The sequence below is a fragment of the Corvus hawaiiensis genome, chromosome 10 (genome assembly GCF_020740725.1).
Source record: "Corvus hawaiiensis isolate bCorHaw1 chromosome 10, bCorHaw1.pri.cur, whole genome shotgun sequence".
Taxonomy (NCBI): Eukaryota; Metazoa; Chordata; class Aves; order Passeriformes; family Corvidae; genus Corvus; species Corvus hawaiiensis.
The window spans coordinates 27742235-27800412 of NC_063222.1; the positions used below are offsets into that span (position 1 = coordinate 27742235).

Consider the following 58178-nt stretch of genomic DNA (forward strand, 5'->3'; position numbering starts at 1 on the left):
CCAGCTCTCAGTTGTATCTGTTTATGTGCTGTGGCTTCTTGCTGTGAGTCTCCCTGTGGCTGTGGCACACCTGGCAGGTACCACGCATCTGTGTGCCACCATGCCATGGCCAGCGGCCACTGCCTGGGGCACCAGGGCTGTTGAAAAAGCTGTTCTTGCATCAGCTTTATCCCCCTGGCTCTGCATGTTCTGTGTTTGGTGTCAGTGCCATGGTGCAGCTGGACTGGGATTTCAAGAGCTGAAGGACAGGGTGACCTGCAGCACAACTGCGATCCCAGCAGTTTTGCAGGGAAGAGAAGCTCAGAATCCAGACTCCCTGATGTGCTCAGTCTCCATTGCCACAACTAAGACAATATTTTGGTGTGTAAGACCTTGAGAAGGCACTGCTGAGTTTTTGTATGAAGATCTTCTGGCATCATAAGTAAGCTGATAATTACACCTGTCTGCTCTGCAGGCACAGGGCACAGCTCTGCACTCTGGAAAGTCTCCTGTAGTTTCTCAGCCAATAAGATAACTTCAACCAAACAAACAGAGCAAGTCAGATGAAGTCATCCTTCTTAAAATACACATATCGATTATGTTAACTGTAATAATAATAATAAAATAAAATAAATAAAATACACCACTTCAAATAGAACCAAGGGGGAAATCTCACTAGTCAGAAAAAAGGAAGCAAGTCAGAACTGACATTAAAAATACAAAAGAAGAAGCAGAACTGAATAAAGGGTCTGATTACCCCCCAAACATTCTGCAGGACATTTTCTAATGCAGAATTGCCCGACACTGAGCTCAAGGGGCTGCTGTTGTTACTCACTCTCTCACTCACTCACTCACTCACTCACTCTTGCTGTACAGTATGTGAAGACACCAAAATGCAGCATCGGAGCAGAGTGTCCAGGCAGTTTTCACTGGATGCCTTGTTGGGGTTGGTGTCTGACAATAGAAACACAACTCACAAACTGTGATTCTTTTGCACTTGTGTCTGACTAAATGCAGGTGTTTGGCAGCAGGAGCACCACAACCCCAAACACAGTGTCCCAACAGAGCAGCTTTTGTTGAGCAATAAGGAAACCTTATTCCCTCCCTGTGCAGCAGAGAGCAGCTGCAGCTGGTGCCGGAGCGCTGCTGACCAGGGACGTCAGGGACACAGGGACCAAATGCTCTGCCCAGGCTGTGGTGCCCCAGGCTGTGTGGCCAGGCCTGGGCACCTCTGCTCTGTGTTCATGCAGAGCCCGGAGCTCTAAGAGCTCTCAGTGCTCCATGGATGAGGGGGGAAGGGTTGGGTTCATCCAGCACTGGTACTCTCCTTTGGCTGCTCTCCTCAGGAGCCAGGGCGGTGCTCCAGCACCCAGAGTATCCGTGCTGGAAGGTCTCCTGGAGCACTTCCCACTGCCAGCATTTTAATCGAGTTGGCATTGAAATATCGGCTCACTGTGGTATTTTTGTGCTCTTAATATTCAAAACCTAAGTCTTTGCCAGTCAACTTCCCTCTGAGGGGGGTGAGGTCCGTGGGAGCTCTCACGGGGCTGGATTGGTTTTATCACTTGACCATGAACACACAGGGGTGTCACTGGTGGCCATCTGTGGACCACACAGCTGTTCTGTCCTGGACTGAGCTGGGAGAGACTGGGAAATGTTTCCAACTGGAATGAAATCTGTGGCTGGATGTCTTGTTCTGAGCTGTAGTGGCCAATGAACTCCCAATGGGGCAGAACCTCTGAACGCCTGTCCTGATGGGCCTGGGCTAGCTGTTGGTAGCAAAGTTTCATCTTGGATGGAGGTGTTCACAACTCTAATAGGCAAGTGTTCATTTCCTTGAACTATCACCAAACACACATTTTATCCCTTTCAAACGAAACATTGACAACTTTTTACTGTGTCCAGCTGACAGAAATACATTTCAATGAAATATTATATCACAACTTATGACTTCCACTTAGTGTATTAAATAACCCCAAGAATCTTGCTGCTAATTTAACATTACTATTTCACTCTGCTCTAATTTATGTTTGTCTTTAACAGTGTTTGATTTGAATCTCATCATCGTTTGTCAGGAGTTAATTTTGATGATCTTGGAATTCATCTGTTCTTTGTGGTTTGGTCTCAGTAAACACCATCATGCAGGTAAAAGGTTTGATCCCTGCTGTCTCCTTACACAAGGACACACATCAGTGCTGCAAGCATCTCAGGAAATATGTGGTGTGGGTCACATTCTATCATGCCACTGCCAGAACTGGTGAAACAGGTGTTTTCTTACACCTGATCATATATGAAAATTGAAAAGAAACCGGTCAGGTGGATGAGGTATAAAATAGAATCAGCACCAGTTCTGCAACATTTCTACAGAAGTGTGTGTTTTGATAAATCCTTCATAACTAAAACGAGCAGTGAAATGAGAGGTTCTGTGAGTGAACCTCCCAGGGTTTATAGTCCTGAGTGTTCAGTGTTGGCATAACCTGCCAAGGTCAGTGATAAAACTCCTTTGGAGTCAGAAGGGGTGGGAGAATGAACCATGATCCAAATGCTTAAAAAATCCTGTGGGTTGCAGGATTTTGTCTGTCTTAGTCCTCCACTCCTTCCGTTTTGAAAGTTTTATTACTCTTTTTTGAAACAGCAATTGTTGGTCTGGTAGAACCAATATGCCTACAAAATACAGCCCTGAGGCACAACTGTGTGAAGTTACAGTGACTGACCCCTGAGGAAAAAGGCTTTCCCAGATTCTCATTTTGAAATATCTTGTTCCATCAGAAAGTGTACTTTGTTCATTTTAAGAACCAACCTACCAATAGGCATTTTTGGATTTAATTCAGCCCAGGAATACAATTTCCTCACTCAATATGGGTCACTATTTCATGCTCGGTTTGGTCTGGAAAGCAGAAGCCTGTCTGGATTATGAACTTTGCTTGGTGACTTGCTGATTAACGTGTATGTCAACATAAGAGACTCTGCCATTGTCTTTTTCCTTTTTTCTGCTGAAAAGACAGTTATATTAATGAAAAGGATATGAACTGTTAGTTTGGGGGGTTTTTTTAATAGTCAATCCAGCTAGCATGGGACAATCACATTTATTCAGTATGGGCATTTTAGTTAATAATGGGGGTTTGTTTTTCAAAGGACAAATAGGGTATAATATATTGGAGTGAATTTCCATAAAGTCAGAAGCCCAAGGCAGCACAGAAATATGCTGCATTTTCATGTGCTCACCACATTTCCATGCACAAATCAATTTAATTGTGTGCATGTTTTTTGCTTGGGGCCTTGTGCTTCTGCTTTAAAAGGAAGGAGTCTTTTATTTTGTTTTCTCTTGAAGCAGCCTTTCTTAGGAATTCCTGCAGATCAGTTTGGCTCTGCAGCTCATGGTTGCTGTGGGGCAGTAGTGGAAACAGTGGGAAAAGTCAGGAATGAGTCTGTATTTATGCTCTGGGACTGTAGCAAAGCCCAAAGGTGAAATAGACACTTGGTTCCACAAATCCACAGTGCCTTAATAGCCAGGCTGAGCTCAGGCTGCCAAAAATCTCACCAGGTCAGCTTGCACCCCTTCTAAGAACAATCAGGAGAGAAGCATGCAGCAAGGGCAGATGAGAGGTGTCGAAGCAGGGATGGTGTTCCTGAGGCCAAGTTCCCCAGGAATGAAACCAGACGGTCCCAAAGCACTGAGGGGTCCCAGGGATTCCCACTCGGCTGTTGGAGGGCAGTCGGTCTCAGAATCAGCAGAGGTGCTTGTGGTTTCTTGGCTTGCCTTAAAATACCAGCAGAGTCCGTCCCAGCTCGTGTCTGAAGTACAGCCTGGGAAGCTGATCTGATCCCCTGTTCAAGGGTGAGCTGGTTCATTGTGCACATGTAGAAATGGGAGTGTAAGACTGGATATCCTGGTTGGCACTGAGTTCAGCACTGAATAGAGCAGTGAATGGAAGGACAGACCTTGGGGGGTTCTGGAACTGCAGTTTGAGTGGTGATACCTCAGCCAGGGGAAAGGGCTCCAAAAGAGCTCTGTGAGAAAGAGGCAACCTGACCTGTGCAGACACGTGAGTGCCTTACCTGGGAGAAAAGGCAGAGACACAGATCATCCAGGCTGGGGGTCACGTTAACCCTGGGTGTCCTGCACAGTAATTCTGGGATCAAAGTTAGGCCATTTCTCTGTGCTCTCAGCCCTGTTATTGGTGTTGCTATCGCAGTTCCTGACCTCCAGTGCACGGTGCCACACCACACTGCAGCATTCAGCAGGCTCAGACTTCTTTCTGCTCACCCTGCAGCTCAATGAAAGCTCAGACTCAAGGTCTCCACACTTTGGCCTTTGCTGCTGCCCTTGACCAGCTTGGAAATGACTCTAGCGGGACTTGGCTGCAGAATAGCAGGAGTTTGGAGAAGGAAGTGTTAAGTGCAAACCTGCATATCCCATTATTCTTGATGGCACATGCACAGAGAGGTGGTGCTGTGGCCAAACTCACCATGGGCTCTGTCAGTCTTTAATCCCTCCAGCTGTTCCCAGTGTTTGTCGGTGCTGGCAGACAAAGGTAGCTCCTGTGTGGGCTGTGGATTCCCAATTTACTGCCAGCTCGGCTGCTGTGCCCTGCAGTCGGTGAGTGTGGCTGAGCTCTGCCTCAGGGAAAGCAGGGCCATCCCTCGTGGCTGTTCCAGCCCCATCCTGAAAGCGGAACTTGGCAGGCACTTTCATGAACTGACAGAGGAAGGTAGAGGCCCATAAAGTGGTGCTGATGTGCAGAGTGTGTTTCAGCAGGAGAGAGACATTCTGTTCCCAAGCCTTTGAGACATTGTGGAGAAGGAAAACACACAATTGACTTCTCATCTTCCAGCCACATGCACCAGTTATGGCAGTGCTGGGATATAAATGCCAGATCTAAAACGGAGAGCAGGAACAATCCTGGAATTGTACCTGCACAGGCTGATACAATCAATGTATTTGATCTGACAGGGAAGAACTTCATGCAGATGCTAAAACACAACGGACTCTTTCAAGGCTCCAAGAAACTGTCCCTTGGAAGAGTCACTGCAGCTGGAAAGCCCTGCGTCCCAAGGCCTCCCAGGTTGGGTGTCTGTGGAACAGCTCCAGTCTCACTGTTTGGTCACAAAGAACTGTTGCTGTTAGGAATAGGGTCCAGCTGGGAGTAGAGCAGCCCCCTCCCTGCCCTGGGGCTGTGCTCTGTGGGGCAGTGGTAGGATTAAGCACCTTGTCAGTGCAAGAAAACTCTTCCCAGTTTTCTTTGACAGTTCATCGTTTAGCTGCCATCTGGTTGCTGGTATCTGGAATAACATTTTTTTTTTCCCTGTAATGAACCACAGTATCTTTGTTATAGGGTTCTGATTAATTGAGTGAGAAGTAAGACCTGTAGAATTCTTGATTCTTTTTCTTTCTTCTGGTATTCAGTATTTGTATAAGAATGGCCACTTGCCAGTTTAGCTGGTTGTACAAGAGTGAGGAACAGTTTGCATGCTGGGTGTGTACATGTTACATTTCGGGTTGGTTTTAATCCTGAATTTGCTGTTCATGGAAAGCTCATTGGTGTGGCCGCTAAAATCTGCAATACACTGAGCAGTCACCTACACCCAGTACCCACCTTGGGCTGGCAGGATTCCTGCATGGATCGACTCGGAAATGGAGGGATCCCATCGGGATTCAGGAAAGGGCCTTTGAGGGAGAGAATTGTTTAAATCATATGGGAATTGATTTGGAAAGACTGCAAGGTAATTTCTAAATTTGTTCTCAGATTGCAAAATCTAAATTCCTCTCGGAGTCCTGCAGGCGATGCCAGGTTATGCTGCTCTGTCTTCCCACTATCAGTGGGATCTCCAGTGGCTCCAGGGGGACTTTTCATAACTGGGAACTGGTGATCTTACCACATATGGCTGAGGGGAATGTTTCCCTTCCCTCCCCCGTCCTTCCCTCCCATGCTCTCTGACTCCAAAGACTTTGTTAATTCTCCTTAGCTCTCCTGTGTTCTCCTTTAGCCTCCTCCAGTGCTGCTTTTCCTTGTGCTTTGGTCTCCCTTTCTCTCCATTTCCATGTCCTGAGCAAGCTCCCATCCCTTCTGCTGATCCTGTTTATACAAGCTGCTTCACGTGAAGGAAATTAAGATGTTGTTTAGCCAAACCGTCTCACTGCACATTTTGATTCTCTAGATTTATGATAGAGCAGCTGCAGCTGAATCCTATTTGAAAAGCTTTTGGGACTTTTTCCTATAAGTGTGAAATGATATAAAACCTTGGAAGGGGAGAAAGATTTTATCTAAAGCAATAACAGTAAAATCTGTTTATGTTCAGGCTGTTTGTAATACAAGACTGATGCATTCTTTCACCAGGGAACTTGCACCTATAAATAATTTTAAGCCCAGGTGCAATATGGATTGGGGTCTCCTTAAAAAGTCCCCACAGTGCTGTCGTTCACCAGAAATGACATCTGAATATTTTAGAATGGAGGGAAAAGCGGGGCACCACATGCCACTTAGCCAACATGCCAAGCAGGTCCAAGTGGGTGTGAACACAGATTGCTCACATGTACAAAAGCAATCGCAGTCTGATCAAACCAGTCAGTGCTGAATTCTGCCCTCAAAGGAAAAGGAAAAGAAGGAAATTCCCTGTAGAATGATTCCAGGAATGACAGTGCAGGAGGATTTGCTGTAGAGGAGAGTTTGGGTTTGTGTAGTCTTCCCTTGCCTGTGGAAGCATCCTGGTGGCATCCAAAGTAACTCAGGATACTAACTCGGAGACCTGGTAAGGCATTACTTTATTATCCTCCTGTACCAGCTGCAAAATCCATATGATGTTGTCCTCTTAGGTGACAACAGACAATTCATCACTGAGTAGGATCTCAATTTGAATTTTTCTTCTAGGCTGTACTCCTCTGCTTGTCACTGTGGGGACTGAAACCACAGGGATTGAAATGGTGTCACTGATCTTTATCATCACCATACAGGGATAATCTGTCCAAGCTGAGTGTAAAAATGTACTTTTCCTTTCCTCTTTCTTTGTACCCTACAGTGGAGTTAGGGAAAGAAAAGGAAAAAGACTGTGTACAAATTAAGTGTAAAGATAGTATGAAAGTAAAACAATTTTCCATGGCTTCTTCAATGTGATTTTACAGAAAATGCAGGAATATTTTCCCAGTGGATTTGCATCTGAGGTATTTCTTCTTTCTACATAATGAAATGTTAAAAAACCCCAGAAGCTTTAAATAATAAAAGAGGAAGACATTCCTACTGGGGCTGAGCAGAGCAGCCCCAATTTAACTAATGTAACTGTACATTCACTCTGGACCTTTGTCAACACACATTAAAAATACCTCATCAGTTTAACCCATTTCCTTCTCTAGGAGAACCCTGGGAGATCATTGCTGCTGAGTGAATGAGGAGCCACAGCCAGGCTGGGAAAGGAACCTCTGAATGTTTAATTTCCCTGTTGCATAATGCCCTGTGTGACTCGGGCTGTCTCAGCACACCTCTGACCAAGCAGTGGCACCCTGGCAGTGAAATGGGGGTGGTTTGGGTGCTCCTGTGGGGGTGTGGGGTCAGACTGAGCCTTGCAGGTGCTGCTGTCTGTACCTGGAATGCACCTGGGCTTGCCTTCTTCTGCTTCTGTTTAGGCATCTGAACTACTTCCAACACTGGGAGCAGAGCTTCAGCCCTTTGGTAAGGGCACTGTGGGTAAATGTCAGATTGTTCCTAATCCTCTGCTAGTCACAGACTGAGCTTCTGGGGAGCTGGACTTCAGCTCCTCTGTGTTGCAGAGGGAAAACTCTTAGGAACTGCTGAAAACAAAGTGAGGCAAAGACCATCATTTGGTTCCTGCCAGAGTCTATTTCAAAATGCTGAAATGAATATTTCATATAGCAGTAAAGCCAAATTCTTTTTATTCCCAAGAACTTAAAGGGAGTATATGCACTTCCATCAACTGGACCTTTAAGGGTTTGGATGTGCTTGGATGTGATTGACTCCTGTAGAAATGGAAGGCTAATGGGAAGAGCTAATTGTGATAGAGAGCTCTGTAAAAACTCTCAGAAAATTCCATTAATGCATTGAAGTCCTGGAGATCTGAGTAGAATCTGGCTTCCTAAATCCTGTAGAATAATGACTTGGATTTTCCAGAGTAGGACTTGAGGTCGTATTCCATTGACTGATTTTTGGACTTTATCAAAAACTCAGTGTTAAATCACACTTGATAATCGAGTTTTGTAAAGCTTTGTGAATATTTTCTGTTCTTGAGTTCTGCCCCCAGTGGGCTCCAATGAAACCCCCACTGGTTTCTCTGCCAGTGTTACTGGGAGATTTTCCACAGGAGTGAGGTGATTTTAGATTGAGTGATTGGCTGAATACAGTCATCAGCTTTGGCTCGAAAGCTCAGAGTGAATGGGATGAGATTCATCTTTGCATCCACAAGACCCCCTCTGAAGTGTTTCCCAGCCTAATGCCAGAACACTCCTCTTGCTCCTGTGTCTGCCAGAGCCTTGCCCAGCTCAGAGCTGCTGTGGAGAGGAGCTCAGGGCACTCCAAGGACAACAAATGCCATACAAGTTACTGTCCTATCCTTACAGAATTTCAGACAGGACTTTTGGTCCTCTGCTATCACCAAGAGAATTAATCTTCATTTGCGTCATGCTTCCAACTTCCACCATATAGAATTGTGGCTGATGAAGCTGATGCATTTGAGGTACCCCTGAACAAAGAAAAAATAAAAATTAAGTATATTTTTTTACCCTGCAGTAAGAGACTGTATTTACACTAGTTTCTATCACTGCAATGGGATATTTTAAGAGAATAACTTGGTTTAATGGGCCTTAGTTATCTCATATTGTCATTAATAAGAAGAATGGATTTTGATGAAATAGTATTTTCATGTTTACAAATCAGGCATTGTAGCAGTGGGCATGTAATGCCTCACTGTCCCATCTGCTTTTCAATAATCAAAATTCTTAATTTAGAATTGTTTGTATTGGGCTAAAATTAAGTTTGATTCCTCTAGTGCCTTTATTTTACACTTAGCAGGGTCCAGTAACATGAATGGATTTTCTTGATTCGTGATTAATTTCGGAATGTCAGATGTAAACAAATGAAGGCAGAAATCCTGGGAGGGGTGAGGCTGGAACACCAGGAAAAGGGGTGGTGTTTGTGGAAGCCCCCAAAGCAGCAGCTGATGGAAAGGCTGTGATTAAGGCGAGGCACTGCTATTGTGCCATGACTGACAGCCCCAGCCTGCACAAGGTACGTAGGAAGGGTTTATTCACAAACTCTGCACGAGATGAAGAAGAAGCCTGTTCCTTGTGCCAGGAGCTCACCCAGGTGTTGCCAGGGTGTTCTTCAGGGGCTCAGCGTGTCGCAGTGTGGGGGGACTGCCGGGGGTGCCAGGGTGAGCGCTCTGGCAGGACACCCTCTGGAAACCCCAGCAGCCTTCGCCTGGCACAAGGAAAACACCTTGGCATGGTAAAGAGAGGAAATTACTCGGGATGCCTGGAATAGTTCTGTGTGGGGAGGTGCAGGTGCTTCCCACGAGAAGCCAGCTGAGCCTGTAGCTCTTCCCAGGAGACAGCTCAAGTCTTCTCACGGGATGTGCAAGCTGCCCCACACTAAGCCCATGGATCCTTGGGATGGAGGCTCTTGATGAGGAGTGCTAAGGGAGAAGTTTTATTGGTTTTCCTTGTCCTGTGCATCTGTATTTGATCCAGGTACCCATGCTGGGCTTTGGGAACCATGGGTGTCCCTGCGCTGGTAAAGGTGCTGGTGACAGCGGTGACAGCAGTCTGCTGGTGACAGATGGAAGTTGTGTGGCCTCTCTGCACTCCTGTACCCACTTTCTGAAGGGAGATTGGGATGGAACCACTAATCACATCAGTGTACACAGCAGTGCACTTCCAAATCAGAGATGTGTTCCCACAACTGGGAAGGCGAAGCCTGTTCCTTCTGAGTGCTCACCAGCAAGAGTTTTACAGTCAGAAGTGACACTCGAGGCTGCTCCTTACTGGTACTCCCAGCCCTGCCAGGTTTGGTGAGCTCAGCAACCATCACAGAGGGCTTGAGGTGCCAGAACTGCCCTGCCAAGCAGTGCAAGACAGGGATGAACCACTGCCTGCACCCGCCTGCAGCTCAGACTTTGCTTCAGTCTTACATTGGAAGGGTTCCCTGAGCCAGTGGTGGGTTCTGTGCAGGCCTTGCTCTTGCATTGTCATGGTTTTCAGCTGCTTTATGGAGAGGAGAGGCTGCTTTTCACATACTTCATCCTGACGTTCCTTTCTCCTGATGGGTGTCTTTGCTGGTCTCTGTTCTTGTAGGGCACTCCCAGACAGACAGTTTGGCAGAGAGGAGCAAATCATCCATCATTGAAGTACAATAACCACTGTTTCCACAGTGATTTGTGAACTGTTTTACAGGTGTCCCTTGAGGAGAGGCCTTCTGTCAGAGGAACATCCAAACACACAGGCAGGTCCAAGGGAAGCAGTCAATGAGGAGAGCAAAAGGGAAATTCCAGGGCAAGGTAAAAGATGTGAGTAAAGCTACAGTGCTGTAACTCCACCTGTGTGGATGTAATTCCCCCAGGGTGCACATTTGCTTAGGGAGGTGCTGCACTCTCACTGAAAATAATTATCAAAGGTTGGGGAGAGTTTTAATTTCATTAAATTTCATTTAATTTAATTAAAAGAATTAGAAGCAGTGTGATTTCTGTGAATTTTAGGGAAAGTTATGATCCAGTTGTGGGATTGACTCCTGAATTTGATGGATTGTCACACAAGCATCAAATCAAGCTGAAAGAAATTGAAGCTGTAGCTGTCATATGGAGTATGACAGCTGTAACTGCAGAGACAGATGATCCAAATGGCTTGCCTTCAAACCCCTTCATTTTCCTGCTCACTTGAATCTGTTTGGACAATCTCAGGTCATCTGCTCTGTTACCTGCCACAATTATCTGTCATGGAGAATCTAGAGTCGATTTTACAGAGGGAGCAGCATTCCCAAAATATCTTAGTGTTGTTCCAGTGTACGTGGAAGAATCCCCGGAAAAAAAAGATCTTTTGTTCTCTAGGCATTTCTTTTTGAAAAGTTTGAGCTTCCTCACTTACAGGGTTTAAATGATGTCTGTTTATGCAGCATTTGTATCAGAACGTCCCCAGATAGGATTGATACAAATGCCTTTTTGTGCTGTTGTTTAGTCCCTTTCCTTTGAGTGCTGTATCCCTGGATCCCTAACATTCCATGTCTATGGGCCAGTGTGCAGCCAGGCTCACTGTGGAGGGGAACATGCAGAATGTATCTGACATCCCCGGGAGATTAGGATGGAAGGGATGCAGCCTCTGTCACTGAGCACACACTTGAAACATTTCAGTGGAGTATTGAGATGTCTTGGAACAATCTTGGGACACTTTGCTTTCTTCCAGTATCATTCCATTCTTGTGAAGGGGGTGGCTGAAGGGGGCAGGAGGATGAAAGAGCAAGGAGAACTTTTGCAGGAACAATGTTCATACATTTAGTGGCAGAAGAGATTGTAACAGAATGTTCAAAGGCACATTTCTGCCTGATTTTCATGTTATTAGAGAAGCTAAAATAATTATTCTAGTTTCATTTCTAATAATGGTTATAAGGAATGGACCAGATTCCTGTTATTGGGGTATTTTTATACCTCCCCAAATGGAGCTCTAAGTGGGTGCAAATTACCTCTGTAATTCACAGGTGTAAGTGTCTGCATCCCATTATTAGAAATGTTTAAAAGAAGGGTTGGTGGAGAAGCACTTGCCTAAGCAGGGCTCACTGCAGATGAATTATTCCCAAACTTCTACTTTTTTTCTTCTCCCTCCTTCTAGAAAACAGCAGAGAGAAACTGATGCTAAAGAAATGTTGATTTCCTGGCCATGGAGACTTGTGCTGACACCTGAATATCTTTGGTGAGTGTTTCCCTCCCAATTCAGTCCACATACCTCAGCTGGAACTGTGAGTCTGGGTGGAATCTCTGCTTACAGCCCTTAAGTCCTTATTAGCTTTTACTCAACACTTCCTCAAAAAGGTTAAAATCAAAATGAGCTGAAATTGCCTTGTTTAATGTGTGAGTGAAACCTTGGGTAGCCTGTGCTGTGACACCCGGGGTTTGTGAGCACCCAGGAGTGCTGTGCCCATGCTGGGGACCACACTGGCAGCCTTGGAGTGGCAGCTCTGCCTGGTCTGCTCAGGGGCAGCCATTCCTGGCACGCTGTCACGAGCCGGAACTCAAAGCAGAGTCAGGTCATCCTGTTTTCAAATCCACACACATTCTCCTGCTCCAGCTCCCACATGTGTACACATTCTTAAAGGCATCTCTGTCTGAAGGAGAATGACTTTGCAGCAGCATGGCTTATTTAATCCAAGGCAGTGCCACACATAAATGGGTCAGATTGCAGCTTGAGTGGCCTTCTCCTAAGCCTGACCCTTGTGCAGAGCTGTTCCCACAGAGCTGCTGGGTGCAGAGGGACAATGTGGGGTATCTCCAACCTTGTCCATGGGAGCCAGAGGGTTTCCTTTGCAAGGACTGTCTGCACAGGAGGGGAGCCAGAAGGGCACAGTGCAGTGCAGCTTTGTGTGTATTTCTAGGTGGGGTGGACTTGGTGTACTGAGCTGGAATCCCACCAAAAAGCAGCTCTGAGACATGATCAGTCTGAGGTGTCAGGTAGGGCTGGCTGAGGTCATAGAGCCTCGTGTCTGCCCCATTTGAAGCTGGTCAGAATCTGAGAACAGAAAATAACACACGATTGTCATCAGCAGTTTTCCACTCTTTGTCAACTGACAGCTCAAAATGAGGAAAGCTGACTAGCACTGCTCTCATTCTCAGTGGAAAATAACCTCACATAGCCAAGATGGTCATGGGGAGGGAAAGAAAAGAGATCCCTCACAGTTCTTGTCTTCTCTATCAGCTGTATAGAAATGCACATCCAGCTGTTCCAAATGGCAATATTCCCACTTAGAAGTGTTAGTTGGCAACGGCAGTGGGGCAGTGCTAAAGAAATGATAGATTATTAAATTATAGTAAAAGGATTATAGAGCTTTCTCTTCCTTACAGGCAGGAATGAATCTGGTAAAGATACAGAACCACAGACCTTCATTAATGGTGCTGTACACAGAAGTTGCCTATTTGAATTTGTAATATCCCAGCTGGTGTGTCCATAGAGTAACAGGGAAGGGACAAACAGGGTAAATTCTGTTCTATGAAAGATGACCAGAACCTGAGGACAGTTTTCCAGATGAGCTGTGTTGCAGACAGGCTTGAAAGACAGAGTTCTAGAAACATCAGGAAGGTGAGAAAACCTACTCAAGAGAGTCAGTCCTGTGAGCTTCCACTGAAAACTGATTTCTTTTCACTCTGGAAATTAACTCTGGGATGCTACTTCTGCATCTTAAGTGTCCAGTGAACCAGGTCCCGAGGTTTTGATTCAGCCCTTGTTCATGTCTGATTCAGTCAGACTCCCACAGAATTCTGTGAGGAAAAAATGAGTGATAATTTGTCATAAAAATTCCTGAGGTGTGCAAGCACCACAGTTAGAGATCTGTTCTGTCTGAGCCAAACTGCACAAGTCCCTATAACTTTTGAGACACTCTGGAACTGTGTGAAGGGATTTCAGGGAATATTGACCATGTGGCATACATTCCTTTTATTCTTCACACACAATGGCTTGAAACTCAGAGGAAAGACAGGTAGAATCTGGCTTTGGAGGGGTCAAAAAGAGAACTGAGTCCTACTTTCTGGCTGGTGCAGCAAATGTCTGTGGAAGAGGGATTACAATTATGTCACCTGGCCATTAGGGCCTCCTGCAGGTACCCAGAAGGGCTGTGGGAATGAATGCAAGGAGCTGGATGACACTGTCCAGCCAGAGCATTTATGACTGGGTTGATTGCCACATGGAAATTCGCCTGAGTTCCTTTTTCCAAGACTGCCCTTCTGGGAAAACTCACTCAAGTGTCTGATCATGCTGACCTAATCTTCTGCAGCCTTCCTAGTGCAGCCCCTCCCGTTGTGACAGCAGCGGGAAAGGGGGTTGATACATCGTTTTCTCCTTAAGTGTCACTTCCCTGCTTTTTATCATTTCCCCTTTCTGTGGGCAATATAATATTGAGTTGCACTGGACCATGACCTTAGCGAGAAGGAGTTAAATAAGCCGGCTCCTGTTTGGAATGAGGGGTGTGCAGCTTCTCTCCCCCACGTTCTGCCTGTGCTCTTTATTTCTTATGGCAGGATTTATGCTCAGCAGCATTACTGAGTCTCCTGTGCTGGTTTCAGCTCCAGCTGCTCCCATCTGCACAAGGGGATACAATTCTGTGCTGTGCTACTTCTCCTGAAACAGCAAATTTTAGTGTAAATAAATTCCCACGTGAGAAACACACGAGAGAGAAGGACTTGGAGCAGACAAGTAGGGAGGTCTTAAGTGTTCCCAAAAATTCCTGAAAGTTCTCAGGGATTGCCTTTTTACAGCAAACACTGCTGAAAACTGGGAAATACTTGACAAGAACAACTCCACAGACCCCCTGGGACTGCCCATGAACCACTACAAAGAATTCAGAGAACTTCACTGGGTGGTGATTACTGCAAATGAGGAGGAATTATCTATTACCTCAGAGTTTGGGTGAACTTTAATTACTTAGCACAGAATGCACGGTTTAAAAGAGAAGTTCTATGAGATGCTTCCCATATATACATTAACCTTGATCCAATTAGAGCAGCAATATATATTTCATATATTTGAAATTTAAGTTAGACTTAATTTAATAACACATCTTAGAATATAATTTGAGATCAAAGATGCAATCTTTGAATCTTTTATCATACTTTTAAATATCTTTAAGCCCTTGTCAGTGCTTTAGCATTCTTTTAGGACTAGGTTGAAGTACATGCAGAAATTTCCAAGGTTTTATTAGAAATGATTGCGTGTTTCCGTAATTAAGCGTAAAAAAGGTAACACAGCAGCCTAGAAGTAGGTGAGAGACTGTAAGATTCCCTGTTAAAAATAATAAACACACTGAGTCATTAAGGCCTGTGTGAGCTCATCAAGTGGAGATCATACAAGAAAAATGCTGACTGAATTCCAGTGGCAGGTACTCCAGCTCTCCAGAGGGCAGGGGTTTTTTAAAAAGAGGGGTTTTTCTTCCTTATGAAGGCCTTTGTCTGTGTTGCTGCTTCTGCTGAGTCCTTTCCATGCAGTATAGAATTATGAGGTGCTTTGGAACAAAAGGTACACAGAAAATGTGGAATTTATAGAAGTCTCTTCTACTATCCAGGCTTATTTCAGTTCTTGTTCATACCTGATTTTGCCACAGAACACCCTCTGCTCTGGGTTTCCAAGGCAAGGGAAGAGCTTCTGGCAGTTGTGCTTTGCTTTAGGAAGACACGAGAGGGCTCAGAGGCATCTCTGGGACACCTGGATTTGGATGTACATCCATCCCCTGGGCACTTGGATCTGCCATGAGAAGCTGCTTCCCTTTGTCAGAGGCCTTGGGGATGGGGAGGGAAGAGAGATCCTTCAGGACATTGTTCTCCTGAAACAAAGGGGAGTGCATTTAAAACAAACACTTTTTTATATGGCTAAACTCCCCCAACTGCCTCCAGAACTTACACAATACAGGCATCTCTGACTTGGCTGAGAGGATTTTTTAAGAATCGACTTCACAAATCAGTTTTGTTTTGCTCTTGCTGTGGGGTGAGCAGTAGGAATACCACAATGGAACAAAAGGAAACACTCCTCCAAACAGCCAAACTCTGCTCTCCAACCCCTGCAAACCCACTCAGGCCAATCCACAAGCAGCAGCAGAACTGAGATAAAATGTTTTAACTCCAGAGATCCCTGAAGTATTGATCTGTGGGCAGGGTTGGGGAGACAGAAAGTGGTTCACTGATGAAAGCACAGGTCAGTGCTCCACTTCAGGTACTGCAGTTCAAAGCACACCTGAGTGAGCAGGTTCCCAGCAATGTGTCACCCCATCCCACAGCCACAGGCACAGCGAGCCTGGCTCTGCTTCAGAAACAAGGCAAGAGAAAACATCATGAGACCCATTACTCAATAGAACCTGCAATCCAAGTAAGTGTGTCACAACTGGTGTGTCAGAGCGTAACCTCTAATGCACAGGGGATAGGAAGGAATAGCCTTTCCTCTTGATTCCCATGGGCGAGCTGGAGCCTCAGTAAATGATCTCCTTATCTGTGGATGCAGAAAACAGGTTGAGTGTCACATTTTTACTGATAAAGTAACTGAAAGGGAAGGTATAGGCACTGTATCTTCCAGTTACTCATCCTTGCTATAAGACCATGAAAAAAAAAAGGACTTTGATTAGGCTCTTCAGCATCTGTGTGTAGTCCTTAATCTTCCCATTCCATTCTTAGAGATTTTCCCTTTACCTAACTTTGTATAATGAGGCTCTGAGGAATTAGATCATTTGTTCACCCTATACCAATCTTGTATAAGTTTGATTTTTGTTAGTTTGAATATTCAAGTACAGAAGACTTGGGGGTAAAGTTCAGTGGCCGCCTGAATGTCATCGAGGTATCAGTGAAGATACTGAGTGTACAGGGTTGTGCAAACCCCATGTGGTGGTGGCAAAACACCTCAGGGTGACCCACAGGAGAACAGCTGGAACCAGGTGCAGAAATAGGTGTGCAAGTTCTTTCCTTTGCCACTCAATCACATTTGGAGATCACGGAAGAATCTTACAGGGCAAAGAAACTATACCCTTTAAAGCAGCTTTAGTAAAGCAGCAGCAGCAGCAGCCCTGCTGAATTCAAGTTGTGTGTGTGTTGTGCTGCATGTCCCGTGTCTGTGAGGGGACCCAGCGCTGCCTGGTGTCACCGTGGAAAGGCCACTGCAGGTGCACAGGGGCCTGAGTTTAGGGAGGGTTCCGGGCTACGAGAGGGAAGGCAGAAATCTGACACAAAAGTGTGAGCTACAGAAGGTGAGCAGAATTAGGAAGGTGTCACTTTAGATGTTTGGCAATAAATAAGTGGCTGATTTCCTTATGTTTTGCCAGTTTGGTGTCCCCCGGCACCGGGCACAGCACTGCCCTGGGACACTGAGGATACCCACGGCTCACTGCCGGGCTAACCTGGCCAGGAAAGACATGAGGGAGCCAAACCCCCCAGCTTTTACCTGCCTAGAGCCTCCTTCGGGTCAGAGACACAGCGCTGTCCTTGGCCTGAGTCAGCCGGCCGCTGGCACCTGCAGGCTGGGCCGGGATGTCCCGGTGTCCCGCTGTCCCGCTGTCCCGCTGTCCCGCTGTCCCGCTGTCCCGGTGTCCCGCTGTCCCGCTGTCCCGCCGTCCCGCCGCGGGTGCCTGCGGCTCGCGGGGTGTAAAGGCGGGCCAGCAGCTCCCTCTGCTGCCAGGAAACATTCCCCGTTCCCAGCCCTGCGCTGCCAGCGCGCCCGGGCAGCAGAAACTCCGGCACCTTGAGTCCCCAGCTCCCTGCGGTCACTGCCCTGGCCGGTGGCCGGAGCTCCCCCTCCTCACTGTTCCCCGGCACAGCCTCCAGAGCTGCTGGAGCTGGAGAAATCACCTCAGATGGAATTTTAATTGTATTAACATTAGGACAAAAATCTGTAATGCTTTTTGTACTGTTTTCCCCCAGTTCCCTGGTGGTTTTAGCACCTCATACTACAGAAGTGACCAGTACGGTTCAGCTCCTTTCTCACTCAGTGTGTTGCTTGGCTTGAAATTGCCTGTAATTATAATTCCTCGTTTTCCACGGAGCACAAACCTAGTCTGGACCCTTAGGAAAACCACAAAACCTTTGAGGACTTGGTGCTGAAGGCACTGGGCATTCCATGTGCTTCCAGCAAAGCAGCCAGAGGCTGCTGGCTTTGTCCTGTGCTTGCCTTTTCCCCCTCTTTCAGACTCAAAAAGGGGAAATTTCGGATAGATATTGGGAAGTAATTGTTCCCTGGGAGGGTGGGCAGGCCCTGGCACAGGGTGCCCAGAGCAGCTGGGGCTGCCCCTGGATCCCTGGCAGTGCCCAAGGCCAGGCTGGACATTGGGGCTTGGAGCAATCTGGGACAGTGGGAGGTGTCCCTGCCCATGGCAGGGGTGGCACTGGGTGATCTCTAAGGTCCTTCCAACCCAAACCATGCTGTGATTCTATGACTTTAAAGTCTATAAAGAATCAAGATGTAATTAATAATAAAATAATAATAATAATAATGGACAGAGCAGAAATCTTACCTCCAGAATCATTTTCCCCTTATGCAAAGGAAAAGAACCTGGTTCTTCTTAAAATGCCCTTTAATGTTGACATTTAGGGGCATTTATTTAACCTCTCCGAGGCTTCAAAAACAATTTGCACAATAAATTTCACTCTTTGTATTTCCAGCTCACATCAATGCACTTGTAAGGAATATGTAGGTTTCTGCTTGAAACTTTTTGGTGTTATCGTACCTTTTTTTTTTTCCTATTTGCTTGTGTTTTTCTGTTCTCAGTCATAGTAGGAACTTAATTGTTATAGAAAGCAGATTCACTACATGAAATTTTAAATGAAAATGATTTTGTGAGAAACACTTATATGCTTCCAGGCCCTTTCTCCGGGTCCTGCCGTGGACACTGGTGGCATATCTGGAAAAAATGGGTGCCTAAAACCCACAGGAGCTGGTCCATCCTCAGTCCAGTCTCTTCAGTTCAAAGCAGGTTTTTCACACTGTGTGTATTTATTAGCAGTCCTTTAAAGCACCATTAGTCTTTGCTGTGATTGCTGCTCCCCTTCTGTGGCATTCCAGCTGCTGATTCACTGCTAAAAAGCAGGAAAATGTGCAAGAAAATCATGATCAAACACCCGCTCCAGAAAATACACAGAGGAAATACTTGAACTGAGCAGACACTGAGAAAGAAGGTATTTCACTTCATACTGTGTCAAAATGTCATTTTTATTTCATTATATAAAGTTAAACATAAGAAGTGTGTGGTAAAATGACTGAAACCACTTGCCATTAGCCATGCTGATAACTGCACTGATTCCAGAGGAAGCACTTAAGTAATTCCATTGAGTTTAATAGGCTGGTAATCAACAGTGATTGCAGCTCAGTCTGGAAAGGAGTGTACCTGATTTGTTACTGTAATGAGGTCTGTACAACAACAAGAGGAAACATCCCCGTGCTCTGTCAGTCTGGGGAATGTGTGGTAGTGAATTAGTTACTGACTGAGCTGGAGAGTGCAGCCTGGGGCTCTGCTGCCACCTCTGCCACCCTTTCTCCATCTCCATCCGTCCCTTGTGCTGCTTCTCACTGCTGAGAGATGAGGTTTCTGCACTTTCCCATCAACAGCTTCCGCAATTCCATGTGAAAGTCGCTGTTATCCATGTCCCTGGATTTGTGTGTGTGGGAATAGCATCATGCTTGGGCCAACCAGCTGATCAGAGAAGCTTTTTTAGCTCAATTGCTACTTGTCATTTTTCAGTCATTCCTGCCCTCCAGAACTTTGGAGTGAAGCTTCTTCATGGCACATCTGTATTTTACCATTTCATCATGAAAATGGATGTGAACTTCATTGTATCCAGTGGTGGTGTGCCCCAACCTTAGGTGTCATTTCTTCACCCCTTTGAAGGGGTGACTGAGGGCAGAACTTGGCTCTTAGCACAGGCATGTGAGCAAGAGCTGTGTTTTTTGTGACTCATATCTATTTATTTTTCTTTGTACATGCAGTTATCTTGCTTATTTCTGGTGCCAGGCTTTCTACTCAAAGCAGCTGAGCAAGAACAGAGACATTTAGAGTGGATAAGTTGTATCACCAATATAAATGTACAAGTAATTAAGGGAAATGAAAAAAAAACAAACCAGAAATGCAAGTTGGAAAATGGGTCCCTATTCTGTGCCAGGAGTCCTGACAGTGCATAAAGACAAGGACAAATGTTGCAATAACCTGATGCTCATCAGCCACCGAGCTGGGACAGGAATCCAAACAAATGGGAAAGTGGTTTGTGGTGGTTCTTCTCACACCTGAGCCCACTGTCCTGAATGTTCATTCACCTAGGTCCCTTCTCCTTCTGCTGGAAGAGAGAGCTCCACAGTGCCAGAGCCTGGGGACAGGTCATGCATTAATAGCAACTCCACAGGAGATCAAGGTTGCAGTTTCATAAAGGAAAATCCTTCAGCATTCCCAATTACAACTTGCTTTGTCCTTAAGTTCTGGGGGTTTATTTATTATTTCCTAAATAAATTCAGTTAAGTAGTAAGGATTTCCCTATTTTGGAAAATCTCATGGCCTTCCAAATTCTGTTATAATTAGTTCAAGACTATCTCCAACTGTTTTCCTGAGAGGAAACCTTTCCTTGGCTTCAGGAATGTTGGCTCCACTTCCCTAGAATCTTTTAGCAGTGAGATATCTCCTGACAGGATGCAGGTTTTGGAGTGATTGCTCCAGGCTTTAGCAGAGCAAGATACAGGCCTGGGAGCCATTTCTGGCATTGCCGCATGTTCTGGGAGCTTTGTCAAAGATTGGGTTCCTTGATTCCAGGGGCTGAACTTTGGCTCCAGAAGTTGTTTTGATGTTCTCACTCTGCTTTTAGGGACATTACCTTATGTTTGAGGAGGTAAAAATAGAACAAAAGCCACTCAGGATTGTCAAGAAGGACTAAACTCGATACATCAGGACTGAACGAGGCAGAAGTGCAACACAGTCCTGTCTCTCCAACCCTCACTGATCCCAGCTTTTGACAGAGGTCACTGTATGTGATGGAGATTAATGTTTATATAGTTATTCTGTTTTAACCTTTATTGAGAAGTACCAAGCTGTCCTGAACATGTGATGTCAGTCTTGCTTTCTGAACTCAGTGGTGAAAATGAAAAGAGAGCCATGAACTGGGCACTGCTGAACAGTCCTAAAAGCAACAAATGAGGTGGATATGAGCAGAATGAAAGTTCAAATTCTTAAATGATGTCATGTGAGACCCTGTAAAGCTTTGATTTTCTTCCTTTGATCATACCAGAACCTCTTCTCACACACTGCAAATTTTTCTGTAATTTTGTCTGAACAATCCCACTTGAAATCCTGACAAACACAGATGTGCAGGCAGATTTCAGAGCAAGAATGAATAATGGAAGTTCATTATGTTCTACAATGTTGCATTTAGAGCAGTCAGCTTGTTCTTAGCACTAGTTTGAGCTGTGGTGGGTTCTGGTGCTTTCTGAATGCGTTAGGGAACAGAAGATGACCATGGGTACTTCTTTCTTCTGCTAGTTGTCATTAACAGGGAAAGGTTTCCTGCTTGGGAAGGTGCTCTGAGGTCCCTCTGCATTCAGCAGGAGGGTATGACTGTCACGGGTGACAGAAGGTCTTTAAAACTTCTTATCCTGTGGCCTGAAGTGGAAATGCTGATTTCTGATGGCAGTTTCCTATTCCAGGGGATTCCATATAGAAGCTGTAGCTTCAGGCACCCCTTGTCGCTGTTGTCAGTGTCTGTCCCCTCATGGCAGTGGCCTCGTGCACATGGCAGCTCTGCCACTGGCTGTCCTCACCCTGAGTGGATCTTATCTGAAAACAGATAAGAAAAAAATGAAGCATTATGGGAAAATGAGTGCAGAGGAAGTTAAGAAGAAGTAAAAATGTCCCCCTGTATTGCTCTTACCCTAATCCACGCCCTCCTTGGGGTGTTGTGGTGATGTAGGGAGAGACTCCCCTGTCTGCTCCCATCCAGCATGTGAGCATACAGAAAGAAGGAAATATCCATGGAAATGACTTCATTGTTTCCTGTCCATGATGTAAGGACAGTCATTTTATTCTTGAGCTTGGGGAATGCAGTTTATAAAGGCAGGGTGGGTTTTCTCCTGGGAAGACAGTAAATAAGTGAAGGATCTTTCTCTCAGTTTTTCTTAGCATGTTGTGGAAAATTCAACTTTCCTGATGTAGGTTTTACTGGCCAGGGAGGTGGAGGGGAGCAGACTGTGAGGGTGGTGGGAAGCAGGGCTGTGCAGCAGCTCCCTCACCATGTGTACATCCTTGAAGTGCAGCTCTCGGGGGAACAGTGAATTTCCCACTGACGTCAGCCCACGGACGTCACGCTGACGCATCTCCGGCCATTAACCACACGAGATGGATCATTACTCTTCCAGCAGGCAGACTTTTCTGTTAGCCCTGAGCATGAAGACAAGGGTTTGTTCATTGCACTGCAGATGTTCCTTCTGTTGTTTCACCTGCAACTTGTTTTGCAATTTGCAGTTGTGTTGGAACAACATGTGCCATTTTCTGTGCCTTTGGGAAGCCACTGACTTCAGTTTTTTCAGATTGTGATATAATTTCCACTGGAATTTAGCTTAGTCATTTTGTTTCCTTTTTCTTCTTCAATGTCTTCCCTCTTAAATGTCTTCCTAACATTTTTACAGACCAATATTTATTGTCTGCTCGTGGCTGCAGTGCTGCACTTGCATTAAGTGCCCAATGTACGCCACAGGGAGTTGCTGCTCTGATCATGATATGCTGTTTGATTGAAATTTTTTCAATGGAAGATAAGCAGACATTTAGGATTCCTGCTACCTCTGTAAGTGGCCTGGGCAATGCTCAGTGCTAAATCCATCCTGTGCTTAAGCAGTTCACAGTTACCATTGTCATGGTGACCTTGCTGTTGTCCTCATTCAAATCTGGCAGGAGATAAAGGGTGTAACCATTTTGAGAAGCTGAGGAGAATGAAAAAAGCTCATTAATATTTCACTGAAGAGTGGTGAATGAAATCAGACAGTTACTCCCATGGATTCTCTTATCAGCAGGCAAAATGGAGTGGATGGATCCTGGCACTGGCAGACGTTTTCTTGTGGGAAGAATTCAGTTACACCTTCTGTGTGAACAGATTTGTGGGAGTTTTAAGAGACTTGTTTTCATTGAACAAGGAGCTGTGCCAAATTTGACCAGCTCCCAGTTTTCCCAATGCCTGTTGCTGGAGATTAGCGATACCCAGTGAGTGATACCAGAAAATTGCCTTAAGATCTTTCTTCTGTTTTAATTGAAATTGAGGACTGAAGGGAGGCTGGGCATTGAAATAGGAACTTTACTGTCTCAAGATAGGGCAGCAGATAGGACACTGTTAGGGGTTCAAAGACCAGTGATATCTTCACTGTGAAAAGGCTTCTTGCAGGTCTTTCAGAGGCAGTGGTATATGAGACATTAAAATAATAACAGAATCTGATTCAGGAGCCAGCTCAACTTCAGAACACTGTGCTACTGGATGTTTCAGGCCCTGGTGGAGTGCAGGCACAGGAGTGAATAATACAAAATCTGTAATAAAAGCACTGGTAAAATGGCCAGGAAAATAAAATTACTGCACCTTTTCCTAGAAAAGAAATCTCTTTTCTGTCCCCTAAGGCTTGTTTTCTGCCATTTGTGAGAAAGGCAGGCCCATTTTTGCCATCTAATTTGGCTTACTCCAAATGAGTTTCAATTTTCTCTAGACTATGAAATTTTTTGCAGATCCTAACAACTTCAGGAATTCCAGTAGAAAAGGCTTTTGATGGGATACTGAAAACGGGCTCAGGGTCAAACAGTAACCTACTTTTCCAGGCCCAATGCATCTGGCAGCATTGGGGCATGTAATCCTGGGCAAAAACGGTTCCAGGTAATTAAAAATAATGCCAGCACCCCAGCCCCGCACCCAAAAAATAAAGCCATCATTTTGGGCCTGGAGTTAATAGTTTATCTCTCAGGTTAATAAGCTAAAGAAAGTTGCATTTTTGCCTTCATTTTTGCACACATAGCAGTGAAGTTAAATTTAGTTTATAAAAAAACCCCCAAAAAATACTATGTAAGCATACAAATCAGGCTGTTTTGTGAAGCTCAGTAAACATAAAGGAAGCAGCATTTTAATCAAAATGAGGAATTGCATCCTAATCACCTCTCAGCACATGCATATTTCATAAGTACATGTTCTGCAAAGCAAACGCTGTGTAAGGAGCTGCTGGTCCTCAGTTCCTCATCTCCTCAGCTTTCCCAGCACAAACTAGGCTTTCTCTGCATAAACCCAGGATAATGGTAGCCATACATTTTAATGTATGTGGGAAATATTTGATAACATAACATAGAGTAGCAGCCATGCAGTGATGAGGAGCACAAACCACTCTGCTCCCAGAACAGCCGCTGCTCCCTGCTTCTGGAATTTGCAGGGCAGAAGCACTTGGGTCCCTCTTTGTCCCCAGGTAGTGTTCACATGAGGGGCGTGGAGCTCCCTTGGAGGAACAGGCTGTGCTCTCCCAGCTGGAGATGACATGCAAGGACCAGGGAAGGTCCCAAGGAAGCAGCAGAACCTTCAAGTGCAAATGCAGTGTGTACATTCCAGAAACAGCCTGAGCTCTGGCATCTGCCAGAAACTGGGATGTTAATCTGACAGTCGTGACATGAATCAGAGGACATGAGTGCACAAGGTATGAAAGACACTTTAAAAAGAAGTGGACAATTCTCCAGAGATTAGATCTGACATCTAAAGAATCTTGATGCTCATTCAATGCAAAGAAGGAAATGAGAGGCTGTAACAGCCTGGCTCCCTTAAGGTATTAAGCCCTGTTCCTGTAATGTCAGGTAATGTCAGTGTTTATGGCATTATTCAGTGAAAATCAGTCCTGTGAGTTGGGATGGTTCAAGGGTCTTGGAGGTTGAAAGGGATAGTGATTAGTCTTGATGATCCAGATGATCACACTGTTTCCTTCTGGTGCACACTCATTTATTGCCTACATAAAATTTAATAGGGAGTTAAAGGCCTGGTTGATATCTGGTAGATAGTGTGAGATCACTGTTGTGAACAGCGCTGTCAGTAGTACTGCTGGGGGGGTCCTATTTCCTATTATTTTCCTATTTCCTATTAATTTCCAATTTTCTTTGGTATTAGTAGGAAGGGTTGCAGTGCTTTTACTCCTCAGAAAAAAAGCTGGGCATTCTCACAGAAACTGAATTTGATGGAGTTTCTACAACCTGAGAACCTGATCCATTCTTTCTGTGATATGTTTTAACTGGACAGTGATAAATAAAATCAGTTCTTTCATGGACTTTACCGAGCAAATCCCCCATGTGTTTCACTGGGACAGACACCATCTGTGTTCATGTGTAAATCTGAAACACACACACAGAAATGGAGAGCAGAGCAGAGAGAAGGACTTGGAGTTTGTGATTGCAATCATGAATGTGTTTAAATTTTTGATTAAAATTCTCTCCTGATAGTTTAAAAACTGCTGTGGATGCAAGAGAGCGCGGAGGCTATTGAGAGGATTTCTTCTTATATTATTGTTAAACAAGTAAGCCTGAAATCTGCTCCCTGTACACCCGACCAGGACACCCTGTGACTGTGCTCATTGATCCACACCTGTATCCCCAGGAGGGGACCCACTGATACTGGGGTTTGACTCTTCAAGTACATTCCTGTTGCCGAGGAAGCACATGGATCCTGGGCATCTTTAGTAGGTGCTTCCTGGCTTTTTTGAGTGTCATGTGGTAAAAAGAATACTGATGATCCCTTTAGGCTCCCAGTGTGATGTGGGTGCTGCTGCTGTGCCCAGAGTCAGCCCAGGGACAGACCTGCATTCCCATCCCTGCGCTGGCCAGGTGTGTGAGGGGCGTTTGGGGAATTTGGCCACTCCTGGTGTCTAAATGCAGACTGTGGATTTCCCAGCCCTTTGTGCCTGGAGCTTCTGCAGTGAGCCAGGGGCCAGTGCCCAGGTTTGCAGTGCTTTTGCACTGTGATTTAATGGGAGATATTCCACCCTTGTGCTGCAGTGCAGAAGGGCCCAGTGTCTGTCTTTCTGTCGGTCTGTCTGTCTGTCTTCCCTCCCCAGCAGCTCTGAGCTGTGCTGGGGGTTGAGCCGTACACGCTGAGCTGTCCTCAGGCCAGGGTGAGGGGACTTGGTGTCCCCAGGGTGAGGGAACTCTGTGTCCCCAGTGATGTCTCTTTTACCAACAGTGACACTGATGGAGACTCCACTTCCCTGTGAACACAGAGTCCAGTTTGTCATCAGCCCCAGGGAGTAAGATAAACACATGAACTGAAAAGATTCAGTGTTTGAAAATACTCTGGCTTCTTCTCAAGCATTATTTCTTCTTTCTCTGAAACCTTCATCTCTGAGTGAGCCATGGTTTCCATCTAGGCTGATGAAGAAAGATGTTTATGGCAAGGCTTTCCATAGTCCCCGGTATCCTGCTGACACACCATGTCCAGCTTGTGCTGGCACTAAGCCTGGCTTCTGCAGTCTCTGTCACAATCTGAGTCACAGAAACCACAGACCAGAGAGGCTGGAACTGTCACTGCAGTTGCAAGGCTGTTAGCTAAGTGTGATTTTATCTTGTTTGGGAGGTTTCCCCTCACAGTCTCATTAAAATATTCATGAGTTCTTTCTCTTGACTGGAATCATTAATAAATGCTTGATGTCAGTGGCCTAGCTCTGCACTTCCTTTCTGGATGGATCTTTTAATATTCCCACATGTTCTCCATTTGATACCTCCTAATCAGGGTACAGCCCCAGGGCAGAGCTTTGTCTTGTCCAGTGTTCATCCCCTGAACATCCCTTCCTCAGACACACGTGGGACTCTGTACTCTGGAGAGTGGTGACACTGACCCTGCCAGGGCGCTTCCCAAGGCACAGATTCCCTGGAATTACAGCCCCACTCCTGCAGCACTGCCCCAGGCTGAAGGTTCCCCATCAAATGCAGGGTGTAGGTAAGAGCACTGCTAACCAGCACTGTTCTTACACAAGTTCCTGGTTCTCTAGAGGCAGAATTTGGTTCCAGAGCTTTCAATCTGTGATTAAAACTAAATTTGATCGCAGCTCATGGGGCTGAATTTCCCAATCTGCTCACTCTGCCTTCCATGGAACTGGATGGGAGAGAAGGTGATGGGGAAGTAAAGATGGAGCAATGAAGGGCTGAGACAACCCACAGCGGAGCTTTTGGGAATACACAGCAGGCAGTGAAATGTGCAGAGTTTTACACATGGCTCTTGCAGCCATTAATTTTATCATTATTGGAGAAAGTTCCATATATACAGCTGATTTTCTGCTGCTTCCAGATGGGGTCACAGCTGGGTCACTCCAAGCATATGCCATCTTCCTTTTTTATTCCCTCCCTCCCTTCAGAAAGGGATAACTGTTTCTTCAGCAGTTTGGATTCTATGTTTAACCCTCCCTGTGCAGTTTCCCACAGTGGTGTGGTGTTACAGACTGCACGACATTGGCTTTTTCTCCAACATGCCACAGACATTTTGGAGCTTCCACAGCAGGAGTGGTTCCCGAGCAGTGTGGCATGGCTGGGTTTACTCAGTGATGGGTGTGGCCTCACTGACACACAGTTACAGGTTACAGGTGTTCTACTGTTGCTACAGTGACATGGCAAAACCAAAATCACTCACCTCATGCTGTTCCATGAGTTCCACTCCCAGCCTGCTGGGCTCTGTGTGAAGCAAGGCCAGAGGGGAGATCCCATCTCAATGGATCTTCTCTTTGGGACCATTCCTTAGTGAGGAGAATTCCCACCAGGATAAGGAATAAATACATGTACAGTGAAGGGCAGTTCTTGTGCTGGGACCTCCCATCATGCAGGGGGCCCATGGCAGAGGGAAAGGATCAGGCCCTAAGGAATCTACAGCCTCCTGCCTGCTTGGCACAGTCCAGCCAAAGACACACACAAAGGTCTCCTCCCATCTCGGGGCTTCTGCACCATCATTGCCTGTGCCTTTTTGGCAGAGCTGTGTTATTCCACTCTAGCACTGTTTCTTTAGAAAATTCAGGACACGGGGGATAGTGATAACCCTGCCCACCTCTCTGCTCACTTACCTGTCCTTGCCTCCCCCAGACCTACTTGAGTCCATTCATGAATTTAGGGGGAAATTGGGAGTGAAATTACAATTGCAAAGTTAGTATTTCTGGGGCAGTATTTCTGTAAAGTTTGAAAGATTGCCATGTGAACTCATCCTTGAGATCAGAGAATCTATTTCAGGTTCATTTGCCCCAGCCACAGGAGACATTTCAGAACTTGGATCTCCTTAAATGTGCAGGTCAGGTCCCTGGAGCACAGCTGTAGGGGAAATCCTGCTGCCTTTTGTGGAGTTGCTTGGTTCTTACTGCAATTGAATTCTCTCTTTAATTTTAAGATGAAACTGATCTTTCTGTACAAGTTTTATCAGAATTTATCAGTCATGTTAAAGAAAGATAAATATGAAGGGGAGCTGTTTGAATTGTCCCTCCCAAGACCTTCTGTTTGTAACTATGGAATGACCGGAGGAAATCTCACCATATTGTAAATATGATAAAAGCTGCCACAGAGAGTGGCATGGTGCAGTTCAGAACATAAAATACTCTGTGCGAGAAGACAAACTTATACAATACAATAAAAAGTGTCTTCCTTCCCAAGAACATGGATGAACATTTCCTTCCAAACACAAACAGGAGGCACAGGATGGACTGCTCTGCCCACAGTGTCAGAAAGCTGCAGAGAGGCAGAGGGAGAAAGAAAGCAGGGACAGGGAGATGTGTAAGGAGGAAGATCCTGAGGAAACTTGCAGGAAGTTCGTGTTGCCCTCTGCCATCACGGCTGTGGACATGCCGGGTGGCTGTGATGGCTGAGGGTACAACAGAACAGTTTTTCGGCACCTGATGAGGCTCGGGTTGGGGTCGTGCGAGGAATGAAAGTTTGCAGAGCCCAGGCTGAGCTGAGCTACCACACGGCAGATGCCGCCGGGCTGCCTCACCCAGCTCCCTGCTGTTCCCCAAAGGTGGCCCTGAGCATGTCCGGGAGCATCCGTGCGCACGTGTGGGAGCGGGAATGCTGGGGGGCAGCGCAGAGCCCGTCCTGCATCCCGCTCACCCTGCGGCGGTGCCCCTGCCAAGCCCGGAGCACGGCAGTGCCAGGGAACACGAGCATTCCAGCCCGTGTGCGAGCCCTGGAGCAGCTCGGGATTTACGGGAATGACATCCACGGCTGACATCAGCTCGCAGTATTTGCATTGGATTTCGGTGCCGGCTCGGAGGTGTGGCTTAGCGGGGACACTGCTTCAGGCTGCCGATCCAGCCGGGAGGGAGCTGGGGCTGGGAGCATCCTCGCTCCCTCTCTGCCATTCTGCCGGCACCAGCTCCTCCCTCCTGCATCTCAGGCAGCGCAGGGTGAGTCCAACAGCCTCTCCTACGATGTGTCTGCCCGATCTACTACAGCCTGAACACAGCCCGTACTCTGCCTTCCCTCCAGCCGAGCTCGTGAGTGAGACACGGTGCCTGCCATCCGTCAGGGGGGAATGGCATATGGAGACCTGAGCAGCCTTAACTCACCATCTTCCACCACGGGAACGATTTTGAAGAATTCCATGTTTTTTCAGCACCTTTGCTACTTCATTGTTGCCTGGCTTTTTGAGAGCATGAGTTCTGATCATTAGGGGTGCTGCCACCTGAATATTTCTTCATCAGATGCCACAAAGAGAGTCTAGGAAAACAAAGAAACTTGTGATGTGGAGCTGACAGTTTTGGTTTCAGCTGGTGAAAACTTGCAGAATCAGTGAGAAGGCAAAGAAAAAAATGCCCAGGACAATGTCAGTAACTCCTGGTAATTTCTCACTCAATGGGACAAGCTTCTTCACTGAGAACCACAGCATTATGGACAAACCCAGTGAGCCGAGAACTTGGAATGTCTTTCTGTTCTGTTTGACTTTTGCCATTGCAGTCCCAGCCCTTCTGGGCAGCATTTATTCACTAGTTTCCCTGCTGAAACTGCAGAACAAAACCACGGTTTCGATGATTGTGACCTCTTTGGCAGCAGATGATCTGATCAGCATCACGCCAGTGATTATTTTCATGCTCACACAGTGGTCAAGCGAAGTCCTCCCCCAGCCTCTGTGTACCACCTCAGCGTTTATGTATTTATTCCAGGGCATTTCTAGCAACCTGAAAGGGTCTCTTATAGTTTCTTACAACTTCTGCACCCTCAACACGACTGGGACACTGAGCTGCAGCTCCTCCAAGAGCCGCATGAGCGTGGTATGGGTCATTCTCACCATCTGGACTGTCAGTTTGCTGATGTGCATTTTGCCTCTCTGTGGTTGGGGCAGGTACATCCCCACGTCCTGGGGCTGCTTCGCCGACTGTGCCAGTTCCTACATCCTGTTTGTGTTCGTTGTGTACTCGCTGTGCTTCTCCCTGCTGGCAGTGCTGGCCGTTCCCCTCACTCTGCAGCTGCTGTGCTCAGGTGAGCCACAGCTGCTACACACCGAGTACCTGCAGGGCTCTGGAGGCTTCATCTCCCCTGGGACACCACGGAGATGCGGTGCTGCTGCCCCTGCGCTGTCGCTGCTGGACCCTGGGGATAAAACCCTCCAGCCTTTCCAAAACTCGGAGGCAGTTTTTGGGAAGGGTGTGGCTGAGAGCAGCACAAAGAGCAGGAGCTTCATCGTGGGCTTTGCCCAGAAACGATTCTCGCTGATCCTGGCACTGACCAAAGTCCTTCTCTGGCTCCCAATGATGGTAAATTCTCAGATGGCTTCACTTTCCAGTGTTCACTTACATTTCAGTGGGATGTGACCTGTGAGCCATGGATTGAAATAGACGAACAGTGGCCATTGCAGTTGTTCCTCGTAGTGTAGTTGTGCCAGCAAAAGTCCCCTCCAGCAGGTCTGTGTTGCTGCATGAGTTTAACTGGTGCCCAGTGGTTTTGGCAGAGCCTGGTTCATCGTTCTGACACTCTCTCATCACATCATTCATGTCACGTGAATACCAGGGGCAGTAAGGTCCCCATTTGGTACCCAGCTGTGGGACAGGGTCTGCTCAGCATTCTGGGGCTGGGAATTGAGGTAAAGGCCCCTCTGTCCTGTCCTCTGAGACACATCCTTTGGGTTAAAAAATAGGATTTTGGTAGAAAAATGCAGTTTGGTTGAACCTTTGTAATCCCTGTAGTGCTGGGGTGGGAGGGAGTGCTGTCATGTGCATGTGTGTGTGTTTGGGAACAGGAACCTGAGAAAGGGATCTGTTGGGAACAGGAAACACGGCACTGGGGCAGTTACCCCTGCCCTGGGTGTGTGAGGGCGGGGTTCCTTGGTACCACATGGGACTGGCTGGCACTGGGAGCTGGTCAATGGCACCTCACTATATTTAGCTTCAGAGAGGGTTTTTCTGAGAAATGCAGCATGAGAGGAGGGCAGTCAGTGTGTTTCCTCTGCTGTCTGCTAGAGCCAGAATTGTTGTGCTCAGCAAACACTAATGACAATCTGTCTTACAGTGGTGTCATATCCATAGCGAGATGTTCTCTTTGTTCCTGGAAGCATCTCGTGTGCCCAAAGCGATTTAAATTTCAAAATGCTCTGCCTTTCAGATACAGATGGCTGTCCAGTATGTCACTGGGCTGCAGAGCCTTTCATTTGAGACACTGAGCTTCCTGCTGACTGCGCTGGCTGCCACAGTCACCCCGGTGTTTCTCCTGTCACAGCACTGGCTCCACCTGCCCTGTGGCTGCATCATCAATTGCAGGAGGAACTCCTATGCAGTGTCTTCAGAAGATGCCAAAAGTAAGTGTGGAAGGGTTGCTTTGGTGTAATAGAGGTTGCCAGACCTTCCCTGGTAACATCCTTGGCATCTTCTAGAGCACTGTTTTCCCTTGGGCTTTATGTAAAAACAGCTGGAGGAACAGAGTGGGTCAGGTGGAAGGGACTCACAGAGATCAGCTGGTCTCAACTGCAAATGTTAAGGGCTAAATATTTCTGAGGATGTGGGAGTTGTTTTCCATTCTCTGGAGTGAAAATCCTCTACCATCAGTGAATGAATTCCTTACATTCTCTGCATGTTCAGGGAGAAAGAGCTCCTGAATCCTAGAGAAAAGCCATCCTCAGTGCATGGCTTTCACTCGCTTTAAACACATTCTCCAGGTGCAGAATGGCTTGTGCTGCCCCTGGTGCCCTTTTAGCCACTTTCCCAGAGAGAACGACTGCAGTTCATCGAGAAGGCAGTTCCTTCTCGGAAGTCTTTCTTCTCAACAATTCATTCTTTTTATGGAGAGAAAATTGCCTGTTTCCAGCAGGAGCTGGATAATTTATTCCATGTTTTAGCATGTCATTTGCATTGTGTTTGCAAACTCCTTTTTCTTCTTGGTCTCAACTCCTAACACAGTTTCTTTCCTTCCTGCTTAGCCAAGCGCAGTGGTTTCGAGTTCAACCTATCATTCCAGCAAGGCTATGGAATCTACAGGATATCCCAGGAGAACCCTCCCCGCCACAGTGGCGATGGTAAATCCACATCCTACCACAACCTGGTGAGCTCTGACTGCAAGGAGCTGGGGCCTGGCAGAGGCAGCGACGCCGTCGGCTCCGTGTTCCTGCCCACGGCATTGGGACACGGCTCCTGGGGCACCCCGGGGGGGAGTGGGACAGGCCCCACATGCCCCCCTCCTCATGGGCCAGGGGCCTGTCAGGGCCAGGAGGGCACAAACTGTGACCCATCAGCGTTCCCTGAAGGACCAGAGTGGAGGCTGTCCCACGAGGAAAGCCACAAACCAGAACTCTCGGACTGGGAGTGGTGCCGGAGTAAATCCGAGAGGACCCCTCGGCAGGTAAAAGAGGAATTTATTCTTTTCTGATAATAAGAGTTTCCTTATGAAATAGGAATGATTTTTACTGGCATTGATACTTCTATTAGTCCTATTTTTTAGTAAAACTCATACATGGCATTGTATAATGTTTAGTAACCACAGACCTATTTGCAGGTGCTGATCCTGCAATAATTTCTCACTTATGTTCTTAATCATGGAGTTTTCTTATTTTGTGTGCACCTGCATGCCTTGGATATGATAAGAATTAAGTATGAGTTATGTTAATTTATCTTAGTGAAGAAGAAGTTTCTCTCCAAAAGATGACATTTTCCAGGGCGTTCCACTGTGGAATTCAGTGGCCATTGGGCATTACAGTAGGTGGGAGTGGGGTAAGGGCCCATGTGAAGTCTGTGAGAGAGGAGCTCCGGAAGGCTTTAGGTTGGAAGGGATCTCTGGAAGTCGCCTAATCCAACCTCCTGCTCCAAGCAGGGTGACTTCAGAGCCGGATCAGCTCATGCTCAGCCTTTGAACACACACACAGGAGATGTATAAGATGTATTTTGTATTCAAATATGGGAATCTCTCTCCATCTGATACACACAGGTTTATCGTCTGAGGCACAGTAGGAATTTGGTTGATGTTTCAAATCTGACTGATCATCCCTTTCATAAAAAGCCAATGCTCACTCTCTTGCAGTGTGCAGAGATGAATTCCTGCATTTGGGGGCAAAAGGAAGTGATGACTCAGTCTGGTTTTAATCTACCAGTTCTTGCCAAGGCCTCATGTGCCATGTACAGCTTGGTTAATAAGATCACTGTATCAGGAGGTTCATAACTGTGGCTCTCCCTTCCAGGAGTTTCCAGATGACGTTTAAAAAAAAAAAAATTCCTTTCCCCATGTCCCCTGGTGCCAGTTCAGATGCAGCCCCGGGACTGCAGCAGATGAGAGCAGCTCTTTGTGAGCAGCTGGCAGTGACTGCCTGGGGGTGTTTTCTGTGCCCTGGGGCCTTGTATGGCACTTTTGGACATAGCCTTCACTACTTGCATTACAAAGAATCTGACAGAATCTTCTGGCACTTTTCCAGGTATAACCCAGTGCCAGGCATTAAAGCTTCTATGGGGTAAAAGTTCCAGGCTTTGGAGTTACAGCTCTGCCTGGTTCTGACATTCAGCAGGAGCTGCCATAGCTTCACAGCTGACATTTGCTTTGCTGCTGGGAAAGGGCAGAGTGTGAAACCCCTGCAAGCTTTGTAAAAATAACTTTAATGCATTGCTCAGGTGTATGTTGGATGAAAGATCAATTTGGGCCACATATTAAATAAGTTGAAAACCATCTCCTTTGTTCATCCTGTCTGGAAGTCCCAAAGTGTCTAAGAAAAGTCACTCTGTTCTCATCACTCTGCATTTCCCACCTGTGTTAAAAAAGGAGACTCCCCCTGGCATTAATTTGCCATATCCTTCTGCAGGAAATCCAGGGATTCTTAGTGGAGTCCATAAATACAGGGATTGTTACTGGAGTCCATAAATACAGGGGTTCTTATTGGAGTGCTACTGATTTTCTCTTCAAGAGGAGAAGCTGTAAGAACTGACAGTAGGAGGGAGAGCAGCCATCCCCCATGGATGTGGGATCAGTGAGTTTGATTGAGCTGTTTGAAGAGCAGGGTGCCAGACAGGACCCGGGATGCCTTTGGTTTCCTCTAGAAGCTGAGGGCTTGGAGAGTGGCTCTTCCTTGGGGTGACAGTAATGATTGTGGAGCTGGTTGTCTCCTCATTATCTGTTCTGTGAGTAAAGAGTTGCTCCATCAAAGTGATTTCTCTGGAATAAAAGTGGCATGAGAGAATGAAGCAGCAGGGTTATTGAATCCATGATAGGATGGCTGTAATGGAGAGGGAGAGAGAAGATGGTACTTGTCATTTCTAACTCTTGCTCGGCTGCGTTTTTGAAGAATACCGTTAACATCTCATAAAACACCTGTGTATCTCCGTTCCTAAAGAGATTGAGTGTAAATATGTCATGTCTTATTTTGCCTATACTTCAGTGCCCTCAGGCAACAGAAATCTCCCAGACTGGCAGTTTGTTCCAGTCTTGCTGATTATTTTTCTCTGCTTCATCTGCGGGTTGCCTCCAGCAAACTCTTTGAAGAGGCTCTGTACAGGACCTATTTATGTGCCCTGCAAGGAAAGAGAGGGGGAGGCTGTGCAAGTGACTTCACTGAGGAGGAGCCAGCGCAGGCAGGAATATTTTAACATGATAAGTACACAGCATCTCACTCACTGCAGGAAAGTTGTGAACATTCTCTTAAACACCAGGCACAGCTCAGAAGCTGAGTTAGGAATGGCCTTGAAGGTTCTCTTTGCTTCCCACTGGCTGGTGGGAATATGTACCACCTGTACCCCTGCTGATGTGCTGAGCTGTTCCCTTCGGGCTTCTTCCTGCTCAGGTGGTTGGAACTTGATTTCCAAAGAGGTTCCTGTGGCTGGAAAATCAATGTGACATTTCACCTTCTTCTTCTCACTTTGCTCCCGGAGGCATGCATGGTCTGTGTGATGCTTGTTGGCTCCCTGCTGCAGTTCCACTGCCATTGGCTCTCTCTGGAATTGCGGAGGAATAGTGGGAGTAGAAGCATTTGCCCAGGAGGGCAAGGCTGGATATAGCTCCCAGAGCCTTTCCCTCACAGGTGTCCTCACCTTGGATGCTCTGTTGCACTTCCTGGTACTGATTGATACGAACCCAGGTCTGTCTGCATCGGGCAGGCCAATGGCAAGCGCTGGGCTCAGGCCATTTGAGGTGAGCTTGTCTCTTCCTGTCATAGCCCCTTGGCTCTACATTTGCTGCAGTCAGCCTCAGAAATAGCAATTTCACTGCAGCTAATTTTAATTTTTAGGGAAGTAGAAGACTAAGCCTCTATTTTAAAACAAACAGAAAACTCATTGTCTCTGGAAAGAAAAAGCTGGGATCCTTGCTGGAAACATTCTAAAAATAGAGCTTTTCATCTCTGGCTGGGTTTGACCGAAGTAATTAGGAATGCAGACTCCTCAGAGCTGTTTTAGATGGCTGGTTTTCTGTTTGGGAAGGCAGCATGGCCCAGTGGGAGCAACACGGACATGGCACAATCTGTGTGTGCTCTTGGTGCTGCCCCCGTGCAGAGATCTGTCCTAGAGAGGAGGTGCAGACTCCAGTACATCTGTGCTTCACGGTGACACTGCTGGCACACCTGTCTGCTTATTGCGGGGCCTGTGACAACAGGAATTGTGAGGGAGAGTCTACAAAGTGCCTGTGCTTGACTCCGTCACCAGACACTGTAGATGGTGTCCCATGTCCCATGCAGCCTCCAGCTGCTGCTTTGAGCATTTCCAAATGGAAATCTGTCTGTCAGAGCCTGTTCCAGCTGCTGTGAGACTCAGATACATCCAAGCCTTCCCTATGGACAGCATCCTCCCTGGTGAATCCAGCCTAGACTCTGCTCAGGCAGCAGGAACAGGACAGGGAACCTGGTCCTGACCCACAGTGATGGCGGGGAAGGTTTTGCCTCATGGCAACTACAGCTGCTTCTGTGAACTCTGGAAGGTGGATGTATAATGAAATATGAGGGGATTTGCTTGATCAATTCTGCAGAGATTTCTCTGCTCAGAATGCATCAGCATTCTGTAAGGAACAAGGACATTTGTGATTTATTTCACTGGGATTTTTTTGTCTTTCCTTTTAAAAAATGCCTGTGCTGGTACATGGAGTTCTCCAGTGAAATCCCTGTCCCAGATTCTAACAGCCAGAACATTCTCCAGGCATTGTGGGCAAGGGCTGCATGGGGCTCTGAGTTTCCTGTTCCTCACAGGCACACCTGTGTGGAAGTGCTTTAAAAAGAGAAGGGGTAGTGTAAATTGTGTGGGAGAGTTGTGTCTGTTATTTCTTTTGGAAACAGTTTTCCTTTAAATGCAGGAATGCAAGGTGTGTGGGAAAAGCAGGAAAGGCCCGATGGGGCAGAGCCCTCGGTGCAGACTGGGGCAGTGGGATGGCAGACGTGCAGGAACAGCACCGTAGGTCTCTTTCTGCTTCCACTGAGGTAAAACCAAGCCACAGCCTGCTCCAGCTGTGGGTGCTCCTGTTCAGCCTGGAATAAGGCAGAGCTGGGATCAGGGACCTGCACGGCGGCACTGGAGGCCACTCTGTGTTACTCAGAGTCCTTCTGCTGCCTCCTGCTCTGGAGTGAAATTGCATTGTTAGGCTGCAAACCAGAAAGCTGAACTGCAGGGAACCGCGGGAGTGGGAGGCAAAATACTTCACAGGATGTACCAGTAGAGTCTGGTTTGCTGGTGGATGCCTATTTATTGCCATGGATGTGTCATGAGAAGCAAAAATGGGTATTTAATAATGGTATCAAGGACAAGATAAAGGTCACTTTCTGTTCTCATTAATAATAATTTATACTGAAAGTAATTCCAGTAATAATCAGTGTTACCTGACTGTACCTAAACCCAGGATAAATGCATTTATCCCTCCCTTGGACCCCATAACCCTGGGTTTAGTGCCAGCACTTGTATCCACATTTCTCCCCAGAGCACAGCATTGTGGTTTGCAGGGACAAATGGATTCTGTACTTTAGAAACAGGTGAAGGTGTCTGGAATTGAACAGCATTTCCACCAGAACTGTTCTAGTGGGAAGTGACGGTGTTCAGTGCCTCCCTGGTTAGTGACTGGGCAGTGACATAGGAGACTTGATGGATCTTTTTCACTTTAACAGTAAATACTGATTTCTCAAGAGAAAACTTGAGAAGACTTTTCAGGAAGAGACACTAAGTGATTGGGAAATGTCTCATTCTCCAGACCCGGGGTGTTCATTCCAGCAAGTGCAGATTGCTCATTCTCCCCCCAGGCGCCTCAGACATCCCCTCCATGTTCCTCATGTTCAGTCTGACAAATCAAAGTGTTTGATTTAACAGGACATAACCTTGGGCTGGTGGAATCAGCTTTTATTTACACTCCATTTTTCATATTCTGTAGATGCCATAGTGAGTCACAGTCACTTGGGACTTCACTTCATACACTAAAGTGTATAATAACACTCAAACCTTCTTGCTACTCTTTCCAATCTTAAATACCAGGTTGTAGGAGTGCGTGGTGTTAGGGCGATTGGGAGATGGCTGCTGTGTTCCCCACAGCGCCCCGGGCGCAGCACGGCTCGGCTGCGGCAGTTCGGCACGCCAGCGAGCGTCTCCCTCCTGCCCTGCGCTGCTGGTTCAGCGCTGAGGACACGCACACTCAAACCACACAGCTCGGTACTGCCACACATCAGGAGCCAGGGAGGGCCCTCCGCATGGCGCGTTCCACAGTCGAGGCTCATTTCACCTCTGCAGAGGGGACGAGGTGCGAGACAGGGCCCAGCTGTGCCCGTGATGCCCTTTCACAGGGTCACAGAGGCAGCGGTCTGAGGGCAGCGGGGAAGGGACAAAGGCGGGATGGGGAAGGGAACCAGCACGCAGAGGGAAGGCGCAGAGCGGGCACCAGCTCAGGTGCGCAGCCACGGGCTGCTGGGAGAGGGAGCTTTCTTTAGCCCAGGGTCTGGGGGGTGTGTGAGGTTACATTTCATCCGCAAGGAATTGCCGGAGAGGCTTTTCCTTTACCGAGATAATATTGATATCTCAAATATCTGAGTTTTTTACCAGCAGGCCTTTGCTAGTTTGGGGCTCTCTGGCCCACTAGCTGGCTCAGTGACCCCAAGACCAGGTGTCTAAAATTCTGCAAGGAAAAGGCAGTAGGATGAGTTAACAAACTGAGCATACTTGGCTGATTTACAATGGATTTCGACTTGGACAATGCTCACCACTAACGGTCCTTGTTTCCTTGCAGCGCGCGGGCGGGGCCCTGGCCGTCCCTCTGTGCGCATTCCAGGGGACTGTGTCTCTCCAGGCCCCCACCGGCAAAACACTCTCCCTGTCCACATACGAGGTGAGCTCTGAGGGGCAGAAAATAACCCCCATGTCCAAGAAAATCGAGGTGTATCGCTCCAAAAGCGTCGGGCATGAGCCGAGCCCAGGGGAGCCTGCGGACACGTTTGCTGACACGAGTGTTAAGATTCACTTGGAGGTGCTGGAGATCTGTGACAACGAAGAGGCCCTGGACACCGTGTCCATCATCAGCAACATCAGCCAGTCCTCCACGCAGGCGCGGTCACCCTCCCTGCGCTACTCCCGCAAGGAGAACAGGTTTGTGTCTTGTGAGCTGGGGGAAAGTGCCTCCTACTCCCTGCTCATCCCCTCGCACAGCCCCGGCAGCGACTTCAGCATCTCCATCCCAGACACTGTCGAGGCTCATCGGCAGAACAGCCAAAAGCAGCACTCAGCCAGGGGAGGGTACCAGGAGGAGATACAGCTGCTGAACAAAGCCTACAGAGAGCGGGAGGAGCAGGGGAGCAGCAACTGAAGGGTGTTTAATCTACACACCTCAACTGCTCTGACAGACAGTGCTCCCCTTGGCTCAAGTTACCCAAGCAAATACAGTATCAGCTGTTTTTCTCCTAGCATACAAATTTTATTTGGGTGCACTGTTGAATAGATTCAAACTGTTAAGGCTATATCAAGGGGATAACAAATACTCAAGTGCTTTATAGCTTTCCATAGTGAATTTTAAGTTACTTATTTATATATCTATTTATTTGAGGAAAATGTGTGTCTAAAGGGAATCCTAAATAAAGTCTTAAACCCCAGTTGTGGTGTTTGTTGGCACTGGGTGGTGTGTCTGCAGGAACCGGTGGAAATGAGGGGGCAGCTCCACAGGTGGGAAGTTATGGCGGTTTTGACGCACTTGCAGTTCTTGTCAACATCTAAATCAACATACTACTAGAAATACTTTTCTAACACCTGGACATCACTTAAAGCTCATTGGCTGCTCTTTGTTTCACAGATTCAATCTCCTTTCTTGTTGATTAGGCCTGAAAGTATACGAAGATCAAACGTTAACAAAATGACACATCTTTCCCCATTCTGCAACACTCCGGCCGGTCGGGGACTCGAACCTGGGACCTGGGCGGGTCGGGTTTGGGTTTGGTCGGGCCGAGACTCGAACCCGGGCCCAGCCGCGCTGAGGGGCGGCGGGCGGAAGTGCGGCGGCGGATGAGGCGGGCCGCGCCGGCGGATGAGGAGGTGCCGCGCCGGGCCGATTTGAGCGGTGCCGGGCCGGGCTGTGCCGGCTGCTCTGCGCCGGCACTCGCGGCCATGAGCTACGAGCACCGCCGCGACTGGGGCCGCGGCCGAGGCCGGGGCCGCGGCGGCGATGGCGGCTCTGCCTCCGCCGCTTCCTCCTCGGCGGGCGGGCCCGGCGGGCGGGGACGGCACCCCGGCCACCTGAGGGGCCGCGAGATCGGGCTGTGGTACGCGCGCAAGCAGGGCCAGAAGAACCGGGACGCGGACCGGCAGCAGGTGAGGGACGCGGGGACGCGTCCCGGGGACAGGGCTCATCTGGCCGGGGGGACAAGGGTCTGTGCCTCTGCACCTTGGAACTGCGCGTAGGGAAAAACGTAGATCTTTGGTCATGCCGAAGAGCCTCGGGAGGCGGAGAACGCCGTGCGAGTGTTGCTAACGTAATTGTGGATACACGAAGTCCGCGCTGATGGAGGCTGTGCTTTTCTGCCCTAGAGAGCTGTTGTGCGCATGGATGAGCGCAGGGAAGAGCAAATCGTGCAGCTGCTGAATTCTGTCCAGACTAAAAACGACAAAGAGCAAGAAGCCATGTCCTGGTGGTCTGGAGATGAAGAAGGGTAAAGAGATACAATTACTAGTTCTTTTATTTGTTTTAAATTGCACGAACTTTCCATAAGCTGACAGGAAGATGTATCAGAAGTTATTTACCTTTATTGAGTGAATTGGCTCAACAAATATCCTCAGATTCTTCCACATGTATTGTCACATTGAAATGATTGTACCCATTGCTGTAAAACGCTCTCATTATTGCTGAGTTTGGGGTGTTAAATTTCAACTTAAACTCATAAAACTTACAACTGATCTCAAGGCATACTACGGTAGGTACACTCTTCCAGAGGTGGCTTTTGACTTCTGTTTTCAGTTACTGAGCAGTCTTGGAACATTTTCTCAGTGTCTGAAGCAGGGTCTGTTCTGGGCTCGTTAAGGATTTTCAGGAATAGCTGGAATAGGCAGGTGTGCTGAATTAAGCGGATTTGGGATCCATTTTTTTGAGGGATCCAGTTATGGGGCAGTGGATCAAGTGGCAATTGATGGTGCTTTGTTGCTTTGTGGCTTCATTTGGTGCAAAAGAATGTGGTTTTTTTAGAACCTGATGTCAGGTTTTTGGTGGTTGGTAGTTTGAGACTTTAATTGGTTTAATGACTTTTGCTGTAGTGACAGACCCAGAGCAGCTGTGGCTGCCTCATCCCTGGCAGTGTCCCAGGCCAGGTTGGACAGGGCTTGGAGCAGCCTGGGACAGTGGAAGGTGTCCCTGCCCATGGCAGGGGTGGCCCTGGATGGGCTTTAAGGTCTCTTCCAATCCAAACCATTCCATGATTCTCTGTTCCCATGGGCTGCTGGTTCATTAACTGCTGGATGTAATTACGTGCACTCTGCATGTGGCCAGGCACAGCTGGGAAATCTGAAGTTTTTGTTCTGTGTTTCCAGCCCTACTCCAGAACAGCCTGCCAAAGTGAAACCAGATGCTGAAAAAGCTCCTGTAAGACAGAGACCAGCCTTGGAAAAAACATCCTTGGATTGGGATGTGGAATATCTCTGTGAAAAAAATGAGCAGGATGCTGATTTAGATGAGCGGCTTAAAGAAGACTTAATGAAGAAGAGATCTGATCCCAAATATATTGAAATGCAGGTACTTTTCCTTGTGTGAAGTTGAAAACGTTTCATTGACTTTTTTAAAATTAATCTAACCTGAAAATGTAATATCTTGCAGTTTACTAGAAAGTTGTCATAATGTTACTTTTGCTAAGAATTATCTTTAGAATTCATAAAATTCATACCTATTGATAGAACAGTAATTAAAAATGGGAAATTACAAATTTCAGAAACATTTAGAATCTGAAATTTGAAGCTGACATGTTGTTTCATTGGGTGAGTTTCTCTTTCTTTTTCATGGATTGTATCCGTGCAGTTATGTCTGAAACTGAAAGCACAACACTGGGTTCTGAAGGAATTACCTCTTGAAAACAGTGGTTTTGTTGTTAACATCCACGTATAGAAAATTGTCTTACCCTGAACACCAGTTCTTTCTTCCATACCAGGCCCTGCTCCTGCACCTGTATATACCTACCTTATCGTGTACTGAATTGTTGGGCTGAAATCATTTTTCTAAATAGAATGCAACAGAAGCCATACATGGAATTAAAGTTGTTTCCCATGGGCCTGTGTTTATACAAGTGTTGCTGAGCAGTTTGTCATTATTTTGCAGTTTAGCCCAGATTAGAGGCGAAATCTGTTCTATTATTGCTTCAGTGTTGAAAAGGTGTTTAAAGAGAAATGTTTTTTTCTTTTTCCCCAGAGATTCCGAGAGAAACTCCCCTCATACGGGATGAGAGAGGTGAGCACGTATTTAAAGAGAGACAGTCTGTGGTGCTGGGCTCCAAAACAGGAGAAGGCAGTTGTGAAAGCCCTGTGACTGGCAGCAATCCTTTGTGGCCTTCAGGAAGGGAAGAAGCCTGCCAGGTTCTGACCCTGGAGGTGATTTCTTTCCAGACTGTACCGGGGCTCACTGATCATTATTATGGGGCTCAGTACAGTGTTCTCATGGGAATATAACTGGGAATACATGGCTGCTACATACATTTAATAATAGGTCTTCTTTTTCTGCCAGTTAAACATCTAGAAGGTTCCTGGTTACTCAAATTGTTGTGCTTTCTTCTGTGTATAAAATTGTGCCCTTTGTTGCACAATTAGCCAGTGTAGAATTGAATATAATGCCAATTAAGCCTTTTTAGCTTTAACCACAGACTTAATGGCTGCACTGCTGGCCTTCAGTGCCATTAGTTTCCCAGTTGCAGGATAAGGTCAGTGACAGTAGGGGCTGTTACTAATTGATATTAATTCTTCAGGTGGTATCCCCTGTATGCTGTAGGAATGGAGTATTCTGATATGTTTGCTTTTGCAGGCTCAGTGGATGATTAGTGAGCTCCTTCCTACAGTTTCTCTATTTGCCATAATGTCCTTTCTGTTAGCATTTGTTTCTTAAAATAGTCATACTCCCCTTAGCAGTCCTTGGGGTGGGGAGGTGGAGGCTGGGAAACTGTTCCTGTTGGTACAAGAAATGTTAAAATACTGTGCTGAAAACCTTTAGTTCATGCAGGCTTGGAGTCCAACCAGGCAGCTTTGTGTTCAGTCTCCAAAGATTTACAGGAGCCAAGTAGGAAGCAGAAAGTTTAAAAGTGTATTTCAGGCTTTCATTTTAGTTCTTTTATGTTTTTTTCATACAGGATCTAAAGTATTTAAAGCTAGTGTTGAGGTTGGGTGTGCTTTAAACCCTACGCATGGGAAGTGCAAATGTGCAGAAATTACTTCTGTGAGGTTTAAACTAAACTTTTTTTTGTAGCATTACCAGAAGCAGCCGAGCGTTTCTTCAGCTGCTGACACTTTGCTCAGCGTTCATCCCACAGGAGCAGAGAATTGTCAAAATCCTCTAAAATCCATTTGCAACAACAACACAGTAATTGTTTTGTCTTCGTTTGGGCCAGGAGCTTGTGAAGCTGATCAACAACAACCGTGTGACGGTGATCAGCGGCGAGACAGGCTGCGGGAAGACCACGCAGGTGACACAGTTCATCCTGGACGATCACATAGAGCGCGGCCTGGGCTCCACGTGCAGGATCGTGTGCACCCAGCCCCGCAGGATCAGCGCCATCTCCGTGAGTGCCCCTTCCCCTGCGCCCTCGCTCCACACCCCCGAGCTTCCCGCGTTCCTTCTGGGGCGCCTCAGAGTCTGCTGCAAATAACAGTTCTGTTAATGTGCACTAATTGGATATTCACAGGATCTGGCCATTGATGGAGTATGGCACTGCAGCCTTGTTCTTCCCTGGCTTTAGTCATGTGTTATATCTGTGATTTTAATGGATTTGGGCAGTGCAAATGTCAATTAAGATAAAAACTACTCTTGTGCCAGGCCCTCTAGAGGTGTATTAATGAGCAGGAAGGAATCTGGCTTTCAAGTTCTCAGTAGTTACTCTCCTTGATAGTTCAGTGTCAGACGGGCAAAGCTCATCCTGCTGAAAGTGGAATGTGCTGCTAATGCCCGAGTGGGTGTGTTTCTCTAAAGTCTTGTCCGTGGGTTGCTGCTCTCAGGGGAAGAGAAAAGGTTGTTTTCAGGGCATTTCTTTGTTATTTACAAACCATCTCAGTTCTGGGTGTTCCTACTGATGAGCAGCTCATCACAGATCAGCCTGATTTTCTTTCTCCCCCTCAGGTGGCTGAGAGGGTGGCTGCTGAGAGGGCAGAGAGCTGTGGCAATGGCAGGAGCACGGGCTACCAGATCCGCCTGCAGAGGTGAGCGGCTCTGTGGGAAGGGCCTGTTGTTATCCAAAGGAGACAATTTGAAAAGTAGTTCTAAAAAGAAATAACTGCTTTCCTGCTGATATTTCCCCTAAAGGAATTCCTGCGAGGAAGGAATGAGGTTTTTGAATTTTATGAAAAGGTTTGAGTGCAGTTACTGTGGTTTATGCCCCATGTGACAGTGACTAGCCCGTTAGACTTTGTTGAGTAAGTCCTGTTTTCAGCTCTTGTAAAAGGTTCTGCTGTGGGCAGAAATAAAACTGATGTCCCTAATCCCATGAATTTCAAGGAAAAGTGAAAATGCTAAAGGGGAGAATGCTCCAAACTGTATTTCTGTGGAAAGCTATGTGTTTGCTATGTGTATGTATGGACTAATTCCGTGGGACCATGTAATAGGTGCAGTAACAGGAGCTTGCAGAGCAAAAGCTCTTATATTTGGAGTTGGCTATAATTTTAAAGAGTATCTGAAGTGGTACCAGCACATAATGGAACCCTATTGCTGAAGCAAAACTGCTGGTGAGAGAGGACAGCTCAGCCCTCACAGCATTTTAACTGGAATTCATAGAATCTCTCTGCTATTTCTCTTTGCTCACAATCCTGTGCATGTGAGTGCCCTCTGTTCTGAGCCTAGAGAGCTGCAGGAGTTGGGGATCAGCACCTCAATGTGCAGGAGATGGCAAGGGATGTCTGGGAAGCCAGAGCCTCTCCCTGGTCCATTCCCCATCCACAAAAGTGATGCAACAGTAACCTAATTCCTTGTTCCTCCCATTGTGCTGCGAGTGAGGGAGGCAGTGAGGCACATCTGCATCGTGTCTGGCATGGCACCTGCAGTTGGGGTTTAAGCTTTTAAAGTATTTTGTTAAATACAAAGGAGAACTGAGGAGTTGTTGTTGTGTCTCTTTCAGTCGGTTGCCAAGGAAACAAGGTTCGATTTTGTACTGTACCACGGGAATTGTCCTGCAGTGGCTCCAGTCAGATAAGTAAGAGCTCCTATTAATGAGACACTGAATGCAATTATGAAATGAATCCTGAGCTGTTCCAAACTTAGTCATGGCTTTGCTTTATAATTTTTCTAAAAACAAAAGTTTAACTTCCTCCCCTTCTATTTTAGGCACTTGTCCAGCATCAGTCATGTAGTTCTTGATGAAATCCATGAAAGAAATCTTCAGTCAGATGTTTTAATGAGCATTATTAAAGATCTTCTGAATGTTCGACAGGATCTAAAAGTCATACTGATGAGTGCTACTTTAAATGCAGAGAAGTTTTCTGAGTACTTTGGTAGGTGAAATGCTTCCTAGGAATGTTCCTCTTAAGTAATTTAGGCTTCCACAGTATAGTGCAGTTCTTGAATTACGGAATTTATTTGTATCAAAAGAAGAAATTACTTCAATTTTACAAAGATTTGCCAGCTTCTGGAGATGCAGTTTATCTCAGTTTTATCTCATTATGACCTGATCTTGCTTCTGGTTTTGCTTTTCAGACATGTTATGGAAGCAGAGTCCAAAGTGTTTTCCTAGTAAATATTTACCATGTTTTAGCATTCTTGGTGTGAGTGGGCAGGGAGATTGAACTTTTAGTTGTTCAGTCTCCCAGCTTTTTCCAGCGGCTGGAACCAGCTGAACATCCTGGTATCCAAAATACTGCCTGCTGCCTGTGCTTTTTTATTCAGCAGCCTTATTTGGGGGTGAATTTGGCATCTTCCCTGACAATTGGAAATGTCCTGTAGACATGGCAGCTTTATTGCAGAAATAGTGAGGAATGTTTACTGCTTCTACTCTTCCAGTGCAGTATTTCATCAGTAGTTTTAAAACCGAGTTCTGCCTCCCTCCACAGACCATTGCCCAATGATTCACATCCCTGGGTTCACTTTCCCGGTGGTGGAATATCTGCTCGAAGATGTCATTGAGAAGTTGAGGCAAGTGTTTTTTCTGAACATCATTTCAGACAGTATTTGGGAGGGGGTTTAGCTTAGTGTATGTATGCTCAAAGAGTAACTTGGCATAAAGAAGAATTGCCTGCATTTTTCAACAGAAAACCTTTGAAGGGGGGCCTTGTACTGTAATTACAGATGACACACGGCTACCTGGGAATGTTGGCTTGAGGGGAAGAACAATTTCTCTGTTGGTGTGGTGAATTTTCAGATCTCTAAATCAAACTAGTCTTTCTTGCTGTTCACTTCTTTTTCCCTACATGTTCTCGTGCTTACTAGGGTTGGTCCCTGCTTTTGTAAGATTTCTGTCAGAACAGAAACTGAAGGATCTTACACATGGGCTAGCTAAAGCACAGCATATTGTCCATGGTTTGGAAAACTGCTGTGCAGCTGCTCCAAATTCCCTCAGTTTCAAATGGAATTGTGTTTGCTCCTCCTGTGTAAAGGTACACCCCGGAAAAGATGGACCGTCGGCTGCACTGGAGGAAGGGCTTCATGCAGGGCCACGTGAGCAGGCCGGAGAAGGAGGAGAAGGAGGAGATCTACAGGCAGCAGTGGCCAGGCTACCTAAGGCAGCTGCAGGGCAGGTTGGGCCCAAGTTTCTCTTCTGTTTTCAGTTTTCAGGCAGCTCTGAAGTGAGAACCATAAATCAGTGCTGTATTGTGTTGCTGGGCTTTCGTAACAGTGGGGTAGTGGCTGCTGTGGAAAATGATGATGGAATTCCCTGTGTAGTTGGCTGGCAGCCAGTGAAGTGCTTTAGAGACAGCAGAATTAGCTCCCTTTGAGTTACTCAATGTAAATTTCAGTTCATTACCTAAATATAGATTTTCAGTCCCTGGCTCATCCATGAGAAGGAGAGAGGTCATGTAAGTGCTTCAAAGACAATTCAGTCATGACATGGTAACTCTTCAACTGTACTGAACTGACAATAATCTCACTGAACTAAATGTGGAGAGTACTTCGGAGGTGCAGGAACTGCTTAAAGAACTGAGCTGATTGGAGGTGGGTTCATGGCTGGGTGGTTCACTCAGAGCCTGGCAGCAGGAGCAGGAGCCCCTGGCTTTGCCTGTTCCAAGGGACCAGTGTCTGTGCTTTCCCTGCTGCAGGTATTCAGCAAGTACAATTGATGCCCTGGAAATGATGGATGATGACAAGGTGGACCTGGACCTTGTAGCAGCCCTGATCAAACACATTGTGCTGGAAGAGGAGGTACAGTGGGACTGAGCTGGAGGCAGTGGCAGTGCCAGAGCTGGCATGGTTGGTCACACAGAAAGAAGGGAAATTTTTGTTTGCGCTTCTAAGTAATTGGACAGCTTTGAATTAATCTTACATTCAGATAAATACATGTAGGTAGCTCTTTTATAGAAAAAAAGCCTTGATAGACTGTTCCAGACTGGGTCAGTGAGGTTTCAGATCTCACATGCCCACCATGTATGCAAGGAGCTGGCTCCCTGTAGTGTGTGATGTGTTCTGACCTCTCTTTCCTTCACTCCCTCTTTTCCCTGTAGGATGGTGCAATTCTGGTGTTTCTGCCAGGCTGGGATAACATCAGCACTTTGCATGAGCTCTTGATGTCACAAGTCATGTTTAAGTCAGGTAAAACCCAAACTCTCCATGGGAGTTCTGGCGGTAGCATTGGTGGCAGACTCTTCTTGCATGGGGTTGCTGCTGTTGCACTGGATTAATTTTTTTCCCCCATCTCTCCTCTCCAAAATGTTCAGCAGTTTTTGTGTCTGTGGTATCTTTCCTCTGCTAACAACAACTCATTTTCCTCAGTGTGGGAGTGACAATCTGAAAAACAACCTGACCTGCATCTTCTTCCTCTTGTCCTTTCCTGTAGCTGGGAGAACTCCCATCCAAAATAACTCCATTGTGCATGCGCCTCCTCTGCGCTCCATCCTTGAGCAGCTTCCCCTGCTTTGCTGATAGTTCCTTAAATCCTGTTTATTCGAGAACCTTTCTTACAGATACTCAAGTACTCTGTGCCTGTCTGTCACACTTTAACTTGTCCCTTTGCATCTCTCGTGTTTGTCTCACCTATCTTAGCTGGGCTCTTGACTGTTCACATGTTGACTTGCAGTGTGGTTGTGTACATACCAGAGATGCAGAATTCCAGTTTATTGAAAGATTGTGTCAATTTGTGTATTAAACTTGACCAATTATTAAATAACTCCAGAATTTAAAAATGAAATCTAAATTACTGTAAATAACTTCATATATTTTCTTGAACTTGTCATGTTATAGCATCATAAAAAAGGCCTTTATACCTTTTTACTTTAGAATTTGCTGTTATGATACAAATACATGTGGTCTCAGAGCAAGAAACAATAGCCTGACTTGCAGCCTATTTTTTCTGTTCTGCATAGTTGATTTAGTTGATTTTCCTGTAAAATTGGAAGTTTCTGTGCTTACACCATATCTTTTACTGATTTTTAACTTTCAGATAGGTTTATTATCATACCTTTGCATTCATTGATGCCTACTGTTAACCAGACTCAGGTATGCTGCTCTTTTATTGCAATATTTCACAACTACCAAAAGAAAAAAAAAAAAAAAAAGAAGCACATGTTTGGTTTTGGCAAACACATAAATGGGCCCTGGATAATTACAGGTGTTCAAGAAGACCGCGCCAGGAGTGAGGAAAATCGTGATTGCAACCAACATTGCAGAGACCAGGTAAATGCCTGCCTGTCCAGAGCCAGGAAAGCTGTGTGTTTAACAAAATAAATGGAAGTGATAATGCAAAGTATAAACCTGTTCGGTTTTCCCAAAAATAAGTTTTGGTGTTTGTGCCATTCATTTATAACACTTTGTCTTTAGAAATATTTATAGACTAAACAGAGTTTCCCTATAATTGTTTTAAATAATTCAACCAACTACATTGTTTTGAGCAATTAAACTACAGGAATGCTAAACAATTACTAGAATGACTTGTACATGATCATCTGAGCTGCCTGTCCTCTCTTCAGAACCCAAGTGGGGACTTTGGCCAGATCCAGGAGAATAAATCAGCTCTTTCTTGAACTGTTCAGTAGCATAGTTCTTAATGAAATTCCAAACGGATTTTTTTAATTGCTGACTCTGTTTGGGAGGGAATAAAGAGAGGCCAAACCCGATTCTAGGTCACACATGCAAAGACGAAAAGTTGCTTTTTTCCCTCTTTTTTTCAACAGCATTACAATCGATGACGTCGTGTTCGTTATAGATGGGGGGAAAATAAAGGAGACTCACTTTGACACCCAGAACAACATCAGCACCATGACGGCAGAGTGGGTCAGCAAAGCCAATGCCAAGCAGAGGAAGGGTCGAGCAGGAAGGTAAGAACAGTGAGGTGCTTAGGGAAGTCTGGGGATGTTGAGTTTCCAATAGTGCTGAAGGTTCTTCTTTCTTACTTGCACGTGCTGGCACAGCCGGCTCCTGTTCCTGGGCAAGGAATGATTTCCTTGTCTTCCTAGGAAGCTGAATTGACTTGTGCTGCATTTAACTCCAGAGTTTCCCTCCTATAAAAGAAAGTCCTGCATTGTATTTTAATTTTGGTCACTGTTGGCCCTCACACCTGATTTATGAGGCTGATACATTAAAATGGAAATGGCGTAAAAACTAATTTGTGTTCTCTATGCCTTTTTCCTGCTGATGGGTCTGTGTTTCAGAAGACTGGCATGGCTTTTACAGTTGGATACACTTCAGTTCTAATTCCTTGAGGAGTTTTGGGAAGGTTGTTGTAAGCAAACGCAATCATAGTGTCATAGTTTCATAGGAAAAGAACCCCCACAACAACCAACTAAACCCAAAGGAATTGTTTCTTTAAATCGTTGCAGAGTTCAGCCAGGCCACTGTTACCATCTGTACAACGGACTGCGTGCCAGCCTTCTGGATGATTATCAGTTACCAGAGATCCTGAGGACACCTTTGGAAGAACTCTGCTTACAAATCAAGGTAAACAGAGGGAATCTTCAAATATATTTGTTATCTACTTTTCCATTGGGATAAGTGGTTGAGAGAATAAGTTAACACAACTGTGACCCTAGGATTGTTAAGCCAAAATTCTGTTACACCAGAAATGCAGTGTATTCAGCCAATAATGGCAGCAACTTTTGTAAATGCACACTTGTATCTGGGTGCATCAAACCCAGGGGAAACAGAATTGTCTAGTATCAATAAAAGGTGAAGTCTACTAACAAAAATTCGGGCTGTGCTTTTTCCCAAATATCATTCAATCAGAGAAGCTTCAGTGAGAATTCCAGTGAGTCAGTTTATGTGATTTCTTAAAAGAATTTCACTACAAAGCACTTTCAGAACTGGTGTGAATTTCCCTTTTTGGCAGTTTGCATTGAATTCCTTATGCAAGCAGAAGGAATGCCCTGTGTATGCGAACTGAATGAAGAATAGATCCTTCTGCTACAAATTTCATCACTAATACTTTTTTTTTTTTATCCTTAGTTCTTAACTAAAGAAATTCTAACTCGAGCTGTGAATTACTCACACTATTTCAATGAGTGTGGTTATGCTAACTAATTTTAGGCAACTGTCTCCAGTTGCTGTAGGCTTTTCTTGTGATGTGTTTCTTTCAGATCCTGAAGCTTGGTGGAATTGCCTATTTTCTGAGCAAACTGATGGACCCCCCGTCTCGTGATGCTGTGATGTTGGCCATAAATCACCTCATGGAGCTGGTAAAGTGTTGCTGCATATACAGGAATGATCTGTTCAGGGCCGTGGTACTGTGTGTGTTACCTGACACAGGTCTGGCTGCACAGCTCTGGGCACTGCAACCCCCTACCCTTTGTGCAGAGCCCTAAGGTACCCTCACTGCACAGAGGGAGCACTTCACATAATCCATGATGTGCTCATGGGCTCTACAGAGTAGTTCTGAGGGATTTGTTAAGTGACTCCAAACAGACATGTGACCCAACATTTAAGGTGTTGATTTAACTCCCTACCCCTGCTGCCTCCCCAGCCTTCCTGTTCCAGGTGGATCAGTGAGGAGTTTGAGACAAATGAGGCATATGGGAGAAGTACATTGTATGTCATTGTTCCCTTGGATGCTGGGGAAGGAGACATTAGTGACACATTTATTCTGCTGATTCCTTGCTCTGGTGTTGTTTGTACGAATGAGTTGTAGCCATAAATAGAAATATCTGATTTGCATAGTAGTGGGTGATATCTGTGTACCAGTGGCTTTTCTAAGGAAATCCTCCCCATTTCACGTAACTGTTGTTCTTTCCTTTCCACCCTTGTCCTGGCAGAACGCTCTGGACAGGCAGGAGGAGCTGACTCCCCTGGGTGTCCACCTGGCACGGCTGCCTGTGGAGCCGCACATCGGGAAGATGATCCTGTTTGGAGCCTTGTTCTGCTGCCTGGACCCTGTGCTGACCATTGCAGCCAGCCTCAGCTTCAAGGACCCTTTTGTCATCCCTCTGGTAAAGTCTCACAGACGACAATTACATGTGGGAGTTTAAGAATCTCAGTAGGATACTGGGACTTAGTGAGGTGTTACAGTTTAAGAGCACTTTCATTAATGTCATGTTAATTACATTTTTACTAGTGAGATTGCCTTCACATACTATGAATTGTCATTTTTCCTATGGAATACTGGAAATAACTGTAATTTTCATGTATGTTACACACAGAGTACTGTATAGATGTACCTGAATTAGAAAAAGAGAACTGTCATGTCAGTCTGGGTATTATGTAAGTTCTAATTTTTAGGGCAAAGAGAAAGTTGCAGATGCAAGAAGAAAGGAGCTGTCGAAGAACTCAAAAAGCGACCATCTGACTGTGGTGAATGCTTTCACTGTAAGCATGTTTTCATGTGGTTTTTTTTCTTCTAGAATTTTAATTTGAGTAATATAGATGATCCTAAGGAAAAAGCTGATCAGTTTATGCTCTGTAGGCTTTCTTTTTTGGCTTCTACAGAAACATAAAACCAAACTGATTTTCACCCTTCTAGTGTTGGAGAATCTTGTCTCCAGGCTCAGTAACCTGATTTCTGATGGATAAGTTTGAAAAAGACAAAGGAAACATAATATTATAATTACTTTGCTGACATTGTTCATTCTTGTCCTGGCCTCTACGAGAGGCTGAAGCCATCTTCAGAAGTGTTGGACATTTTGCTGTATTGTGTTGGGGTGAGGAGAGGAGGAAATAAATGGCCTGGAAAATGCAGTTCCTGCCCAGAACTGTTAATTACAACAAAGGGTGCTCTGGCAAACGCAGCCAGATATCACTGCTCGCTAGGGAAAAAGGAAGGTTGTGATTCAACATATTATGAAGCTGTGTTTTTCTGCACTGTGGTGTGTGCACATATACAGAGAATCAAAGGATTTACTTTCTCCCTAGTAGGGAACATGTGACTGTTGTTTGTTGACCTCCAGTTTTCACTGTCCCTAAGTTTGTAGTGTGTGTTCACTCATAAACGCCTTAGAACTCTGGTTTTCATTTCTAGGGCTGGGAAGAGGCTCGGCGTTGCGGTTTCAGGAATGAGAAGGACTATTGCTGGGAATATTTCTTGTCCTCAAATACCATGCAGGTAACGGCATCCTGCCAGGTTAAAACAGGATCCTGTCTGTGGGGAAAAGGAGGTGCCTTTGGTGCAGCATCATTCTAGGGCAATTTTCGTTGTTTCCTAGATGCTGCATAACATGAAAGGGCAGTTTGCTGAGCATCTCCTTGCAGCTGGATTTGTGAATAGCAGAGACCCCAAGAATCCCAAATCTAACACCAACTCAGGTAACTGTGGAGGGAAAGGGAGAATTTATCCCAGCCGAAATCACAGCTTGCAGAACTGCCTCACTTACTTTGCTGTCCCCTGCAGGTAATGAGAAGCTGCTCAAAGCAGTCATCTGTGCTGGCCTCTATCCCAAAGTGGCAAAGATCCGGCCCAGCTTCAGCAAAAAGAGAAAAATGTGAGGGTTTGGTTTAGTGCTGGTTTGTATTCAAGATGTTTTCTACATGGCATAGTTTGGCAAGGTGAAGCAGTGGCTTGAGTGCATGAATGAATGTCACTGTACAGTTTCAGTCATGGTTGTGTGTTACTTCCTCTGAGAAAGGTGGGATTGTTGATTTTTTTTTTTTTTTTTTTTTTAAGATCTGGATTCCTGCTAATGCTTGAAATATTTGTGTGACCTTACCGTGCCATGGGTAGTATTACAACATCTCAATAGCACTGCTCTCAAGGGGTTCTACAGCAGCACTTCAAACACTGTCACTTCTGGTTATTTGGGAAGAGGGACCCCAGGGATCCTGGTCTGTCGATTTATCACTTCTTGTATTATCAGACTCTTTTGTTGTTGTTTTTCTTTGAAGGGTGAAAGTTTGCACCAAGACAGATGGATCAGTTAATATCCATCCCAAATCGGTGAACGTGGAGGAAACAGAGTTCCATTATAACTGGCTCGTGTACCATTTGAAGATGAGAACCAGCAGTGTGAGTCAGGGGTTGTGCTTGTGGGGTTTATTTGTTTTATTATCCCTTTTAAAATGAGCTTGGATCAGGGTTCAGAGGGGATGTGAACAGCTTTTGTTCTGGGGCCTTCTTGTCTTGGCCCATTCTTTGTACACACCATCAGATTATGTCCTTTGTGACACTGGGGCTATTGTACCACAACTAATGAACTTCTGTGGTTTAGTTCTTGGGGGTTTTTGGAGGATTGGGGTTTTTTAAGATCTGGCAATAACAGGTGTAAATTTTTAAATTTTAGTTTATTTTTTTCATTTCAGTCCAGTCCTAACACTTCTCAATATGCTGACATTTTTTCCTCTCATTGTTATGGAGCATCTGGTTTAATTTCACCACTGCGTGAAAGACTTGAGACCATTTTTGCTCTTGTTCAATCTGATTTCATGTAACTTTTCTTGAACTGATTTGCTTCATACATCTTCAGAATTTGTGAGTAACTGAGTAATGATCTTCTGGAATTCTATAGGAGTCTCATGAAGGATTACTGATGGCACTTGAGATATTTTGAGGGTGATCAGACAATTCTGTTGTTGTGCAGATTTACCTGTATGATTGTACAGAAGTGTCTCCATACTGCCTCTTGTTCTTTGGAGGGGATATATCCATTCAGAAGGATAAGGAGCAGGACACCATTGCTGTGGATGAGTGGATTGTTTTCCAGTCTCCAGCAAGAATAGCACACTTGGTCAAGGTGACTATGTTTCAAAATAATGTACATGGAAGGCTCAGTTTAACACTGGTTCTGCTTGGGGATTTCTGGATTTGATATTCCTGTGTGCCTATTGATTCATCACTCAGGGAGATGATGTTTGAAATGCACTCCCAGCGAGCAGTTCAAGCACACAAAGCAAACAAAAGTGATCTAATGTTGCACAGCAGAAGTTGTAGGATGACTTGCTTAGTCCAGGAAATGTCCACATGGATATGGAAACATGAGGGTGGGGCCTCCTCAGTTAACAGGAATAGGTTCTATAGAACTGTTAAATATTAGGTCCCAGAAATCATACCTGACTCTTTTTTTAAATTTTATTTTTATTTTAAACCACTCTTTTTAATCCTGAAATAGCCAGCTAATGGATGTGTGGTCTGTTAGAGGCATCACATCCAGAGATGGTGATCTCTCATCAAAGGTAACACGGCTGGGTTTTGAGAGACAGTGTTTGATGCTGAAAATAGCAATGTGGAAATGAATTGATGGGAGAAGAAGTGGGTGTAAGGGTCAGGAGAACAGAGGGCCCAAGGCATTGGAACCTCCCTGTTGATGCTGTGTGTAGCTCTAACTGCCCGTCTCTTTCCTTTTTCCTTTTTTTCCCTTTATTTATAACACTTTCCAGAATTTGAGACAAGAACTCGATGATCTTCTACAAGAAAAAATAGAAAACCCCCATCCCGTGGACTGGAATGATACTAAATCCAGGGATACAGCAGTGCTGACAGCTATTATAGACTTAATCACCACGCAGGAGAACGAGGGCGTCAGGAACTTCGCGCCGCGGTTCCAGGGCGAGCGCTACAGCTGACACGCTTCACCCGAGCCACGCTGCCAGCCCAGTCACCTTCTTTTTTATAGCATTTCTTTAGCTAGAGGAACAACTTTTGTAGGGTAAGCTGGTAATTTCCTCATCCTGAGGAGCAGTTATTTGGAGCTAGTTGGCAGTATGTGTACGTGCATGTGTTCTGTGCTCAGTTAGCTTTGTGAGGGAGAGAAAGGCAGTTGTTGGATGGTGTATGGTTCTTGTCCTGCTATAGCTGTTTTCTTTGGGTTTTTTACCCATCAGGTAACAGATATTTTAAAAACCTGCTAAAATACTGCTTGGTAATACCTAAACTTTTTTTTTTTAATGGGGTGTGGTGAGTAATTACACTTGCTGTGTTATTCCAGCTGTGCAGCAGTCTGCTCACCAGCACTTCCACAGAAGGTAATTACAGCTTAATTAAACTAAACTTGAAAACACTTGTTGAATTTTTACTGTGGGAGGAAACAATCTTCACCTTTCCTGCATTTCATCCCATTCAATTAATCTTCCTTTGCTTTCTGTCCTTGTCCATCATCACTACTGACTGAAATTGTAGATTACAGAAAGCAGGGTTAGATAAAAGTCATGTTGGATTATGCGTTAAGGTTTCATTGCATTCAGGTTGGGGGTTTTTTTTAAGAAGTTCATGTATAAGTTATAGTATTCCATTAAAAGTCTTTTTTTGCAAGTCATTTCAACTGTTCTCAATGTTTTGAATGTCGTTCTGTTTTGAATGTTTTCCAGCTATGGAAGAATATTTGAATAACAAAGTTTGTTAAGGATTTTGAGGTTTATCCTCGAGTAAAAAAGGTTGTGTCTCCTTTTGTTTGCCTGGAAATATAACTTTTCTCCCTTCTTTGGTGTTTTGTTGGTTTTTTTTCTTTGCAAAAGTGACCTTGATCATCAAGCTCAGGAGGATTTATGTGCTTTATCCTGAAGAAAGCAGAGCAGCTCAGGTGAAACTTATTTTTTATACAGAAATAAGTCAAAGTTAGTGGCTAGACGATGCTTTCCATTGGGTTAGCAAAGCTGGAGGGCGCCAAGCTCCTCGTTGCCACTGCCAGCTGCAGAAAATAGATCGTTTAACCTCCCTCCCCAACCACCAATTGACTGTTTCACCCTCAGGTGTTTTAAATGAGGAGGCGGAGGAGGAGAATCGCCCTGCCCCGCGGGTTGGGGGTTCCGGAGGGAGTCTGAGGAGGGGGAAAAGAGGCACCGACGGCTGCAGGGAGGGAGGAGCCGGGTCGGGAGCGTTCGCTGGGCAGCAGCCGGGCTGTGAGGGCCGTGAGGCTGCGGGAGAACCGGGCTGGAATGGCTTCGTGACACCCGGGCTTGCCGGCGCCCGGGGCTCGGCTCCGCGCGGGCCGCGGCCGCTCCCAGGATGCGGCAGCCACGGCGTCGCTGGAGGTAAGCCCCGGACTCAAAGGGGAAAGCAAAGGGGACTAAATTAGTGATAACTGTGTGGAAATGGGAACGAAATAATTTGTAGTGGGGAACTTCTGTGCTGGAAACAAAGGCTGTCGCTAGGGCAGGAGGGAACAAAATGGCGCCCAGCTCTGAGGCGCAGCGCTGGCCCCGGGCTGCGCAGGGCCGGGTGGGCTGCTCCGCATCACAAGTCGGTGCTTTATTTGAGGAAAAGCTGGCACTGGTAGCACTGTTACTGGCAGAGCTGGATTAAATGTCATGAAGAAAATACGGGCTGGCACATGGTACCTGCATTATTCCCCTTTCTCATGATTTTTGCAGTACTTAAATGATGGCTAATTTTCTAATTAATAGCACAAAAGGAGGGCCAAAAGGAAGTGGTAGTGATAGAGCCTGGGTAAAAATGGCAGTTTCGGTTGATGATGAGTTCCCTCAAGCCCCACACTGCAGAGGCTCAGGGTCAGCAGTGGCACAAGGGGCCACCCCCAGAAGAAAGGCTCAAGGGGTCACTGGTCAGATGTTAGGAAGTGACTGAAGCGTAAATAGTGATAGTGCTGTACTTTTTCACAGTGCTGAAAGCACACAGCCTAACATACTCTTTTGTGCAGAAAGGTACTAGAAACCTCTGTGTTCTTCAGAGTTTGAAAATGAGCATAAATGTTAGGGATGCTGGATTAGAGTTAATTTTCCTTGCTAGTGTGTGTGATGCTGTGTTTGGATCTGTGATGTAAATTGTGTTATTCCAGGTATGGCTGAGCAAGCCCAGGTTCTGTCTTGGTTCTCGCCTTGCCAGCAAGGGGGCTGGGGACACAGCCAGGACAGCTGACCCCCACTGCCCCCAGGGAGGCCCCAGGCCATCATGCTTAGTCGATAAAGCAGGAAAGGGGATTGATGTTTGGAGTGATGCCATTTGTCCTCTCAAGTCCCCATTCTGTGTATGGAGACTGTCTGTTGTGGGGCTGGCTGAATATTCACCTGCCTGTGGGAAGTGGGGAATTAATTCTTTGGTTTGCCCTGCTTGCACATGTGACTTTTGCTTTAAACTGTCTTTATCCCAACCCATGACTTCTCTCACTTTGACCCTTAGAGTCTCTTCTCCTCCATCCCACTGTGGGGATGAGCTGCAAACCAGGCTTAAACCACCGCATCAGGTTATTAAGATATCAAAGAGGTGTAATGCTGATGTGTAAGGTTTGTAACGTAGTTTATATATGGCCAGCCCAAGACCAAGAATGGTCAAGGTCATGTTGTGCTTAATGAAGGCTACTTCTGTCTGTGTTAGTTGTAAGCACCTTCTGGAACTCTGGCTTATGGAATGAAAGAATTCAGTGTTGTAGTAAAGTCTTCCTGACCTTCATGTTATCACCACTTTGCCCAAATGCTGAAGTTTTTATACAGCTGTTGAAAATCATTTGCAGATCACAGCAGATAAAGCCTTGGAGTTCCTCAGCCTTGGTGTCAAGATTTACTGGTTATTTCCAACACCTGTGTTCTATCCAGTTGTTTTGCCTGTGTGTGTTAATTTAGAAACAAAATACACCTGGGAAACCCAAGCATTTTTGTGAATATATTTTGTCAATCCAGGATTTAAGGTATGTTGCTGAGCAGACTGTGCTTTCTGAGCATGTGTACAGTGACTAAAGTCATGCTATTTTTACCTTTTTATTTTCAGCAAATTAGCTTTGCATAATAAAAACAAACGTACTCCTTGCCATGGAAGTCAAGCACAACACGCTGCATTACAGCATTTGTTAAAGTTCAGCAGATACAAATGTTGTATTTGTTGCGTTGCAGGGCTGGTATAAAGCAGCAGAACAGACAAGTACTAAAAACTATTCTTAGGTGTGCCATGACTGTGGAGATGCTGGGCCAGGCTCAAGTCAGGTGGGCACTGGATTTCTGAACAGGTGCCCCTGT

At 46.0% G+C, this 58178-nt stretch overlaps 2 protein-coding genes across 2 annotated transcripts; both read left to right on the forward strand.

Annotated features, from left to right (window-relative positions):
- The first annotated feature begins 28939 nt into the window (after positions 1-28939).
- GPR149 (G protein-coupled receptor 149) lies at positions 28940-39147 on the forward strand. The gene is made up of 4 exons (XM_048315075.1): positions 28940-30394; positions 31239-31431; positions 32050-32468; positions 38292-39147. The coding sequence occupies exons 1-4, from the start codon at positions 29453-29455 to the stop codon at positions 38862-38864; spliced, it is 2127 nt and encodes a 708-aa protein (XP_048171032.1). The 5' UTR covers positions 28940-29452; the 3' UTR covers positions 38865-39147.
- Positions 39148-39628: 481 nt separating this feature from the next.
- DHX36 (DEAH-box helicase 36) lies at positions 39629-55692 on the forward strand. The gene is made up of 25 exons (XM_048313755.1): positions 39629-39859; positions 40076-40197; positions 41069-41270; positions 41937-41975; positions 43123-43293; positions 43848-43927; positions 44839-44913; positions 45045-45211; positions 45767-45848; positions 46310-46450; positions 46970-47072; positions 47372-47459; positions 48307-48362; positions 48475-48539; positions 49037-49180; positions 49682-49799; positions 50435-50533; positions 51107-51280; positions 51570-51656; positions 52306-52389; positions 52490-52589; positions 52675-52765; positions 53166-53286; positions 53858-54010; positions 54654-55692. Exons 1-25 carry the CDS (start codon positions 39656-39658, stop codon positions 54837-54839), a joined length of 2952 nt encoding a protein of 983 aa, XP_048169712.1. The 5' UTR covers positions 39629-39655; the 3' UTR covers positions 54840-55692.
- Positions 55693-58178: the final 2486 nt, after the last annotated feature.

Bases quoted from the DNA above. Each gene is read 5' to 3' on its own strand.
- DHX36 (XM_048313755.1), top strand. From the start codon at position 39,656: ATGAGCTACGAGCACCGCCGCGACTGGGGCCGCGGCCGAGGCCGGGGC. The intron at 48,540-49,036 runs GTAAATGCCTGC...TTTTTTCAACAG, and splicing joins ACCAACATTGCAGAGACCAG to CATTACAATCGATGACGTCG. The intron at 49,800-50,434 runs GTAAACAGAGGG...TGTTTCTTTCAG, and splicing joins AACTCTGCTTACAAATCAAG to ATCCTGAAGCTTGGTGGAAT.
- GPR149 (XM_048315075.1), top strand. From the start codon at position 29,453: ATGCCCAGGACAATGTCAGTAACTCCTGGTAATTTCTCACTCAATGGG. The intron at 31,432-32,049 runs GTAAGTGTGGAA...CTTCCTGCTTAG, and splicing joins GTCTTCAGAAGATGCCAAAA to CCAAGCGCAGTGGTTTCGAG. The intron at 32,469-38,291 runs GTAAAAGAGGAA...GTTTCCTTGCAG, and splicing joins CCGAGAGGACCCCTCGGCAG to CGCGCGGGCGGGGCCCTGGC.